Below are 72,089 nucleotides of genomic sequence, written 5' to 3'. Positions count from 1 at the left end.
AAGATCATCATCCCCAAAATTAAGATTTAGATTATCATTTTTTTAATAATATTCTTGTATTATAAATATCTACTTAACAGTTTACTATTGTTTATTATTGATAAAAATGTACAGGATGTATTTATGACATATAAAAAAGTTTAGATGTGAAATTGGCAAGAAATAGATGTATAATTGACAATTTTGGATGTTTAAATGCCTGTGTTAGATGTATATTTGTCAGCATACCTTCGATATATAGTAAATTACTGTCGAATTTACATCCAGACAAACAATTTTGACAAAAATACATCCAATGTATTTCTGCCAGTTGCAGGAACGGCAACGTCCCTACTACACATTTCACATTTGAATGGTTTTCCATTTTTCTGATGAGTATTTATGGTCAAGACAGGTGATTAACCCTTAAACTATTATAAAATTGAATACAATCATTAAATACAATGAATACAAGACTAAAATGTCTATATTAGTTTGATAATAGATGTGTTTTCTCTAGCGTCGCGTTTCCTGTGCATTACAGAAATTGTTTCATATTGTTTGTAGGTCATATTGTATACATTTTCCTTTACATATCCCACAAGATTTTTTCTCAACGTATAATTTAATGAGAGTGGAATCCCTCAATCAAACATAGTATAAGTTTTTATCAAAATAGCCTCAAACCATCGCAGAACCTATTGGAAGCTTCCTTAAAATGAAGAACTTTGTTTTGTGCTTAGTAAAATCTTACTGTATATCCTTATAATAAAGTAACAAGATGTCTGTCTGTTTGTCTGTACAAAGGAAATCGCTAACTGATCAGGTTCTCCTTAACAGGGTATCTTCGCATAGGTCCTGAGTAGGTTTGTAACTATTTTGGGGGAGGGCATCACCATCCTCCCGAGAGAAATCACCCCAAGAATAAAATTTCCCCCCTTAAAAAAAATTTAAAGCTAAAATAAAAATGCGATAAAATTTTTTTAAAAACCTTTTCTAATCTAACTTAATTGGGACTCAACTCCCCTTTCCTCAAGTGCTCCAAGAGGCGTCTAGAAATGGGATAAAATAGTAAAAATTATCTATAAAATATAGTAAAATTTTAAATTTTCAATACCTGATTTTGGATGACATAAAGAAGATGTCAATCAAATCATTTAATTGTTTAGCTATGTCTGAAAAAAAAGAGACAATATAAGATAAATATTATGTTCCCCTTTCTATAGGAGAAGAATAAAAATAGTAAAATAAATACTTAATTATTGACACAAAGTTTGATTTTAGAGAAATTGTACCAAAGCAAAAATTAAAACAATACAAAAATTATTTATGAAATAATTTACATTGATTAATAAAAAGTAAAAAAAAAACAGTAAATACACGATATCATTAGTTAAAAATATTTGTGATTAACATTAAAATTACAAAAATAGAAAGTATTTTGTTTATGATAATTCAATCTTGTGGTCAACAATGTCAATTGTGTTTATGTAATCTTCATCAGAAATATTAGAAAGAGAATCTTTATCCTGAATTCCATCTTCTTCTATTTCCTGTTTTATAGTTTCCTCAACATTCTCAGCCTCCATGTTGATAAAGAGAGGATCCTCATCAAGAGTTTCTTCTTCTTTTGCCTCTAATTTTACTTCAGCTTCGCCAAAATCAACAAAACTGGTAGAAACAGAAGATTCTGTATTCTTCGTAGTTTCCATTTGTTGAGATGTCCAGCTGATTTTTTATGCCTTGACAATTCTGTACTAGTTTTATAAGATTTCTGACATAATTCACAAGAGTATGGCTTCTCTCCTGTATGGATCCTCTTATGTTCAGTTAATAAACTTTGTCGTAGGAATGTCTTGTTACATGTATCACAAGGGTATGGCTTCTCTCCTGTATGAATTCTCTTATGGTCAGTTAAATTACTTTGTCTTGAGAAAGTCTTTTTACATGTATCACATTTGAATAGTTTCTCTCCTGTGTGGATCCTCTTATGGCGAGTTAGGTCACCATGTTGTGTGAAAGCCTTATTACATATATCACAAGAGTATGGCCTTTCTCCTGTATGTATTCTCTGATGGACAGTTAAATCACTACTTGTATAGAAAGCTTTTTCACATACATCACAATGGTATGGCTTCTCCCCTGTATGAAACCTTTTATGTACAGTTAAGTTATCATTTGTAAGAAAAGCCTTTCCACATGCATCACAAGAGTATGGTTTCTCTCCTGTATGGATACTCTTATGGTCCTTTAATTTACTTTGTTGCGAGAAAGTCTTTTCACAAGTATCACAAGAGTATGGCTTCTGTCCTGTATGAATCCTCTTATGAACAGTTAACTGACCATTTGTTGTGAAAGCTTTTTCACATGTATCACAAGAGTATGGTTTCTCTTCTGTATGAATCCTTTTGTGGGTTATTAAATAACTGCTAGAAGTAAATGCCTTTTTACATGTATCACAAGAGTAGGGTTTCTCTCCTGTATGAATCCTTTTGTGGGAAGTTAAAGTACTTAGTTCAGAGAAAGCTTTTTCACATGTTTCACAAGAGTATGGTTTCTCTCCAGTGTGGATCCTCTTATGGACAGTTAACTGACCATTTGTGCGAAAAACTTTTTTACAGATTTCACAAGAGTAAGGCCTCTCACCAGTGTGGATTCTCATGTGATCGTTAAGCTTAACTTGATAACAAAACGACTTTTCACAAAAATCACATTTTAATGTTTTTGAATGAACTCCTAAATGGTTTAGAAAATACTCCTCGGGAGAGAAATACTTGAGACAGATATGACACTTCTTCATTATGGATTGTTCTTGCATCTGAAAATAAAATACATATTTAGTTTATTATATCCGATTCTTTCTCTCTGTCTCTCCTATCTACTCTCCTAAGTCATATGGACGCAGACATCTATGTATATGTCACACATATAGCAAGTATCATTATTCACTTTGCTGTTTGATATAATGTCCAAAAGGACAGTTGCACGAAGTGTATTTAATGAGTTTGGGTAATGAGGTTTGGTTAATTAACCTTTATTGTTTAATTTAATGTCCTTTAACATTTAATTCAAAAAGTATCTTAGCAATAATTCATGATAACAATATTTTTTTTAAATGTTTATAATGCAAGGGGCTAAGCCAAAAGAAAATATTTTTAGCTTATTGTGGTTTGTTATGGACCAAATTATTCTTGTACTTGATAAAAAATAACTTACTTTGTTTCTGGACTATCGGTGATTTGTTCCTCTTTTATGATCTTGAGTCTTATTTCATTTATATTTTATCTGAAAAAAAATATACATATTTTTTTACATGCAACACATGTTGGATAATAATGAAATAATGATATATAGATAAAAAAGGAATATATATGTGATAATGCTTTTTAAACATTGGAAAAGTTGCACCAAGACAACTCACATTGGATAAATGACAGGTTTATAACATGAACATCACTGACACTCTTTTAGAATAACAAAATAATACATATATGAAGGCAAAATTGTTTAAAAACAAATCAAATGCTAAATTAATCTGATAAAGGGAGATTAAATGAAACAAAAGTTAAAATGGCAAAACAAAGAAATTAAATGAACAGTAATAGTTTAGTCAAATTAACAACTAAACTGTAAACATATAAAAAATGGATTCATTAAATAATCTACAATCTAAAAAGGAAACATTTGATACTCATTCCAATCCATCAAACAACTCGCGTATGTACATTAGTACTTAATGCCGCTTTTTTTTGAAAAATGCCTCAGTTATAATGTCGTCTTCAAAAATAATTACTTGAGCTATAAGGATTATCATATTAAATTACAAGAGGAGATATTTTTGCTACAATATCTTTGCAGAGAGAGGAAACAAAATTAAACCTTATGAGAATAAACAAAATTTGATTTTATGGAAGTTGAAATTTCTTTTAAAAAAAATTCTTATCAGTAAAATTTTGTGTTACATAGTACTTATCTAAAACTTAATCAATCAACAAAGAAAAAAAATAACTTTGTAGGTAAGTAATATATTGTCTTTTTATATACAACACTTTAATTTACTGAAAATTAATCTTTCTTTTCAAATGACATTCTATTTTTTGATAAAATGAATACTATCATATGGTTAATAATATTCAATTTCATGTTCCACAATGTCAATACTATTTATATAATCCCCATCAGGATTCTGTTCACAAGAAAGAGAATCTTTATCCAGAATTTCTTCTTCTATTTCATGTTTCATAGTTTCTGTAATATTCTCAACCTCCATGTTGATAGAGAGAGGATCATCATCAAGAGTTTCTTCTTCCTTTATCTCTAATTTTACATCAGCTTCACCACAATCAACAAAACTGGCAGAGGCAGAAGATGGAACTGTATTCTTAGTTGATTCTAATTTCTTGAGATGACCAACTGATTTATTATGCATTGAAAATTCGGAATTTGATTTATAATATTTCTTGCACATTTCACAAGAGTATGGTTTCTCTCCTGTATGAATCCTCTTGTGTACAATTAATGCACTTTGATGCGAGAAAGCCTTATGACATGTATGACAAGAGTATGGCTTCTCTCCTGTATGGATTCTCTTATGATCAACCAAAGAACTTTTTTGTGAGAAAGACTTTTTACATGTATCACAAGAGTATGGCTTCTCTCCTGTATGGATCCTCTTATGGTCAGTTAAATAATCTTGTTTTGAGAAAGTCTTTTCACATGTATCACAAGAGTATGGCTTCTCTCCTGTATGGATCCTCTTATGTTCAGTTAAACTACCTCGTTGTGTAAAGGTCTTTCCACATGTATCACAAGTGTATGGCTTCTCTCCTGTATGGATTCTACTATGGAGACTTAACTCACCATATGTACGGAAATCTTTTTTGCATGTATCACAAGAGTAGGGCTTCTCACCTGTATGAATCCTCTTATGGGCAGTTAATGTACCTTGTCGTGAAAAAGCTTTTTTACAAAAATCACATTTGAATGGCTTCTCTCCTGTATGTATTCTCACATGTCTTGTCAATTCACTCTTTTTAGAGAATTTCTTGCAGCAGATATGACAATTGTTCATGATGGTTTCTTAATTGTTCTTGCACCTGAAATAAATTATATTTAATGTTATAATTGTGTAGAATTGGAAAAAAAATTTTAAAGCATTTTTAATTTTCAATAATCATTTCAAATACTAGAATTCTAGAATCTGATATACCTTCTGTATGAAAACTCCCCTCTCACACTTATTCTTATCCCACTTTCTCTTCTATCTACTCACATGTACATGACTATAACATTATTAATTGATCTACTTTTGATGTTTTATTCAATGTCCATCTTTAGATTTTATTTAAAACACATAGGTACTATAAAAAAAAACATCCCAAACCCCAACTGTTTGAATATTTTGATTACAGAAAACTAAATCAATTCTATCGCAGACAGACAGACATCCTACATCATTAATACTAATATTCCAAAGGTTCTGCTACATATAATATTCGTTTTATGGAAAACTAACTTACTTTACTTTATAAACTCAAATCACCCGCGTTTTCTTTCTTTGCATAATCTCAGAGTCTCAATTCATTTTAAATTTAGTCTAAAAATAAATATAATTATAATTTTACATGTAACATAATTCTAATAATGAGATCCGACTAATTGAATATAAGAAAATTTAAAAATTAAAGTAGGTAGACAAACTTTTGCACTAAAGAACAGAAAAATGTATAAACTGAAACAGTATCTAAATGATTTTGTTGAAATAAAATTAATTTTTACAATTTTTTATCAATCAATATTCCTTAAACTTAGGTTAGGGTAAATTGGTTTTGTACAGGGGCGCAGGGTTATGGCAACGCAGATTTATGTTTAAACAATTAAGGAAACAAAGTATATATGATACTAGTCTTCTTATTTAAACATTTTAAAATTTTTAGGGGTTATCTAGGTGCCAATAACATTTTTTTTCAGTATCAGGATTTTTTGTTAAAAATCATTTTTAGAAAAGTAATATAAGGGACAGTTGCACGAAGTGCATTAAACGAGTTCCCCCTTAAAGTAGTGAACCTCTAAATGTTTTTGTAAAATAGGAGATATATACTGGTTAACTATGAAGATATTTGAAATAAAATAAATTACCAGGCAGAATTGAGATACTTTCCTAAATCTCTAATTTGTGTAAGTAAAAATCACTTTTTCAGTCTTGATTTTTTAAAAACTAGTGGTTGGTAATTGAAATTTTTTAAATACATGCCCTATAAGGAAAGTTTAAACAATTAAACAGGAAAAAATATGTGGTTTAATAAATTCAAGTTAAATGCATTTCGTGCATCTACTCCTTTACACATTTATCAAATCCTAAAAAAATAAATTTCTAACAAAGCACTTGCTAAAAGACATTTATAACAAATGTTTATCCAAATATTTCCTCTTCTATAATTACTTCCACACTTTCAGCCTCTATCTTTATAAAGATAAGATCTTCATCAAGAATTTCTTCTACTTCCTTCTCTAGTTTGATGTTAGCTTCACCACAATCAACAAAACTGTTAGATGAAGAAGGTGGAACTAAATTCATAGTAGATTTTAACTTATTGAGATGTCCAGCAGATTTAAGGTGTCTTGTCAAGTTCGATCTATCATTAAAAGATTTCTTGCATAATTCACAGGAGTATGGTTTCTCTCCTGTATGAATCCTCTTATGTTCAGCTAATACACTTTGTTTTGAGAAAGCCTTATTACAAGTATCACAAGAGTATGGCTTTTCTCCTGTATGGATCATCTTATGACCAGTTAAATGTCCATTCGTACGGAAAGCTTTTTCGCATATATCACAAGAATATGGTTTTTCTCCTGTATGGATCCTCATGTGCAATGTTAAATTACCCTTTGTAGAGAATTCCTTGTAGCAGATATGACACTTGTTCATGATGGATTTTTATTTGTTCTTGCACCTGAAATAAGCATTTATTTTAGTCAATTCTTGAGTTGAAGGAATATAATAAATCTTTATTATTGTATCTTTGAATGATCAATCAAATTAATTCTTACTTTGCACTCTGAAACTCCCATCTACTTTTTAAAAAAATTACGAGATATTGAGTTTTTTTCTTAAATCATGCTACCCTGTACCCAATATAACCTAGCCTAACCCAAAGTAAAACACAAACACATAAAAACATCCACACAATAAAGAAGAAGGGGGGGGGTCTGATATCAATTTGACACTTCATGGAAACCTTTATTTTCTTAAATAAAAAGAATAAGAATTGTATATTTTCTTGTGGCCTTTTACCATTAAAGATCCATACTACACTCCAATTAAAAGTAAAAAATATATACCTAGACTTATATTGAGATTCATTAAAAGATAACTGAATTATTCTCAGTGGTTAGCAAAGGCTTTTATATGGACAGACAGACATTTACTTACTTCAATTTGCTAAGATAAAACTTACTTCAGTTTTCTTTTTCCTTTTATGTTTCTATTAAATTCAGTTTTATGGTCTTAAGCCTCAATACATTTTATATTCAGTCTGAAAATAAATATAAAAATTACTTTATAAGTAACAGAATTCTAAAAAGAAGATCTAAAATAAGAAAATGAGAAATAATTAAAAATTTAAAGAAGATAAATATACATTTGCAGAGAGGACAGAAAAAATTTTTAAACAGTATCTACAGGATTTAGTTGAAATATAATTAATTTTTACAATTTTAAATCAAAGTCAAACTTAGGTAAGGGTATATTGGATATGTACAGGGTAGCCCCACAATAAATAATAAAGCAAACAAAGTAATATATAAAATTTACAAAGTTTTTTTTTCGATGAATTATGATTTTAATTATCTTTAAATTTGTTTTTGGAGAAGTAATATTATATACACATTTTTCAAATCTTAAATACAAACATAATTAAGCACTTGTTAAAAGACATTTACAACAAATTCGCAAACTAGGATCATTAATTTATCAAACAATTTTATTTTTATCTAATTAAACAAATTCTTTACTCTCAATTCTTTCTTCCTCCCTTATTTCCTCTTTTATAATTACTTCAACACTCTCAGCCTCAATCTTGATAGAAAGAGAATCCTCATCAAGAGCTTCTTCTTCTTTTACAGACATATGTCTACTAGAAATCTATTCAATAGATCTTAGACGATGGAAATTTGAAACTGTCGGGTCAATATTTCTTTAATATTCCCCCTATTTTCTAACTGTCCAAAGACGTTTATAATAATTAGGGAAAGGGTTGAATTTGGACAGGAAACCTAAATATTAAAATCTTTTCTAAATTTATACGATCCTGAAAGTTAATATTTACTGATATTTTCCAATAAATTTTTTCGTTTCGTCAAAATTTGGAAAAATAGCCAATATGGCTGTCTAGAAAAAACACGAAACCTCTACACCTAATATTTTCTCAGTGTTTTTTTTTACTTTTTATTTTATACAATTTTTTTTTAAAATTAAATATTGATGAGTTTTTTATTTTTATAGAATGAATTATAAAAAAAATAATATTGGTTGATTGGTTTTTGCGATATCAGAACTCAGAACCATATCAGTTTTACTTTTAAACAATTCAATAAATATGAAAACTTAGATATAAAATTTGTATAATAGATAAGACTTTTAAATAATTTATTCTCCCCTTTCTTTATTCCAAAAATCTCGATTTTTCTTTCATTGTCATATCCTAGTATTTATTATGTGTATTTGTATTGTGTGAGTATGTGTGGGGGAGGGGGTTGTAAACAACTTAGGAGATAAGACAATGGATGATAATCTTGTTATCCTTGTTTTATTTAGATTACATTTAATAGATGCCTATTGAGTATAGGACATGTCAAAACATAAATACAAGGATATTTTAATTGGTTGGTTAAAACTACCAGTGTCTTCACTTTTTAACCAAGTGAAAATTTTAAATATTACCATTGGGTATATCTAACATTGGCTCAAATAAAAGTAAAATTTAATTTTTGTTTCTATAAATGCTCATATTTAAACTTCCTATTGCAAAGGATTATGGGGGTGGGGTGTTCACAGAGATTTTACCCCCCCCCCCCCATATTCAATTGAATATGATTTACTTTACTACCATTCTCCGACAAAATAAAAATAGAAGGTGAAACAAGGACTATAAAATCTAAAATAATACATTTAGATAGTTCTTAGAAGCGAAGCTCCTCTATATAAGACAATGAGCAAAAAATTTATTTACATCCCCAAAGATAATAAACTAAATCACCCCTTCTGCAGATTAAATTTTGAAGTCAAGTCAAGATTTAATAAAAGTCCCCAAAGTTTTTGAACCCCCCACCCCCCCTACGGGGAAATGCTAATAATTAGGACAATTCTAACATGCCTAAATTAATGAAAAAAGCTATCCATCTCATTCGTACGGAAAAACCTAGCTTTTAAAAAGGGAAAATGAAGGAAACCTCCAAATAACACCTTTATACAATTACTATATTATTACGGGATAAGACAATGGACGATAAATTGATTTAATATTTTATTTTTAATTGTAGAATTTCTTTGCTGTTTACAATGAGCAAAAATTTAAATTAGATAAAAGAATAGTTATTTCTCGCATCGTATTATAAACGCCTTGCCGCGGATATCTTATGATTGTATATTTTTATATTCGTAGAAAGCTGGATATAATACGATGATAGACATAGTTTTTTCGTATTGATGAGAACCGGTGCCTAACCACTGCACCGGATTTAAATGAATACGAGAAATAATTTTAAAATACTTAAATAAATTATTAAATAGAAGTATATATATTGGCGTTTTCACTCGAAGTACCCAATTGTGCAGATAAACTCCCCTTCTCCAATAAAATTGAAAACAAGGGGTAGCGAAGCTTTTCTGTAATTAGGGTCGGTCCGTCCATACGTCTGTCCGTCCGTAACGGATAGCTTTTTTCGTTAATTTATGCATGTTAGAATTGATTTTTGGTTTTCTGATTCATGGGACAACAAAGTACAATATTATAAGCGAAGCAACTCTATAATCAAGTCCTAAAAATATAAGTATGTACATAAATATTATCCTGTATCAAGCAGTTTTTCAACAAATTTACTTACAATTTTGCTTTGACTCTTATACATTTACACTCTGATTATTCAGTTCTGACATTATACAAGTGTTAATGTCCGTTTGTTCTACCGTTTCAGAGCTTCGCTTTTATGGATGTTGTCATCCTTGTTTTACTATAAATATATTTTTTATGGAATAGGAATCAGTATTTTAAGAATAAGATAAAGAGGATTATTATATCTATTAAAAAATTTATGTTATAAAAGGTAAAAGGCAAAGCTTTGATACTAATATTATGCATGGTTAAAAAGTTAGATATTTTAATAGCTTTATTCAGTGGTCTGTTTATTTATATGTCCATGAAATTTTGTCTTGTAAAAAATCTGGATCAGTTTAAAATCCAATGGCCGGCTCTTATGGTTTAAAATAAAAATACTCTAATTTTGATTTAGCAACAAAGCTTCGTTAGTACTTGACGTCATCGTTCTTGTCTATATAACAAGAATGGTTATATTTTGACTAGCAGCTAAATTTGTTTAATAAAATTTAAAGCTGTAATTAACGCTGTTTGATACTACCATTTAAGCTATAAAACAGGGATGACATAAACTCCCTAAACTCGAAGGTCTGGGACGGTAGGATAAACGAATATTAACACTTGTAGAGTGTCAGAACTGAATAATCAGAATTTAAATGTATAAAAGTAGAGACAAAATTGTTAGTAAATTTGTTGAAATACAGGATAATGTTGAAGTACATACTTACATTTTTAGGAATCAATTTTAGAGATGCTTTGCTTATGACATTGTACTTTGTTGATATGATAATAATTAGGGGAGGGGGAAGAGTTGTGAAATATTAACTTTATGAAAACAGAAATATATTTTAAATTAAAATTTTCCATGACTCTATGAGTCTATACATGTTTGGCGTGGGGGGGGGGGGGGGTAATATTATAAGAGATTAAGGAAAAGCTTTTAGTTATCTATCCAATAGGGGTAGGTAGAGGGGGGAAGGGTCATATCATACATGTAAGATGATATGGGAAGGGGTGTTAATTATATCTACTGCTGTTAAAAACAAAGCTTTTCTATAATTGGGGTTGGTTTCACGTCCGTCCGTCTGTACATCTAGAACAGATAGATTAAGAAAGTGGAACAACTTTATAATATTAACTTATAATTCTGTTTATACTTATACATTTATATTCTGATTATTCAGTTCTGACAATCTACAAGTGTTACTGTTTGTTTGTACTACTGATTCACTTTTATGGATGTTGTCATCCTTGTTGATAAACCCTCCGATTTCCTTTATTTGGCTAAAGTTAAACAGAGTTGCCCCCCCCCCCATATTCAATTGAATATGATTTACTACTATTTTCTGCCAAAATAAAGGTAAAAGGTAAAACATGGACAATAATAGTTATTTCTTTCATTGTGTTATAAACGGCTTTCCGCGGATATAGAATGTACAATTATAAGATTAAAACCAGTTTTTTTAGCCCCGAGGTGCCGAAGAAAAAAACTAATTCTATATTCTAATCTCCCTCCCCCCCCCCCCCAAAAAAAAAAGTTGCTCTTAAGAATTCATTTGTAGTTCAGGAAGGGAGCAGAGAAAATAAGAACGGCTTGCTTTTTTCCTATGCCTTGTAAAGTAAATCATATTCAATTGAATATGGGGGGGGGGGGGTTAAAAAACCCTGTGATCACACCCCACCCCCCATAATCCTATACAATAGGAAGTTTAAATATGAGCATTTATAGAAACAACAAGGATGACAACATCCATAAAAGCGAAGCGCTGAACTGGTAGGACAAACGGACATTAACACTTGTATAGTGTCAAAATTGAATAATCAGATTATAAATGTATAAGAGTTGATGCAAAATTGATTATAGAGTTGCTACGCTTTCTAAATCTTACCTAAGTAATTCGCTTTTAGACAAATCACTCAAATTAAGCAAAGAAGACTGTATTTCAAATTGGAATAAAAACAACCTGCATGCCCATACAATTCTCCTAACCCAATTTTCCTTCAAACTGTTACAAAATGCAGGGCAAGAAACTAATTTTATCTCTGATTTTCTTGAGTTTTTAATAACACAGTGATTCCTGTTTTTCTGATTAATTTCTAGCTACTAAGCTATGTTGATGTAAATAAAAGTCTCGTACTATAATATGTAATTCTGTATGTATATGTCTTTTCTTTATGAAATACATATCTTTAAAACAAAACAAACTTTCATGTGAGACAATGTTAGATATACCTTTGTAAGAATGTGTTTCTAAGGACCAATTTTTAAAAGCGAAGCTTTTCTATAATCAAGGCCGCTCCGTCCTTTACTGATATCTCTTATCATAATTTTCTTTTCTATAATTGGGGTTGGTTGCACGTCCGTCCGTCTGTACATCTGGAACAGATAGATTTTTTAGAATTTTTAGAATTTAGGCTTGTTAGTATTGTTCTATTGTACAATTTAGAAAACATAGCAACTCTATAATATTCACTTATAATTTTGTTTTTACTTAAACATTTATATTCTGATTATTCAGTTATAACAACAGACAAAATACAAGTGTTAATGTTTGTTTGTACTACCATTTTGCTTTTAAGGAAGTTGTCATCCTTGTTTTTTTATCTCTCATTTTATTCTTAATCCTCTCCCTCCCCCAAAGAAAATATATGTTGTTGACCCGTTTAAGATGACCCCTTCTTAAGTTACAAATACAAACCCCTTCCCCCCTATAATCCTATAGTCAATTTCATCATCGATTCGTGGGATAACTGTTAAAGAGGGGGGGGGGGTGAAGTATTATCATGAGAACTTCATAAAAAGGAGGGAAATTTAAACAGTATAATGTAATAATGGAGCATGTATGAGATCTAAAGGGATATGACAATGGCAGATATATTGATGTACAACCCCAAAGATGATACACAAAATTACCCCTTCTGTAGATTACAATTGGTGGTTGAAACGTTAAGACACTTATTGAACTAACCAACCATTATTCTTCAAAAGTCCCCAAAGTTGTTCGACAAAAAAACTTTGTGGACAAGTGTAATAAACAGCCCAATGTCGTCTCCCTCCCTGGTATAATATAATAAGGGAAGATGTATGTAGCCTTGATGTGCATAGGTCTTACAAGTTTTCACCAAAAATTTTAGCTTTCCATTTTAATTAGCTATTCGCCTGTCTTTAACTTAAGAAAGATATTTGGTATAGCTTCAAATTTCCCTTGTTTGTGAGCCTTGCATAAAAAAATCAAAAAGGAGAAAATCGTTGAAAGTAAATTTATGTTGCTATGGAAAAATTAAAACAATGTGGGGGAGTTTTGGGGGGTTTGGTGGAGGAAGGGGAAACATTCTCTCATTAGGAAACAAGTAGACGGGGGGAGGGGGGGGGGGTGAAAACTTCATAGACACAAAGTTTACTATTTAGCATTATAAAACACAAACATATATTCAGCACTAATTATAATAATTATACCCATCCTCTTAAAAAAATTTTTATCCCCCCCATTTTTCAAATTAACCCTATAAGATTTGGAGGGCAGAATGAGGGGAGGGGACATTTTTTTGATCCTTTTCAGTTTTGATATCCTGGTGCACATTTATAATTCAAACAATTAATTTTCTCTTGGGAGGATGGTAGTACCCTCCCCCCAAAATAGTTATAAACTTCCTAGGACCTATGAGAAGCTACCCTGTAAAGGAAAACCCGATCTGTTCAGCAGTTAGTGAGATCCTTTGGTACCCACAAACAGACAGAAAAACTAATACAGACATACAAGGACGTACTTGCTTTTTTATTTGGAGGGGGTAAAATTATAAATGAAAATAATTGAAATATATTTTTAAAATGTGAATTTAAAACTTTAAATCATGAGCCAACAAGTTTTAAATGAAGCCATGTATGTATCTCCCCTGTGAAAATCATACACATTATTTATCATTCCTTTTATCATTTTAACAAAAGTAATTTTGTAAAGTTGTATAAATAATAAATATACTATTGAAATGTTTAGACAAAATTGTATTACACAACTCATAAAACAGACTTTGTAAAAAGTGATAAATATAGAGAATATAATAATGTATGATTTCAAGAAAGGAGATAAGACAAAAAAAGAAGAATGTGTGGGTAGGCATATCAGAGTATATGTGAACGTGTTTGTGTGTGTGTGTGGGGGGAGGGGGTGCAAGGTCACTCAGAGTAAAGATACAAAAATCACCCTTCTTCTATCCCACCCCCATCTATCTATCTATTCATTCTCTCTTACTCATATGGGTGTGTCTATAATTCCACTTATTTTTTCTAAAAAATAATAATTAATTGCATTGAGTGCTTTCCTATGAGAGGCGCCATTTAATTTTATGATAAATTGAAAATAAGGTAGGGGTAGGTTTTTCTTCAATACCTAACCCCTGCAGGGCATAATTCTAATCCAGCGGGGCTACAAATATAACTGATATAACCTAACCTAACCAGACTTAAAGTAATGATAATAAACAAAATACAAAAAAGTAGGAGTGTACAATGATGAAAGAGAGGCAAAGTATAAGGTATAGTTAAGACTGTTTTAACAACTAGCAAAAATGAAACTATTGGGGGAATATAGACACACCACACATGAAAAGTGTTTTGGAGAAAATGTCAACTTTAATTATCCCCATAAATATGTTAAAAAAGGGAAAGTTATAAAAATTACACTTGACAACACAAAAATCAATTTTGTGTATCATGATTGGGGATGTATATCAATTTATCAGCCATTGTCTTATCTCTTTAGATCCCTAAAAAGACAAAGAATATAATCAGTTTAATTTTCTTTCTTTATTTCATTCTTTCTCTCTCTCTCTCTCTCTCTGTTTTTAAAATGCTTTCTTTTGTATGTTAAATATTTTATGTTATTTCTATTGGATATATTAATAAGTGGATGTGATAGCACACCGTTTCGGAATACGTTTGTATTCTTTCTCTCCCCCCCCCCCTCTCTCTCTTTCTCTCAATCCCTTTTGGAAATACCACAAAAATTGACTTGAAAATCCTTTTCTACATCAAGGGCGTGTCCTTCTATCCGTTAAAATTGATTAATATCTGCTGGATTAGAACCAGTTCTCAGTCAAAATATCCGCGGAAAGCGAAGCGTTAAATAACTATAAAACTCAGGGATCTAAAGGGATAAGACAATTGCCTAAAAAATTGTGTAAATCCCAATGATGCTACACATAATTACGCCTTATCTAGATTACAATTTGTGGTTTAAGCATCTAAAAATTTGTAATTTTTTAATGCTGCACTGCTCATCAAAAATAATTGTCCTTGTTGTGTTAAATCTTCCCTTTAACACTTTAACATATACTAAATATTATTATGTCTTTGTATGGACAACACATTAAGTCAACGCATTAAAAATTCATTTGACCTAAAAAATAAAAATTACACACAGATAAATAGACATATATATAGATAATAGATAGATCATAAATGCAAGGATCTAAAGGGGTAAGATAATGGCCAACAAATTGATGTCCATCCCCGATCATGATACACAACATTAACCCTTCTGTAGCTTAAAATTAGTGGTTAAAACATTAAACACCCCATTTAATTAACCAACCAATCAAAAAGTCCCCAAAGTTGTTATGCAAGCAAACAAATTTTTATAAAACTTTGGGAACTAGTGCAATAAACAGTCCATTGTCCCCTCTCTCTGTATTAAAAATATGTGTATTATTATTTCTTACATATTTAAAAAAGGGAAGGGGGTAAGTAATGTAGAATTACAAGAAAAGGAAAGAGTTTTCTAGTTCACGGATAGTTTGCAAATTTTGAACGGAAAATTGAAGAGGGGACAGCCGATCAGATTATATTACTCTTCTCAGAGAGAGAGAAACAGAGAAAGAGAGAGAGAGAGAGATGGAGTACTTATCAACATTATTTATGTTTTTTAAATGTTATTTTCACATATGGTAAAAGTAATGGAAGATGTCTAAAGTTCAAAATGTCTTTCTTTGATTAATCTAGACTTACAAATACAATTACAAACTATTATAAGTTAACTTTAATATATTTCATTATCGTTATATACTTTTTTTACGTAATGCAAAATTATCCTTTTTTAATATTAGGAAGAATTTTTATTTTACCCTGTAAAAAAAGCAATGAAAAAAGTAAGACGTCTAAAATGTCGTATTCTTAACAGGTAGACTTTTTGGAGTAAGGAAATTATGTCATCACATTAATTTCATAGAAAGAACCTAAAAGTCTAATATATCTAGTAAATTTTATTTCGGAATTGTTTAACAAACATACTTAATTTAAGATTGCGTGATTTATTTCGAAATAGAAATATAAAACGTAAAAATTTATTATTTTTCAAAATCTTCTATTTATTTACCAAGTACTTCGTATATAAATATTAAGAAATTTGAATATTTAGAAAAATAGAAATAGGGATGTATTTTTGAACGAAGTGAGAGGGGAATTAATATCCTATTTTTGAAATAGAATTCTTGCACACGTATATAAATATTCCCCAATTTCAATATTTTCATATCTCTGAATTCCCTTCCAAATTTACTCGAAATACGATACGTTTAGGGTTTAGAATAGTTAATATTTAAAATATCTAGTAGACACATCATTGTTCTTTTATTTCTATCTTTATATTAGCTTCACCACAATCAACAAAACTGGTAGCAGCAGTAGGTGAAACTGTATTTTTAGTAGATTCTAACTTCTTGAGGTGACCAACTGATTTATTATGTATTGTCAATTGTGTTCTAGTTTTATAACATTTCTGGCAGAATTCACAAGAGTATGGCTTCTTTCCTGTATGAATCCTCTTGTGGACTTTTAACTCACTACTAGAACGGAAAGCTTTGTCACATGATCATAAGAGTAAGGCCTTTCTCCTGTATGGATCCTTTTATGTTCTTTTAATGCACTTTGATGTGAGAAAGCCTTTTCACATGTATCACAAGAGGATGGTTTCTCACCTGTATGAATTCTCATATATCTTGTTAAACTACTCTTCATCGAGAATTGCTTGCTGCAGATATGACACTTGTTCATGATGGATTCTTTATTGTTCTTGCACCTGAAATAAATTATGTTTAATGTAATGATTTTTGACCTTATTACTTCATGTACTAAGCTGTCCGTACATCAGTCACTACGTAGGTATAAGTATTAGATGTACTCTATGATCATCAAATTTTGTCACACTATCCTTCTTTATCCTCTCTCTAGTCACATGAGAGTGCTCATGTATATTGTATATAGATAAAGATAGACATCCTACATATTTAATTTTAACATTCTAAAGATTCTGCTACATAATATTTGTAATATAGAAAACTAACTTACTTTACTTTGCTAAACACAAATTACTCGTGTTTTCTTTCTTTTTATAATCTGAGGGTCTCAATTCATTTTCTATTCAGTCTGAAAATAAATATAAATATAATTTTACTAGAAACACAATAATAATAATTAAATCTGATTAATTGAATATAAGAAAATGAGAAATAGTAAAAATTAGAGAAGGTAGACATACCTTGCTCAATAGGATAGAAAAAAATGTATAAATAGAAACAATTTTTATACAATTTAGTTGTAATATACTCAATTTTTAAAGGGGAGGGGGGGCCTAATGACATCTATTCCTAAATCGTGAGCAAATGGTTTAAATATTTAGCTAGACCCTTCAAACTTGGTATATAAGCCTAGTCCTATAGGTATTAAATCTAAATGGCAAAAAAATCCAAAATTTTTTATTTTAAGGTTATGTTAGGTAAGAAAAACCCTGCGGAAATGGGGTTTTTAGGCTATTTTTGGTCTATTTTGATGAGGAAACTTACTTTAAATTGTTTTTTCTTTGGGCTTTACTTAAATACACTGTATCTATTCATATGGACATTATTTAAGATGAAAAAGCAAGTCTTTCTCTTAACTCATTAAATGCACTCTGTGAAGAAAAGAACTTGTGAAATTTAAAAAAAAAAATTAAAGATGGTCTGTAAGAATTGTTTGTTATCAAACTTAGAAATGAAAAGTTTGTCTCAAAAAGTAGTCTTAGTATCAACAAAAATTTGCCTAAGATAATTTGACAAGAAAGAGCATTAACGAAAATAGAATTTGAGAAGAAAGTTATCTCATACCATTTTTAAACAGTTCTATTGATTTGTTTTCTCATCAAAATAATACATACCTGTTGGTACAATAAAGAGTTCAATTCAAATAAATCTTTTTTCAAATCATTTCATTTCATTCTTTTATCTAAAAAATAATAAGTATGTTGCAAGAAACTTTATTTATTTACTCATTTACAAATTATATCAAATCTTAGATACAAACATAATACAGATCTTGCTAAAAGACGTTGACAACAAATTCGCAATTAAGGTTCATGCATTTATCAAACATTTTTATTTTTATCTGCTAAGACAAATTCTTCACTCTAAATTCCTTCTTACTCCTTTATTTCCTTTACACTTATGTTGATCACACCCCACCCGAAGGTGTGTTAGGTTAGAAAAAACCCCCCGCAGAAACGGTTTACATAGGATGTACTGGGACCTCATGGTGGTTTCAGAACATGCTTTCCCTAAATTGAGTTAGTAGCTTCCTATAGTAGAAAATTTTAAAATTACTTTTGGTGATCAAATTTTACTTTTAGTTTTAGACTAACTTCACCTAACCTGCTTTATTGTCTTATTTTGTCTTTCATGTTTATCATGCAAATTCGCTCACATTACAGTTGAAATGACAGATATTGGAGTTTTATTAAAAGGTCTCTAAAATTTTTCTAGCTCTAATACTTTTTGATATATCTTATTTCAAAGTTTTGCTGTAAAATCATCTTTTCCAAAGCAAAAAGTTGAAAAATAATATTAGTTATATTAGAGAAAATTACAGGTATCTTCATCTAAATCTCTCTAATATTGCTCCAAATTGACCAAATTGGACAGTTAAGGTGCCTAAAACTATCTACATTCAATGGAAAATCCAAATACATATTTTTAAAGACTATATAAGCCAATAGGAGCATACTGAAGTGATTTTTATTAATGCTAAATGAAAAAATATTTCCTGTTTTTTTTAAATAAATTGAAATATATTCGACTTTAGCAAGGATTTTAAGGTAAGTTATGGTGTATAAAGTTGTCACTTTGTAATTAGAAAGCCAATAAAACACAATCATCTGATATTTTGAACAAATAGAAACATATCTTAAGAAAAATAGACATAATCATAGGAAATAAACTAAAAATTGGTTAGAATTTTAAGCATTTCCAAGCAGTTTACAAATGTAATCTTCTAATTCTAGTAATGTTTTCTAAGAATAGTTTATTGGCCTTTTAAATTTCTTATAACATTATGAAAAAAAATTAGTTTTTGCCACCTTAACTAAGAAAACATAGTAATTAAAAGACTTTCATAAATGATCTCACATATAATAAAAGAAACAATTTATTCTTAGGCCACACTTTTTTGTTAATATACACTATTAGGTACTTTAAACTAGTACTGTGATTTTTAAAATCATAAATCATAATTAATTAGGATTTTCTATTAACTTAAAACACCTTTTACATTATTAAAAATGACTTAAAAGTGATTTTTAATTAATTAAATTACATTTGTTTTTTTTGATATTACATTTTAGCGTTCTCCTGTTGACTTATAAAGTCTCAAAAAGTGTGGATTTGGATTGTCCATTGAATGTAGATAGTTTTAGGCACCTTAACTGTCCAATTTGGTCAATTTGGAGCAATATTAGAGAGATTTAAATGAAGATACTTGTAATTTACTCTAAAATAACTAATTTTATATTTCAACTTTTTGCTGTGTAAAAGATGATTTTTAGCAATACTTTGAAATAAGATATCTCAAAAAGTATTAGAGCTAGAAAAATGTTAGAGACCTTTTTATAAAGCTCCAATATCTATCATTTCAACTGTAATTTGAGCGAATTTGCATGATAAAAATGAAAGGCAAAATAAGACAATAAAGCAGGTTAGGTGAAGGTAGTCTAAAAATAAAAGTAAAATTTGATCACCAAAAGTAATTTTAAAATTTTCTACTATGGGAAGCTACTAACTAAATTTAGGGAAAGCATGTTCTGAAACCACCATGAGGTCCCAGTACATCCTGTGTAAACCATTTCTACGGGGGGTTTTTTCTAACCTAACACGCCTTCGGGTGGGGTGTGTGATGGATAGAGGATCCTCATCAAGAGTTTCTTCTTCTTTTATTTCTTGCTTAATATCAGCTTCTCCACAATCAACAAAACTGGTTAAAGCAATAGGTGGATCTGCATTCTTAATAGATTCTAACTTCTTGAGATGTTTAGCTGTTTTAATATGTCTTGACAAGTCTGAACTGGAGTAGTAAGATTTCTGGCATAATTCACAAGAGTATGGCTTTTCTCCTGTATGGATCCTTTTATGAATTGTTAGCTGAGGATTTGTACAGAAAGTCTTTTCACATGTATCACAAGAGTATGGCTTCTCACCTGTATGGATCCTCTTGTGCTTTGTTAAGTCACTATTGTCCGAAAATGCACTTCACAAAAATCGCATTTGAATGGTTTCTCTCCTATATGTATTCTCACATGTCTTGTCAAATCGCTCTTTTTAGAGAATTTCTTGCAGCAGATATGACACTTATTCATGGTGGATTCTTAATTGTTCTTGCACCTGGAATAGATAATATATGATGTAATAATTGTGTAGAGTTGAAAATAATAATTTCAATCCTTTTTATTTTTTAGGAATCATTTCAAATACTGATTATATTGGACTCTATAATTAAGGTGTGTCCATATGTCTGTCAATGAGTAGGTAAAAGTACTCTACGAGAACTATCTCCTTACATCCATATTTTATTTAGTATGTCTACTCTATATGCAGGGTGTGCCAATCACTATGTAGGTAAAAGTATTCCAAATATGCTGTGTGTTTTATATAATGTTTATCTTTTGCTTTTTAAAATACAAAATAAATATGAAGCAGTGATGGCAAAATCCATTAGTAGCGTAGCACAAAAAATTATTGGAGGACAAATGGACAATGTGAATTATCAAGCAAATATTCAGCGATCAAAGAATAGGAGAGGAAGAAAACTAATGACTTATGACATTCATGAAACTTTCATAAAATACACTTTTGAGTTTTTGTTGCATGACTGACAGACTAACAGACAAAGTAAGTTGTATATTGAATGAAAGAGTATCTTCACAAAAAAATGGTGAACAATGGGATAAATTTTTTTCTGCTTATTTTCAGTCTAAATTCCATCCATATTTTATTTAGCATAACTACTCTACATGTTGGGTGTGTCCATCACTATGAAGGAAAAGTAATACGGATGTACTTTATGAAAACTATCTGCTTACATCCATATCTTTTTTAGTATATCTACTCTAAATGTAGTCAGTGTCCGTCACTATGCAGGAAAAGTGTTCCGGATGTACTATTAATATGAAAACTCTCTCCTTACATCCATATCTTATTTAGTATAGCTACTCTATATGTAGGGTGTGTCCATCAATATGTAAGTAAAAGTATTTAAAAAATTCAGTGCTGTTTTATTTAATGTTATGGACAAAATTATCTTTGTACTTGTTAAAACTAACTTACTTTAATTTTCTGAACTGAGACTATGTGTGGTTTGTTTCTCTTTATGTTGACTTCTGTTTCAAAAATTTCATTTTACTTTTTGTCTGAAAAAAGAAAAAATTATTAGTTCATAAGTAGATCTAATTTAATTAAAAGAAGGTATATAGGTATATTTTTTTCATTTAAGAGAAGGACAGAAAAAATGTATATACAGAAACAGTAATTACATGATTTAGTTAAAATTAAATTAATTTTTAATATTTTTTTATCAATTAGTATTCATGAAACTTAGGTTAGAGTAAATTCGGTATGTACAAGGTAGCCCTGTAAGGTTAGGACGACACAGGTTTATGTTTACATCAAATCTTAAATATATTACAGCACTTGCTAAAAGATGTTTGGAACAAATTCACAATCTAGTTTCATTCATTTATCATTTTTATCTACCTAAAAGAATTCTTCACTCTCACTTCCTTCTTCCTCCTTTATTTCCTCTTTTATAATTACTTCCACACTCTCAGCCTCCATCTTTATAGAGAGAGGATCCTCATCAAGAATTTCTTCTTCTTTTATTTCTAGTTTTGTATTAGCTTCACAACAATCAACAAAACTGGTAGAAGTAGAAGGTGGAACTGAGTTTTTAACAGATTCTAACTGTTTGAAATGTCTAGCTGATTTTTCATGTCTTGATAGGTCTGAACTTTTGTTAAAAGATTTCTTGCATATTTCACAAGAATATGGTTTCTCTCCTGTATGGATTCTCTTATGATGAATTAAGTGACTTTGTTGTGAGAAGGTCTTTTCACATAAATCACATTTAAATTGCCTTTCCCCTGTATGAATCCTCTTATGAAGAGTTAAACTACTTTGATGTGAGAAAGTCTTTTCACATTTATCACAAGAGTATGGCTTCTCTCCTGTATGGATCCTTTTATGGAGAACTAAATTACTCTGTTGTGAGAAAGTCTTTTCACATGTATGACAAGAGTATGGCTTCTCTCCTGAGTGGTTTCTCTTATGGACAGTTAACTCATAACTTGTCCGGACAGCCTTATCACATGTATCACATTTGAATGGTTTTTCACCTGTATGAATTTTCACATGTACTGTTAAATTGCTCTTTTTAGAGAATTCCTTGCTACAGATATGACACTTGTTCATGATGGTTTTTTATTGTTCTTACACCTAAAATAAACAATATTTAATTTGAAAGTTAAATAGAAATTATTCTGCACATCAGTCACTATGTAGGAATAATTATTAGATGTACTCTATATCCTTCTTTATCTATACACACCCCACCCGAAGGCGTGTTAGGTTAGAAAAAACCCCCCGTAGAAATGGTTTACACAGGATGTACTGGGACCTCATGGTGGTTTCAGAACATGCTTTCCCTAAATTTAGTTAGTAGCTTCCCATAGTAGAAAATTTTAAAATTACTTTTGGTGATCAAATTTTACTTTTATTTTTAGACTACCTTCACCTAACCTGCTTTATTGTCTTATTTTGCCTTTCATTTTTATCATGCAAATTCGCTCAAATTACAGTTGAAATGATAGATATTGGAGCTTTATAAAAAGGTCTCTAACATTTTTCTAGCTCTAATACTTTTTGAGATATCTTATTTCAAAGTATTGCTAAAAATCATCTTTTACACAGCAAAAAGTTGAAATATAAAATTAGTTATTTTAGAGTAAATTACAAGTATCTTCATTTAAATCTCTCTAATATTGCTCCAAATTGACCAAATTGGACAGTTAAGGTGCCTAAAACTATCTACATTCAATGGACAATCCAAATCCACACTTTTTGAGACTTTATAAGTCAACAGGAGAACGCTAAAATGTAATATCAAAAAAAACAAATGTAATTTAATTAATTAAAAATCACTTTTAAGTCATTTTTAATAATGTAAAAGGTGTTTTAAGTTAATAGAAAATCCTAATTAATTATGATTTATGATTTTAAAAATCACAGTACTAGTTTAAAGTACCTAATAGTGTATATTAACAAAAAAGTGTGGCCTAAGAATAAATTGTTTCTTTTATTATATGTGAGATCATTTATGAAAGTCTTTTAATTACTATGTTTTCTTAGTTAAGGTGGCAAAAACTAATTTTTTTTCATAATGTTATAAGAAATTTAAAAGGCCATTAAACTATTCTTAGAAAACATTACTAGAATTAGAAGATTACATTTGTAAACTGCTTGGAAATGCTTAAAATTCTAACCAATTTTTAGTTTATTTCCTATGATTATGTCTATTTTTCTTAAGATATGTTTCTATTTGTTCAAAATATCAGATGATTGTGTTTTATTGGCTTTCTAATTACAAAGTGACAACTTTATACACCATAACTTACCTTAAAATCCTTGCTAAAGTCGAATATATTTCAATTTATTTAAAAAAAACAGGAAATATTTTTTCATTTAGCATTAATAAAAATCACTTCAGTATGCTCCTATTGGCTTATATAGTCTTTAAAAATATGTATTTGGATTTTCCATTGAATGTAGATAGTTTTAGGCACCTTAACTGTCCAATTTGGTCAATTTGGAGCAATATTAGAGAGATTTAGATGAAGATACCTGTAATTTTCTCTAATATAACTAATATTATTTTTCAACTTTTTGCTTTGGAAAAGATGATTTTACAGCAAAACTTTGAAATAAGATATATCAAAAAGTATTAGAGCTAGAAAAATTTTAGAGACCTTTTAATAAAACTCCAATATCTGTCATTTCAACTGTAATGTGAGCGAATTTGCATGATAAACATGAAAGACAAAATAAGACAATAAAGCAGGTTAGGTGAAGTTAGTCTAAAACTAAAAGTAAAATTTGATCACCAAAAGTAATTTTAAAATTTTCTACTATAGGAAGCTACTAACTCAATTTAGGGAAAGCATGTTCTGAAACCACCATGAGGTCCCAGTACATCCTATGTAAACCGTTTCTGCGGGGGGTTTTTTCTAACCTAACACACCTTCGGGTGGGGTGTGTATAGTCACGTGGAAGCTCCCAGCTATATACATGCCACACACAAATACCTTATATATAAAATAGTATCTTAGGAATACATATAAACTTTTGATGGTTTGTTATGGACAAAATTTATTCTTGTACATGTTAAAAACTAACTTACTATGTTTGTTAACTCTTTATTAGAGTTTTGTTTCTCTATATGTTGTTAATCACTACAGTTTAAAGTTTTGAGTCTTATTTCATTTTATATTTTATCTGAAAATAGATATAATTATTATTTTACAAGCAACATAAGTTTGATAATGACCAAATAATGAAATTATAAATTGATAAAACAAGATATATTTATCTGTTATAATACTTTTACAAATTATTGAAAATGTTTTTGTGAAACAACTCAGATTAGACAAATGACAGGTTTATAACATGAACATTACTGGCATTTTTATAATAATAACAAAAGAATACATAAAATACGTAAAATTGTTATAAAATTAAATGATATTATAATAATCTGATAATAATAAGAGATTAAATGAAATAAAAGTTAAAAAGAGCAAAACAAATAAGTTAAATGAACAGTAACAGTTTTGGTTTATCTCAAAAACAATATGATAATAAACAAACCTTTGTACAGCAAACAACCATGATAAAGAAGGTTGACAAGGATTAGATGTGATTTAATCGAAATATATTCCTAAAAATTGAGCTGTGTGTTTTTCATTGGATAGTCTCTTTTCAACAACATCGCTGTGTATTATTCCATGATAATAAATTGATCTTTCTATTAAATATAATCATTGCTAATCTATACTTATCATACTCTAGAAAATATTGGATGGGCCACTAAACTAATAACATTATCTCGTTAAGGGAACTTTGTGGAACTATCAGTTAAGCTAAAAAGATATTTTTGAAAATCGGGAAAAATACTAAAAATTGAGATTAACATCATTTAAATAAGGTCCGAGGGTGCAAGCTTTTCCGCAGTGGACCTATCCGGGGAGGAGGAGAAGAAGATGTACACCCCCGGGCAAACCTGCACCAAACCACCTGTTCTGACAGCCATGTCTCCCGTCCGGGTTTCCCCCACGGGGCTGGCCTAAAGGGCTTTTAAGTCAGCCCCTGTCAGCTCTGGAGGCCTTGGAGGCCTTTCAACTCCAACCCTCCATAACCACATCCAACATCACCCCCCCTCCTCCCCTCATCCTCTCTGGCGACATCCATCCAAATCCTGGTCCCAAATACCCTTGCTCTACCTGCTCCCGCAACATAACCCGCTCCTCTGGTGCCTTCCTCTGTAACTCCTGCCAACTTTGGGTTCATCCCAAATGTTCCCTCCTCTCATCCAAATCCGAATACAATTCTAACTGGTCCTGTCCACCCTGCATCTCTGCCTCCCCTACCCCCTTCTCACCCATCTCCCCCCAACAATCAACACCCCCACCTAAATCCCGTGGCCCCAAATTTCCATGCCCTATCTGTTCCTTAGGTGTTACTAAATCCACTGGCTCCTTCCAATGTAACTCCTGCCTCCAATGGGTCCACCCCAAATGTTCCCTCCTTCCATCCTCCACCCACTACTCCCCCTTCTGGATATGCCCCTCCTGTTCCCCCCAAAACTCCCTCCCTCCCTCACCCTCCACACCCAACTCCCCGTCTCCCCCACCTTCCCCAACAGCACCTCCATCACCACCACACCCTCAATCACCCCCGCCCCCTCCTCCCCCCACCCCTGCCCCCCGCAAACCTCCTGGTAAACCTTTCATCCTCCAATTAAACTGTAATGGTCTCCTTACCACCCAAGATGAACTCCACAACCTTATTTCAACCCTTAACATCCCAATTACCTGCCTCCAAGAAACTAAACTCTCCTGCAAATCCAATCCTAAACCCCTCCCTGGCTATAACTTCATCAGGAAGGATCGACAAGACCGACCTGGTGGAGGAATAGCCTTCCTCATTGCTGAAGACATCCCCTTCACACGCCTTAACCTCAACCACCTCTCCAATGGCCCCCTTGAGGTTGATGGCATCCAAATCTCCCGCAATGGCTCCCCTCTACAAATCATCAACCTTTACCTCCCCCCACACTCCTCCTGCCCCCCACAATACACCCCTGACTTTAACCTCCTTTTTGAAAATCCAAATGACCTTATCCTAGTCGGTGACTTCAATGCCCACAACCCTGCCTGGAACTCCATTACCCTTGACCAATCTGCCATGAATCGTGGGGAGGCTCTGCTGGAAGCTCTCAATGAGAGCAGCCTTTGCCTCCTCAACGAGGATTCCCCTACCCGCCTTCCCCCCAATGGCCAACCTACCTCCCCTGACCTTTCCTTATGCTCTGCCCACCTTGCCCTTGATTTCTCCTGGCACACCCTTACCACCCTCCGTTCTGATCACCTTCCCATTCTCCTCTCCATTCCCGAAATCACCAGAACCCCCCGCCCTGTCAAAACCTTCCACAACTTCCATAAAGCAGACTGGGACACCTTTACCCTAGAAACTGAAACCCTTTTTGAAGACCTTCCTGACCCTTACTCCTGCTCCCAAGGTGAAGCCACTTTCCGCCAAATCCTCCAAACTGCCTCCAAACACACTGTTCCTGCTGGCTTCATCAAAAATTCCAACCCTACCCTTCCTCAGTCTGCTAAACCCCTTATCCAGCAAAGAGACTCCTTAAGAGAAACCAACCCCCATGATCCTCAAATTCAAATCCTTAATGACCAAATCTCCTCAATAGTAAACCAACATTCCAACAAAAAATGGCAAGAAACCCTTTCCAAATCCGACCATAGAACAAATCCTTCCAAATTCTGGTCCCTCCTCAAGTCCCTTTCCGGCAAAAACAACTCCCCTCCCTCCAACCAACCCATTTCCTTCAACAACAACAAAGTCCACACCTCCCACCTCCACATTGCCGAATCCTTCACCAGTCAATTCACCTCTGTCTCCCGTCATACTTCCAACCCTTTTTCCAGAAAAATTATCCGTAAAATCCGCCGCCGCAACCACCTCAACAGAAACTTCCAACCTTTTACCCCTGCCCTTGTCCTTGAAGCAATTAAAAATTCCTCCAATTCCTCTGCACTTGGCCCCGACAACCTTAACATCCTTCACCTTAAACACCTTGGTCCAAATGGCATCTCCTACCTCACTAAACTTTTCAACCTCTCCATCTCCGCTGCCAACATCCCTGCCATTTGGAAACTATCCAAAATCATTGCCCTCCTCAAACCTGGTAAACCCCCTGACCTTTCCACCTCCTACCGCCCAATCTCCCTCCTCTGTCCTGCAGCAAAAGTCCTTGAACGCCTACTCCTCCCCTACCTTAAACAATCCCTCTCCACCCACCCCTCACAACACGGCTTTAAACCCCTCCACTCCACCACCTCCTCCCTCCTCAACCTTTCCACCACCATTGCCAATGGCTTCAATCAAAACCTCCCCCCCAGCCGCACAACTGTTGCCTCCATCGACCTTTCCAAAGCATTTGACTGCATTCCCATCCACCTCCTTCTCCAAAAAATCTCCTCCTCCAACCTTCATCCCAACATCATTAGATGGCTATCCTGCTACTTGCGTGGCAGGATGGCTTTCTGTTCCTATCAAAACACCAATGCCTCTCCTAAAATTGTCCACACTGGCGTCCCCCAAGGCTCTGTTATCTCCCCAGTCCTCTTCAACTTCTACATAGCAGATGCCCCCCACATTCCCCCTGCCCACACCTCCTCATATGCCGACGACCTTAACTCCTTCCACTCCTCCCCTAACATCCCCCAGTCAGTTGAATCCATCAACTCCCACCTCTCCTCAATCGCTGACTGGGCCTCCACCAACGGCCTCTCCATAGCTCCCAACAAATCCACTGTCACCCTCTTCACTTCTGACCGCAAGCACCAATCCAACCTCCATCCTCAAGTCCAAATCAACGGCTCCACCCTTCCCCTTGAGAAAACCCCTAAAATCCTTGGAGTTACCTTTGACACCTTTTTCAATTTCAGTTCCCATGTCTCCACCATTTCCTCAAAAATTTCCTCCCGCCTTAGAATCCTCAAATGTCTGGCTGGCACCAAATGGGGCCACCAGAAGGAGACTCTCCTCACCACCTACAACACCCTCCTCCGCCCCATCACCACCTATGCCTGTCCTGTTTGGTTCCCTAACACCTCCAAAAACAACATTGACAAACTCCAAGTCCTCCAAAACCAAGCCCTCCGCATCTGTACTGGTTCCACTAAAAAATCTCCCATCAGCCACCTCCACCAAGAAACCAAAATCCTACCAGTACGGAACCACCTTTCCCTTCTTTGTTCCCAATACCTGGCCTCCTCCCTCCGCCCCTTCCACACATCCTTCCACAACGTCACAACCCCCCCTGGCCCTAGATCCAAAAAATCCACCCTTCAATCCATGTTCCTTCCTACTCTCCAACCTTTTCTTTCCCCCGACAACACCCTCCTTCCCACAAACTACAAATCCACAATCTCCAGACTCCACACCTCAGCTGTCACCCAAGCCATAAATTCTTACCCCCCTAATCCTGTCCTTAATCAAGCTCCCCCTGACATCAACCCCTCCGAAATCCAACTCCCCAGGCACTACAGAACCATCCTCTCCCAATTAAGATCCAACTATTGTCCTAAACTCCAAAGCTACCTCCATTCCATCAACGCTTCTCTTACCCCCAACTGCCCATCCTGTCCTGTTAATCCTACCCCAGAAACAGTCCAGCACCTCTTTTCATGCCCAAATAATCCTACAAATCTTACTCCTATGGACCTCTGGCAAAATCCCACCCATGTAGCTGCCTTCCTCTCCTCCCATCCAAGTTTCACCAGCCTTCCTCCCCTCCAACGCCCCCCTCCAGAGCCCCCACCATAAGCCCACGCCCCCCCCCCCTCACCCCACTGATGACTACCCGGACCGGAAACTGACTATGAGCAGCCAAAACAACACAACAAATAATCTCTTTAAACACTAAAAGCTTTAAAAAGTTTTGTTATTTATAAAAGGAAAATACTAGAAACTGTACATAAATGATATTGAAGTACATAAATTTAACTATTCATTCTTAAATCTCCAATGAGAAAATCTATAATTCAATGAAAATAATGTTTTTTTTTCAATCTGTGTCATAGTTTTATTGATAAGAATGAAAATCTTTATCCTGAATTCCTTCTTTTATTTCTTGTTTAATAGTTTTTTTTAATATTTTCAGTCTCCATGTTGATAGAGAGAGGATCCTCATCAAGAGTTTCTTCTTCTTTTATTTCTAGTTTAATATCAGCTTCACCACAATCAACAAAACTGGTAGAAGCAGAAAGTGAAACTTTGTCCTTAATAGATTCCACCTTGTTCAGATGTTTAGCTGTTTTATTATGTTTTGAAAAGTTAGAACAATGATTAAAATATTTTTGGCATAATTCACAAGAGTATGGCTTCTCTCCTGCATGAATCCTTATGTGTAAAGTTAATTCTTTTTGGTGTTTAAAAGTCTTTCCGCATGTATCACAAGAGTATGGCCTCGCTCCTGTATGGATTCTCTTATGATCAGCTAATGAACTTTGTTGTGAGAAAGACTTTTTACATGTATCACAAAAGTATGGCTTCTCTCCTGTATGGATCCTCTTATGAACTGCTAACTGTTGATTTGTACGAAAACCTTTTTCACATGTATCACAAAGGTATGGTTTCTCACCTATGTGGATCCTCTTGTGCTTAGTCAAGTCACTCCTGTCTGAAAACACCTGTTTACAAAAAATACATTTAAACGGGTTCTCGCCTGTATGAATTCTCATGTGTGCTGTTAAAATACCATCCTCTGAAAATGGTTCTTCACATAATTCACATTTGAATGGCTTGTTTTCTTCATGAATTTCTAAATGCATTAGCAAATCACTCTTGAGTGAAAATTTCTTGCGGCAAATATAACATGACAACATGATGAACAGTTAACTATTATTGCACCTGAAATAAATAATATTTAAATCAATTTCTGAGTAGGAAAGAAAATTTTTCCAGTGGCCTTTTTCCCTTATAGGTTTGTAGGGGGAGGGGTATAAAGTTCAACCTATAATATTAAATCTTACATCGACTAGGGTGCATAGGAACCCCTTCCCCCTTCCTTTTTTTTAGAAAATACTAGGTGGTTAGTACACTCCAACAAAAAATATAAAAAAAACACATAGACTTATATAAATATTCCTTTAAAAGATTACTGAAACATTTCAATGGTAAGCAAAACCGTTTTATGTTGACAGACAGACATTTACTCACTTTCATTTGATCAAATAAAACATACCTATACTTTTTGTTTCTTTTTATGTTTCAATAAAATTCAGTTGTATAACATTTAGTCTTATTTCATTTTATATTCTGTCTGAAAATAAACATTTAATTATTATTTTACAAGTAGCACAATTTTAATTATGAAAACTAAGCAAATATGAGGAAATGAAAAGCATATATTGGTTTACAAAAATCAAAGTAGTTATTTTGGCATTCAAGAGAAGTACAGAAAAAATGTATAAAGAGAAACGGTATCTACATAAATTAGTTAAAATAAAAAAAAAATCTCAATTTTTTATCAATTATTTTTCCTCAAACTTAGGTTAGGGAATATTGGATATGTAAAAGGTAGTTCGTAAGGTTAGGACATCACAGATTTAAATCCTAAATGTAGTTTTTTAAGATATTATGATTCATATTTTTCTGTTATCTGCTTTATAGATGCTTGTATTTTTTTCTAAAAAAAATACCATTTTAGTGCTTAATTATAAATATCCACCAAGGAAACAAAATATATTCAAAACTACCTAAGTATTTAAAATGTATAAAATTATAAATAAAATTTTTTAAGAGTATCATGATTTTTTCTTTAGCCCATTAGTAACGAACTGGGTATTAAAACCCGGTTCCACCCGGTTCCAGAAAATGTTAAAAAAAAAACGGTTTCCAGTCTTCAAATTGCATCATTCTCAGTATGAATCCCCCCTCTACTACCCTGGTTTTCATTTCCCCCTGGAGCAGGCAGTTTTGCTTACTTCCGTTTGCCGGTATAGCTCAACAAATTTGAAAACCACGAAAATTTTGGTGAATTCAAAATACCCCTTCTAACTTTTTTGTTTTTATAGTAAAGTTGCTGATTTTTTGTGAATTCTGATGTTTATTGACAGGTACATCTATTTGTGAATTCGTTTTATTCAAATTATTATTTTTTATATGATTTTTTTATCGTTTTTTACGCCCTATTATGAACCGGTTCGGCATGGCCATAAATACCCGGCAGTTTTAAAACCCGACTCGGCTTTGGTTTTATTACCCGGTTTTAACTTTTCCACCATTAAATATTTTTTTATGATTTATTATTCTTGAGCCACCCTAATCAGTATACCCTAGTAATCTCTATATGTGTCCTCCAATATTTTTATGCTCGTTTTCTGATATGTATTAGCCAATTTTTATATGATCTTTTTTTGTAGTGTGTGTGTTTTAAAACTTCAAGAAACGGTTTTTTTTAACCGAAAACGGCGGCACCTATAGCCGAAACACTAATTGGATATATATTACTTGGTATATTACTTGTAGCTCTATAGATTACATGAGGTTGTGTAGTTTTCAATTACGGATGGTATCAAAGTTCTAAAAAGTGTTCATCTCACTTTGGACGTTCAAAAATTACATTTTTCATTTTTTTGTCGAAATAACCGGGTATTTAGAAAAAAACGGGTTTTAATGCCGGCAGAAACCGCCCAAAACGGGTCTCAATGCCCGTTGGGCATTTATGGCCATGCCAAACCGGGTTTTGCAACTTTCCTGTGCACGCCACTAGAGCAAAACAAAGAAATTGGAATTCCGTTTTGACCATTATAAAGCTTCCCTGAGATTTTCAGCTTGATCGGCCCATAAAAGTGGCGCTCGGCACTAATGGGTTAGTATTGATTTTGGAGAAGCAGTATGATTTACACATTTATCAAATATTAAATAGGAACATAAATATATAATAAAGCACTTACTAAAAGATGCTTACAACATATTCGCAATTAGGTTCATTCATATATCAAACATTATTGTTTATATCTACTTAAACAAATTCTTCACTCTCAATTCCTTCTTCCTCCTTTATTTCCTCTTTTATAATTACTTCCACACTCTCAGCCTCAATCTTTATAGATATAGGATCAAGAGTTTCTTCTTCTTTTATTTCCATCTTTATATTAGCTTCACCACAATCAACAAAACTGGTAGAAGCAGAAGGTGTGACAATATTCCAACTGGACTTATAGATCCTCTTATGCATAGTTAAATGACCTGGATGAGAGAAAGCCCTGTCACATATATCACAGGCATATGGCGTCTCTCCTGTATGGATCCTCTTGTGTATACTTAACTCACCTTGTTTATTGAAAGTCTTTTTAAATATATCACAAGGTTTCTCTCCTGTATGGCTCCTCTCATGCACAGTCAAATAACCTTGTTGTGAGAAAGCCTTATCACATGTATCACAAGAGTATGGCTTTTCTACTGTATGTATCCTCTTGTGGACAGTTAAACTACGACTTGTAAAAAAAGCTTTTTCACAACTATCACATTTGAACGGCTTCTCTCCTGTATGAATTCTCATATGTCTAGTTAAACTACTTTGTAGAGAATTCCTTGCAGCAGATATGGAACTTGTTCATGATGGATTCTTAATTGTTCTTGCACCTGGAATAAACAATCCTTATACTAAAGTAACAGGATGTTTGTCTGTTTGTTTGTCTGTGTCCGAAGGATCTCACTAACCGCTGAACTGATCGGGTTCTCCTTAACAGGGTAGATTCTCATCGGTCCCGAGAAGGTTTTTAACTATTCTGGGGGAGGGTACCACCACCCTACCAAGAGAAATCACAATAAAATCGAAAAAGATTTAAATATGTGAGAATATGTAATTTTATGTATATTCTAGATGTTACTGGATGTGTGTTTAAAAGACCAATGATAGCTACCTAAGGAAGAATCTCCAGTATGAAGAGGCCGACGTGATGTTGAAGGAGGACTCTTCATTGTATTTTGATTGGATATAAAAAGACCAAAAATAAATCATTACATTTTATGTTTTGTTTAATATGTTATTTTATCATTTGATTCTTTATATAATTTATAATCCTGCATTTACGCAATTCCAGAATAAGTAGATTTCTGGGGTTTGAGTTTTTATCAGTGTTATAAAAGATCTAAATTACCCGTGTGCTTTTAGAGTGGTAAAATGGCATTGATCCTGTCTATCTGATGATTGGTTACACTGTTGTTTAGGTGAGCTAAGCTACTTTTTCTGAACCCTTCAAAATATTCTCGCCGCATAGTGTCCCTAGCGTAGTGGCGCTACGTAGAGACATGAATTTAACAGCTGATTGACCATAGACAAATTATTTCTCAAATTAGATATTTAAAATAAAAAAATAACATTTAAATGCCACTAGAGGCCTCTAGGGGCGTAGCCGCTAGTATTAAATATAATAGTTAAATTGAAATTATTTATTTTTTGATCTTATTATTTCATTTTTAAAGCTACTTAAGAAAAATTAAGATGTTTGTACATCAGTCACTATGTAGGTATGTAGGCAGTCACGTGGAAGCGCCCATTTATGTACAGTTTACATGACAATACAGAATGCTTAATACATAAAATAGTATCTTAGCAATAAATATATATGATAACCATCATGTTTTTAAAAATGTTTTTGGTTTGTTTTGGATAAAATAATAATTATCCATGTACTAAATTAAAATCAAAATGCATTTCGTGATTCTACCTATTTACATCCTCAATAAATCTTATAAGAAATCTATAATATCTAATAACTTATGGCCTCACTAAAATGCCTAACTTAATAACTATGAAGTGTCTAAATACCTGTTTTTATTTGTGATATTTCTATAATTCCATGTAATTAAACTTCATATTCGTGTTCTGAAAAAAAAAAATCAAGCTATAAAAATGATATGTACAGAAAACAAACAAGAATTACAGATTTACAAAGAGAGATAACTTTAAAATCCTTACTTAATCAATAGAATTGAAACATTTGTAAGGAATAAATAAAATGAAAAAAGTTATTGTTTATATAAAAAAGAAAAGATATATCTTCTTTAGTAATACATTGTCTATATACAACATTCACATTACTGAAAATTGATCTTTCTTATCAACTGAAATTTTATCATTTAGTTAATCAAATTCAATTTTATGTTCGACTATGTCAATATTGTCTATCATTTTCTCATTAGAATTCTGTTTACAATAAAGAGAATCTTTATCCTGAATTTCTCCTACTTCAATTTCCTGTTTTATAGTTTCTTCAATATTCTCAGCCTCAATGTTGATAGAGAGAGGATCCTCATCAAGAGTTTCTTCTTCTTTTATTTCTAGTTTTACATCAGATTTACCACAATCAACAAAACTGGTAGAAGCAGAAGGTGGAACTGTGTTCTTAGTAGATTCTAACTTCTTAAGGTGTCCAACTGATTTATTATGTACGGAAAATTGTGATTTTGATTTATAAAATTTCTGGCACATGTCACAAGAGTATGGCCTCTCTCCTGTATGAATCCTCTTATGGATAGTTAACTCACTGTTTGTATTCAAAGCTTTTTCACACATGCCACAAGAGTATTGCTTCTCTCCTTTATGAATTCTCTTATGAACAGTTAATTCAGTTTTTGTATGGAAAGCTTTTTCACATGTATCACAAGAGTATGGTTTCTCTCCTGTATGAATCCTCTTATGAAGTATTAGCTGATAATTTGTACAGAAAGCCTTTTCACATGTATCACAAGAATATGGTTTCTCTCCTGTTGGATCCTCTTATGCACTGTTAATTCACCTTTTGTACGTAAAACTTTTTCACAAAAATCACATTTGAATTGTCTCACACCATGAATTGTTTTATGTCGGTTAAAGCTATCAATCTGTGAGAATTTCATGGGACATAATTCACATTTGATTTGTTTTTCTTTTGTTTGTTGAGTATCCATATTTATATATTTGTCAGTTTCACCTTAAACAATAAACAATTAGATAGAGAAAATAAAGAGTAAAAAATATCTATTTATTTAAGAAATAACACAAACCAATAAATGTAAGTAAAATTTTCTTAAAACAATATAATTCCCTCATAGATTTACATGAAATAAAATGCGAGGAGTATCCTTGAGTAATCATCAAACCAACTTCAAATAAAATACCCTAAACAATCTCAGTACCTTCAAAAGCATTCTTTAATTGGTGAACTCATTCGATTTTAAGCTTAGTGAGATCTTACAGAGCGGGGAATGTGCTCGAATGAGCGCAAGTTATAAATTAAAATTCATTTTTTTTTCTTTATCTGATGTAAAATTGTATAGAGAATAAGAACATATGCTACTTTTGATGATACATTAAGAAATAAAAGCTGTATACTTTCTGTAGGTTTTACTGTATAATTATTTTTACATTTTATATCATCTATACATCAAGTATTCCTCAAGCTTAGGTTAGGTTAAATTGGTTCAAGTTAGCCCCGCAGGGTTAGGGCAACGTAGATTTACATTCAAACAATAAACAAGAAAGGAAACAAAGTATAAGATACTACCTACATATTTAAACATTTCAAAAATTTATAGGTCGCAATAACATTTTTTTAATTATCATGATTTTGTCCTTAAAATTATTTTTCATTTTAGTTGTAAGGGAATCCTTTTTAAATGGACAGACAGACATTTACTTTCTATAAATTGTTCCATAAAAACTTACCTACGTCTTCTATTCTATTGACCTCAGCTTTATAATCATAAGTCTTATTTCATTTTATATTCTGTCTGAAAATAAACATAAATTATTATTTTACAAGTTAAACAATTTTAATTATGAGAACTAATTAAATATGAGAAAATGGTAAATATATATATTGGTTAACAAAAATTAGATAGGTAATTTGGCATTCAAGAGAAGGACAGAAAAAATATATAAACAGATCAGTATCTAATGAATTATTTGAAAAGCATTAATTTTTTTTATCAATTAGTTTTCTTCTTACATAGGTTAGGGTAAATTAGGAAACAAAATATATACAAAATTACCTATTTAAAATGGATATAATTATAAATAACATTTTTTTCTAAGTATTATGATTTTTTCTTTCAAATTGATTTTGGAGAAGCAATATTGTTTACGAAATACATCAAATCTGAAATATAATACAGCTCTTGTTAAAAGATGTTTACAACAAATTCGCAATCTAATTTTATTCATTTATTATTGTTATCTACTTAAACAAATTCTTCACTCTCAATTCCTTCTTCCTCCTTTATTTCCTCTTTTATAATTACTTCCACACTCTCAGCCTGTATGTTGATACACAGAGGATCCTCATCAAGAGTTTCTTCTTTTATCTCTAGTTTTATATCAGCTTCACCACAATCAACAAAACTGGTAGAAATAAAGGGTGTTACTGTATTCTTAGTAGATTCTAACTTCTTGAGGTGTCCAACTGATTTATCATGTAAATGAAAAATTGTGATTTTGATTTATAATATTTCTGGCACATGTCACAAGAGTATGGCTTCTCACCTGTATAAATCCTCTTATAAATAGTTAATCCACTTTGTTGTCTGAAAGCTTTTTCACTGAGATAAATATTTATATCTAAAGCAATTCCAGTATCCAATTTCTAATACCTGTACCCAATATAACCTAACCTAACCTGACCTAAAGTAAAACACAAATAAACAAAAGACTACCTCGAAATAGAGAGGGAAAACAAATCTTATTTAAAAAAAAAGAAAAAAAAGAATTGGAATTTTTCCAGTAGCCTTTTTCCCTTAGGTATAGGTTTGTACTATATTCCAACAAAAAACACATACTTATAAATATTCCTTTAAATCATTTCAATTGTAAGCAAAATCGTTTTATATGGACAGACAGACATTTTTTTACTTTCATTTTATAAAATAAAACATACCTAGGTATATCTTTTGTTTCTTTTTATGCTTCAATATTAAGATTTATAATATTTAGTCCTATTTCATTTTTTAATAATATTTAGTCTTCTTTCATTTTATATTCTGTCTGAAAATAAACATACAATTATAAATACTAAATAAATATTGGTTCACAAAAATTAAAGTAGGTGTATTTTAGCATTCAAGAGAAGGACAGAAAAAATATATAACAGAAACAGTATCTAAATGATTTTAAAAATTTTTTTACAATTTTTATCAATTAGTATTTTGTTTAAACAATAACCATAAAAAGCAAACACCTATTTTTAAGATTTGTAAAAATTTTATACCAATAACATTCTTTTAAAAGAATTATGATTTTTTCTTAAAAATTATTTTTGGAAAAGCAATATTATTTACACATATTATCAAATCTTAAATACAAACATAAATACACATAATTAATCCCTTTTTAAAAGACATTTACAACAAAATGGCAATTAAGGTCCAAGCATTTATAAAACATTTTTATTTTTATTTAGTTAAACAAATTCTTCACTCTCAATTCCTTCTTCCTCCTTTATTTCCTCTTTTATAATTACTTCCACACTCTCAGCCTCAATCTTTATAGATATAGGAGCCTTATCAAGAGTTTCTTCTTCTTTTATTTCCAACTTTATATTAGCTTCACCACAACCAACAAAACTGGTAGAAGCAGAAGGTGTAACAATATTCCAACTGGACTTATGGCTCCTCTTATGTATAGTTAAATGACCTGGATGAGAGAAAGCCCTGTCACAGGTATCACAGGCGTATGGCGTCTCTCCTGTGTGGATCTTATTGTGTATGTTTAATTCACATTGTCTCTTGAAAGTCTTTTTACATGTACCACAAGAGTATGGCTTCTCTCCTGGATGGGTCCTCTTATGGTTAGCTAAATTACTTGGTCGAGAGAAAGCCTTTTCACATGTATCACAAGAGTATGGCTTCTCTCCTGTATGGATCCTATTGTGGATAGTTAAACTACTATTTGTAAGGAAAACTTTATCACATGTGTCACATTTGAATGGCTTCATTCCTGTGTGAGTTATCATGTGTTTTGTTAAATTACCATTTGTAGAGAATTCCTTGGAGCAGATATGACACTTGTTCATCATGGATTATTAATTGTTCTTGCACCTAATATAAAACAAATTTAAATTGATAAATAAGTTAAAATCAAAATATTTATTTCAAGCCCTTATAATTTAACTATTATCATTTTAAATACTGATTTTATTGTGAGAGCTACTCTATATTTAAAATGTGTCTGTACGTTTGTTACTATGTGGGCAAAAGTATTCTAGATGTACTATATAAAAACGTTCCCCCTTTCATTCATATCTAATGTAGCAGGTTGTGTCTGTAGATATGCTGTGCTGTTTAATTTAATGTCATGTACTACTTGTTAAAAGCTAACTTACTTTCAACTCAAATTTGACGTGTTATTTCTCCTTTATCTTAAATCTTATTTTATTTTATTTTTTATTTTTACAAAAATAATCAAAATGAATATAAGATAATGAAATAATAATAAACAAGATTTTAAAAGTCTAAATTAATTTAGATAATGCTCATAAAAATTCTGCATTAAGAATATTAGGGATAAAAGTTTACATTAAAGCTTAAAAACAAAAAACACATTAAATACATTAATATATATTACCAACATTAAATCTACTGAATATTTTTGTAACAGCATTTAGTTTGTCATATTTGAATTGTATGTTTCACAACATCAATAGACCTATTCTGTCCTAATCAGAATAATGTCTGATGATAATTATGTTCAGTAATGACATTAATTTCACCAAAATTTCTTGACATGTCAAGCTGATTTATTATGTATTGAAAAATCTGAACGAGAGGAACAGGAATTCTTGTACAATTTACTTCATGCAACAGACAAACATACATCATATTATTTATAAGCAGTTAGACATCAAATAGCCTAAATTGATGACTGGAAATTATTTTCTAATGACTTTAGCAATAAAAATTAAAAATCCCATGAAAATAGGCCTAAATATCTAAAACTATAAAAAAGTTTTTCCCAAAATGAAGTTTTGGTATAAACAAATTTTCGCCTGAGATAATATATTACAAACACTGGAGACCACTGTTCTAGGGTAAATAAAAATAAGGGGGTAAATAAAGGACGAGAGAGCATTAACAGAAATTAGAATTGATAAAAAAAGTAACTGCTCAGCATTTTTAAATTTTATAACCTAATTTTTATCTCAACAGTTGGTTTCTAGGAAGGGTTAAAGAATTACTCTTTTTTCATATCATTTCATTTCATTTATTCATCTGAAAAATAATGAGTATATAAGAAACATTTTAAGTAAAATATAGTATAGAAAGGTTTCCACAAAATGCCTAGCGAGCATAAGCAACCGCCCTCCCCCCTTCTTATTAAGAAATAAATTAGGTGAGTTTTTTTCTTCTTAATGCCTATCCACTCCTGGAGCCCTACCTTGCAGGGCTTATTCAGCTATCCTGAACCGTATAACCTAAAACCTTTCGTGGAAACCTTTCTTATCTTAAATAAAAGAAAAAGAATTTAAATATTCCTTGTGGCCTTTTTCCACACTACACTCCAGCAAAGAAGGAAACAAACCAAACCTACACTTATATAAAGATTCCTTAAAAAGAGAACTGAATCATTTCAGTGGTAAGCCGAGAAGAAGCCTACACGCGGTGCATCTGTCAGTCCCACAAGATTGCAAAGTTCTTCGTCCACTCCACACTCTCTCAACATATCAGGAGACGTCACCAAGCCTTCATATCCACACCTTATGAAGTTTTTTCTCGCCTTACTCAACATTCTGTCCTGCTAGCCTAATAAAAATTCTGCTTCTAATGGCTGGTATAGAACCTAATCCTGGTCCAACAAATCCTAACTGTCCGGTCTGTAAGAAAATAGTCAATTGGAAAACCAAATCATTTTTTTGTACAAAATGCAAGGCTTGGTGTCATGTCAGGAAAAAGGATAACTGTAGTGGACTGAAGAACCACCGCGACTAAAACAACACCTCGAAATGCCCGCCATGTCTACAACAACAGAATATCAAACAGCCTGAACCGGAATTTATAGATTTCAAAATTCTTCAATTCAACTGCAATGGGTTAAGAAATAAAGTAATAGAAATTTTAAATTGGATGAAAAAGAAGGAAATAAAAATCGCTGCCTTTTAAGAAGCTAAATTAAGTGAAAAAGTTCAACTAAATGATCTTGGGGATTTTATTTTAATAAGAAAAGACAGGCTGAAAGATACTGGTGGAGGAGTAGCTTTCCTCATTCAAAAGAACATCAGTTTTCAAATCCTACCCAACATAAATGACGAACATACCGAGTATCAAGCAATCAAAATTAACAACATCCAGATTATCAACCTATATATACCACCCACCGGAAGTTGTTCAGCTGGTTACACACCATCTCTCTCCAAATTTCTACCTACATCTGATGTAATAGTTGTTGGAGATCTTAATGCACACGACACCCTTTGGAACTCCTCTATTCAAGATCCCAGAGGCGCCGTTTTTGCTGAAGAAATTGGCAACTCTGATTTTGGAGTTCTAAACACAGAAAAAGCAACCAGAGTTCCCACAAATGGCCAACCTACATCACCAGATGTTAGCCTGGCCAGCTTCTCCTTACTACCTGTATGTGACTGGGACACTGAGACAACTTTCGGATCTGACCATTTACCTGTAATCATATCTGTTTCAGCTAGAATAGAAAAATCATTAAGTGAAAAGAAAACCTTCACAAATTTCAACAAAGCTAAATAGAATGATTACACCAAATTAACTGAAGAGGAATTTTCCAAATGTCCTGAACCAATAGATGTTTATGCTGCAGAAATTAAATTCAGAAAAATTATCAACAAAGTTTCAAAAATCTGCATCCCCTCAGGAAGAATAAAGGAGGTTTACCCTGGAATTCCAACTGAGGCTGCCAGAAAAATGGAACTTAGAGATACACTCAGAACATCAGATCCTACCTCTGAAGAAATTCCAAGGTTAAATATCGAAATTAGCTCCCTTATTTTTGAACATAAAAAAGAAAAATGGAAAAAAACCGTAGAAGAAATATCCCCAAATTCATCAAAACTTTTCAAACTTATCAAACGGTTAAATGGTAAAAATAGCATTTCTGGTAATCAACCCATCAAATTCAAAGGTAAATACATATCCTGCCCAGCTAAAATCGCTAACAACTTTAACAAACAATACTCTGCAGTCGTACATCACAAAAGCTCCAGATTTAGCAGAATTGTAAAAGATAACATCATGAAAAATAACCTGGAGACTCCAGAACTTCACACAGACGAAGCTACTAAAGAGGCCATCAAGAATAGTAAGGCCTCCAAAGCACTAGGCCCAGATAAAATGTCAAATCTCCATCTTAAACATTTGGGACCTTTTGGTATTAACTACCTTACCAAAATTTTTAATTTGTCTGTGTCCTCCAGCCAGATCCCAGCAATCTGGAAAAAATCACTAATTGTTCCTCTGCCTTAACCTGGAAAAGACCACAGTGAAGCCACATCCTACCGTCCCGTTTCTCTACTATGCCCTGCTATTAAGATTTTAGAACGACTCATCCTCCCAACTCTTGATGAACACCTTGAAGTACCATCTTTTCAACATGGTTTCAGGAAAAACCATTCAACTGTCACTGCTCTTCACGATTTTAACAAAGCTGTCACCTAAATCCGCCGCCTGACAGAACTGCTTTGGTACAGCTTGACTTATCCAAAGCATTTGATATGGTCAACCATGATAAGCTCATCAATGGACTCAATGAAACATCACCACCGGGCCACATCAAGAGATTGCTAAACTGTTATCTCAGAGGAAGACAATCCTGTGTTCAATTTAGGAATAAGAAATCATCCTCCAGAAATGTCCGTACTGGAGTCCCTCAAGGAGCTGTCTTATCTCCACTTCTTTTCAGTTTTTACCTGGCCAAAATTCCTCTCCCTCCAAAAGGAATTGAAATTGTGCAATATGCAGACGACATTTCTATATATGCGTCTGGAACTAATATAGATGCTTTAACTAGTCAAATTAATGTTTACTTGGAAACCCTACTTAATTTTCTGGAAGAAAGGGAACTGCTAGTATCACCAGAAAAATCTACAGTAACACTATTTTCGCCGGATACCAAAGATTATAAAATTCACCCTCAAGTCTTTCTCAGAAATCAACTTGTCAGATTAGAAAACAAACCAAAGCTATTAGGAGTTACTTTTGATACATTACATAAATTTTGCCATCATATCCAAAATGCAATTGATAATGCTAAGAAAAAAATCAATATTCTTAAATGCTTAGCTGGCACCAACTGGGGCTGCGATAAAAAAAACAATTATTAACACCTATAAATCAATCTGCAGAAGTGTATTGGAATATGGCTGCCAGATTTGGGCTCCTATTATTTCTCCCCATCTCTGGAATAAACTACAGATAATTCAAAATCAAGCACTGAAAATTGCCACTGGATGCCTAAAAATTGCGAGTTTGGACCACATCCACCATTAGACTAAGGTTCTACCTATTCAACCCCACGCCATGCTACTGACCAAACAGTTCTTGCTTACCAACCACCTACCTGGACACCCTGGACAAGAACATCTTGACAGACCACCACCACCGAGAAATATGAAGAAAACCATCCTTCACTATAAAGACGACATTCAACAATGCCTACCAGTAGTTGATAAACCCAGCCACAAAGCTGGATTAAAACATCTACACACAACAGCAGTAAACAGAACTATCGCCAATTATGCTGATAATAGAGTTCTGAAACGGAAAGCACCGCCTCTAAATACAGAGGAAGAAAGTCTGCCCAGGAAAGTCCGTACAGAATTATCAAGACTTCGGTCTGGATTTGGCAGAAATCTGAATGACTACAGAAACAGACTTGATCCAACCATACCTAATACCTGTCCCCTCTGCAATAACTCTCCACATGACGTAACTCACCTCTTCAACTGCCCCAAAAATCCAACAACATTTACCCCCACAGATCTGTGGAATAAGCCTAAAGAAGTGGCTTCATTCCTGCAACTTAATAACGAGACTTGATGACAATCCTGATACAAGAGAGAACGTGGCTACAATCATCATCATCAGTGGTAAGCAAAGTCTCTTTATATGGATAGATAAACATTTACTTACTTCAATTTGTTAAGATAAAACTTACACTAGTTTTTCTTTCTTTTTTCTTTCAATTCTATCAACTTCAGCTTTATAATCTTGGGACTTATTTCATTCTATATTCTGTCCGAAAATAAACATATAATTATTATTTTACAAGTAACACAAGTCTAATAAATAAGAAGATCAAAATGAAAGAGTAAGAAAAATAATATTTATAGATAAGAGTATAGATTAAAATTTTTATCTTGAGTAAAATTCTGTCTTTAGTTGTTAGTTAGTATTAGGAATAGTAATTGTTGTAAGAGTTTTATCCAGGGGGAAAACAATATCTATATTAATCAAATACTCAGACAGAGAACTACAAATACAGATATTCAAAAATCTCACATTTCATTTTGTAAAACAATACCTAGTGATCTAAAGTTTAACAGCTTTTATTTTAAATTGGAAGAAACAAAGAAACTTCCAGCTTTCTGATCATTATTTGCTTTCATCATGAAAAGTACTAGCGGCTTCGCCCCTAGCCTCTAGGGGCTTCGCCCTATATAGTTTTGGGAAGTCAACCCTCCTTAATAGAAATATTCAAAAAATTATTCTTTGTTTAATTACTCTGTGGTAAAATTAAACCCAGGTTGTGCGCTTTATGCACAAAAATTTTTATTTGTACAAATTAAACCCAGGTTGTTTGCCGTATACACAAAAATTTCACTTTGTAAAAATTAGACCTAGGTTGTTCGCATACACAAAAATTAAAATATTTTTTTTTATTTTTTTGGGGGGGGGTATTCACGGGGGCTTCGCCCCATGTTGCAGTGGGGTTCCCCCACCCCAATTACTGGTTTTTGTTTTAAAAAAATTGAAAAAAAAAATTTGGGAAGTGGGGATTTTTTTATTTTTGGGGGGGTTGGGGTGTCCCACCCCCAAAGAAAATAGCTTAAAACCACCAGAGGACCAGTAGGTATATTCCTAGAAGGGTAGAGCCCAATTTGATCAGCAGTTACTGAGATTTTACAAAAAATTTAAAAAAAAAATTTGGGGGTTGGATTTTTTTTATTTTTGGGGGGGTTGGGGGTGTCCCACCCCCCAAGAAAATAGCTTAAAACCACCACAGGACCAGTAGGTATATTCCCTGAAGAGTAGAATCCGATTGGTTCAGTGGTTACCGAGATCTTTAGGGACAGACAGACAGACGGACAGACGGTCAGACGGACAGACATCAAGCTACTTTGTATTATAGACTAGCGGCTTCGCCCCTAGCCTCTAGGGGCTTTGCCCCAAGAGGTGATAAAAAAAATTAAGGCGAAATTCGTAAAAAATTAATATTTATTGTTTTTAGTGAGAGAATGTTGCTATTCTTTCATTCAAAATAAATGCTGGAATAAAAAATATTATTGAACAAAGGACCAAGGAAATCTTCTGCAAAAAAAAAAAAAAAAAAAAAAAAAAAAAAATGGGGGGGGGGATTTTTTTGTTTTTGGGGGGGTTGGGGGTGTCCCACCCCCCTAGAAAATAGCTTAAAACCACCACAGGACCAATAGGTATATACCCTGAAGAGTAGAATCCGATCGGTTCAGTGGTTACCGAGATCTTAAGGGACGGACGGACAGACAGACGGACAGACGGTCAGACGGACAGACGGACAGACGGACAGACATCGTTCTACTTTGTATTATAGATAGAATAAGTAAGCAATAAGAAATCTTCAGAAATAAATAGAGTAAAAATAATTATATTATTGTTTTATACTTAGTTGAAATAGGTACATGACTACTTAGGTCCTGGCTCTAAAAAACAAGGGCTAAACACACACACACACAAAGAGGGTAGCCCGCATGGTTAGAGCATCATAATTACCATTTCTAGTAAAAAATATTTACAAATATTATTTGGAAAAATTAATTAAATACAACGTTGTAAAATTTACATTGAGGAGAATACACAAATTTAATCTTTTGTCAGTGTCACACAATATCATAGTTTCTATCCTAATCAGAATTATGTTTACAAGAAAAAGATTCTATATCCTTAATTCCTTATTATATTTTCTGTTTTTAGTTTCTTCAACATTCTCAGCCTCAATCTTATCCTACACAAAGAGAGGATCTACACCAATAGTTTCTTCTTCTTTAATTTCTAGTTTAATATTAGCTTCACCACAATCAACAAAACTAGTAGAAGTAGAAGGTGGAACTGTATTCTTAGTAGATTCTATCTTCTTAAGATGTCCAGCTGATTTATTATGTATTGTCAATTGTGTACTAGTTTTGTAAGATTACTGGCATAATTCACAAGAGTATGGCTTCTCTCCTGTATGGATCCTCGTATGACGAGTTAATGCACTTTGATGTGAGAAAGCCTTTTCACATGTATCACAAGAGTAAGGCTTCTCTCCTGTATGGATCCTATTATGAAGAAGTTAATGTACTTTGTTGTGAAAAAGCTTTTTCACACAAATCGCATTTGTATGGCTTATCTCCAGTATGAATCCTCTTATGCTAAGCTAATGCATCTTGTCGTGAGAATGCCTTTTCACATGCACTGCACTTATATGGTCTCTCTCCTGTATGAATTCTCATACGCACTGTTAAATTACTCTTTACAGAGAATTCTTTCTCACATATATCAAATGAATATGGTTTTTCTCCTGCTTTAATTCTTTTATGTTCAGCAAATGCATCTGGTCGTGAGAAAGTCTTTTCACATGTATTACAAGAGTATGGCCTCTCTCCTGTATGAATTCTCATATGTACTGTTAAATTGCTTTTTGTAGAGAATTCATTAGCACAGATATGACACTTGTTCATGATGGATTATTTATTGTTCTTGCACCCGGAATAAATAAAAAAAATGGAATACTTGTGTAGAGTTAAAAATAATAATAGTTACTTAGTTCAGTTATGTGAAGAAGAAAAAATTAGTAAAAAAATCAGCTTGATATCTTTAGAAATAAGCTCAGAATTCATAATTTTAGTGTTTTGGGGGGTCGTTTGCACCACTAGCCTCTATAGGGAAAGTGCCAAAATTCAATTTTCAATGTTTTATGTGTAGATCCAGTCATATAAGAGATTTTACAAAAGGAATTATATTGAAAACTATAAAAACATGCCCAAAAATGACTATTTTCTAGGATAGGGAGGATTGTCAATTTTATCATATTTTATCATTTTTACCTGATTTATCTTATATATTTGTTCCAATGATGTATCTAAGAATTTAACTTTTCATTTTTATTATCTGAAAAAAATTAGTATAATGCAACAAAAAAAATCTGTTTTGATTTGCAGAATAATAAAAGTACTTTTGAACAAAATATTGTTAAATTAAAAAGTAGAAAAATAGTAAATATACATTAGATATTATTTTACAAAATTTATAAATTCGGGTATTTCATATAAGAAAACTCAAGAAAGCTCAAGAAAACTCAAAGAAAACCAAAATTGTCAGGTGAAATAAAAGGAAATATTTTTTGGAAAAAAAAGTTTGTATCAAAGGATTCAAAATTGTCTATTTAAAGAGAAAATTTTTTTTTTGTTTTTGGTAGTTCGGCCACCGTTTTTTTTTTTTTCAAAGCTACTGCCATGCCATATTCTAGTGTTCTACTCCTGTTTTAAAGACTAAGAACACATACTATTATGGAAAATAAGCAGAAAAATACCACCTTTTTAACATTACTTGCTCTAGTTCCTGCATAGTCCCCTTTTACAAAGAAAAAATAAAATATAAGAACTGATATAATTGAATTAATTCTTTAATTGAGACATTAAATGAAAAAAAAAACGGTTTATACATGATATCATGATAAAAGTTCTTGTAATCAACATTAAATCATATACAGAGAGGATCCTCATCAAGAGTTTCTTCTTCTTTTATTTCTAGTTTAATATCAGCTTCACCACAATCAACAAAACTGGTAGAAGCAGAAGCTGGAACTGTATTCTTAGTAGATTCTAACTTCTTGAGATGTGCAGCTGTTTTCTTGTGCTGTGACAATTCTGAATTTGATTTAAAAGATTTATTGCATATTTCACAAGAGTATGGCTTCTCACCAGCATGAACTCTCTTATGAACAGTTAATTGACTTTTTCGTGCGAAAGTCTTTCCACATGTACCAGAAGAGTAGGGCTTCTCTCCTGTATGGCTCTTCTTATGAAGGGTTAAATGACTTTTTTGTGTGAAAGTCTTTTCACAAGAATCACAAGAGTATGGCTTCTCTCCTGTATGGATTCTTCTATGATTTGTTAATGCACTACTGTTTGAAAACGCCATTTCACAAGTGTCACATTTGTATGGCTTCTCTCCTGTATGAATTCTCTTATGTGTTGTTAAACTGCTCCTACTAGATAATCTCTTCCAGCAGATACGACACTTGTTAATGTTCATGACGAATTGTTAATTGTTCTTGCACCTGGGATAAACATTATTTAATGAATACCTGTTTCGAATTGAAAATAATGATTTCAAGCATTTTGTATTTCATTAATTATTTCATTGTAAGTCTTTATTGTAAGAGCTACTCTATATTTAAGGTTGTGTCCGAAGGCCTGTTAATAAATAATAAGTATTCTATGAAAACTCTCCATCTATATCTTATTTAGTATAGCTATTCTGTATGTTGGGTGTGTCCATCAATATGTAAGTAAAAGTATTCCAAATATGCTGTGTGTTGTAAAACTTAAAATTATTCGCTTCATACAATATTAAATTTATACGAGTCTTTTATATTATCAAGTATTTTTTTATTTTAAATGTTTAATGCATTTTTTCAGAGTTGCTATTACATATTTTTAAGAATTTGTGTTTTAGTTTATTATTTAGAACATTTTTTATTGTGTAAAGGTTGTTCTTTTGATATTATACTTTACTTTATTTTTTGATTATTTCAGAGGAAAATGATCAATTCTATTAGAACAACTTGAGTTTTATTAATGTACTGTAAACAGTAGTGATAAGTGCCAGAAGTTATTAAGTACCTTTGTGAAATAAATTATAAAACTAAGCTGGTGTTTATTTTATTCAACAGTGACTAAATCCTCAGACCGTATCAATAATTGAATCATTTAGAATGTGTTTAAACTTTCACTCTCAAGAAGAAATGGTTTTAGTGGAACCATTATTTTGCCGCTACAGTTCTAATAGAAATCTGTTTAGAGTTTACTATACCATTCTAGAAACCAGTGATATGAAATCCTAATAGTCATTCAAACCACAGTATTTTAATTTAGTGTAGGATGATTTTAATTCTTTCAAAACACTGCATCTAAATTTTGTACTAAAAAAAAAAATCATTTTATTTGCTTGTCAGAGTTCTCCTACAGAACTAGACACACCCCACCCGAAGGCGTGTTAGGTTAGAAAAAACCCCCCGTAGAAATGGTTTACACAGGATGTACTGGGACCTCATGGTGGTTTCAGAACATGCTTTCCCTAAATTTAGTTAGTAGCTTCCCATAGTAGAAAATTTTAAAATTACTTTTGGTGATCAAATTTTACTTTTATTTTTAGACTACCTTCACCTAACCTGCTTTATTGTCTTATTTTGCCTTTCATTTTTATCATGCAAATTCGCTCAAATTACAGTTGAAATGATAGATATTGGAGCTTTATAAAAAGGTCTCTAACATTTTTCTAGCTCTAATACTTTTTGAGATATCTTATTTCAAAGTATTGCTAAAAATCATCTTTTACACAGCAAAAAGTTGAAATATAAAATTAGTTATTTTAGAGTAAATTACAAGTATCTTCATTTAAATCTCTCTAATATTGCTCCAAATTGACCAAATTGGACAGTTAAGGTGCCTAAAACTATCTACATTCAATGGACAATCCAAATCCACACTTTTTGAGACTTTATAAGTCAACAGGAGAACGCTAAAATGTAATATAAAAAAAAACAAATGTAATTTAATTAATTAAAAATCACTTTTAAGTCATTTTTAATAATGTAAAAGGTGTTTTAAGTTAATAGAAAATCCTAATTAATTATGATTTATGATTTTAAAAATCACAGTACTAGTTTAAAGTACCTAATAGTGTATATTAACAAAAAAGTGTGGCCTAAGAATAAATTGTTTCTTTTATTATATGTGAGATCATTTATGAAAGTCTTTTAATTACTATGTTTTCTTAGTTAAGGTGGCAAAAACTAATTTTTTTTCATAATGTTATAAGAAATTTAAAAGGCCAATAAACTATTCTTAGAAAACATTACTAGAATTAGAAGATTACATTTGTAAACTGCTTGGAAATGCTTAAAATTCTAACCAATTTTTAGTTTATTTCCTATGATTATGTCTATTTTTCTTAAGATATGTTTCTATTTGTTCAAAATATCAGATGATTGTGTTTTATTGGCTTTCTAATTACAAAGTGACAACTTTATACACCATAACTTACCTTAAAATCCTTGCTAAAGTCGAATATATTTCAATTTATTTAAAAAAAACAGGAAATATTTTTTCATTTAGCATTAATAAAAATCACTTCAGTATGCTCCTATTGGCTTATATAGTCTTTAAAAATATGTATTTGGATTTTCCATTGAATGTAGATAGTTTTAGGCACCTTAACTGTCCAATTTGGTCAATTTGGAGCAATATTAGAGAGATTTAGATGAAGATACCTGTAATTTTCTCTAATATAACTAATATTATTTTTCAACTTTTTGCTTTGGAAAAGATGATTTTACAGCAAAACTTTGAAATAAGATATATCAAAAAGTATTAGAGCTAGAAAAATTTTAGAGACCTTTTAATAAAACTCCAATATCTGTCATTTCAACTGTAATGTGAGCGAATTTGCATGATAAACATGAAAGACAAAATAAGACAATAAAGCAGGTTAGGTGAAGTTAGTCTAAAACTAAAAGTAAAATTTGATCACCAAAAGTAATTTTAAAATTTTCTACTATAGGAAGCTACTAACTCAATTTAGGGAAAGCATGTTCTGAAACCACCATGAGGTCCCAGTACATCCTATGTAAACCGTTTCTGCGGGGGGTTTTTTCTAACCTAACACACCTTCGGGTGGGGTGTGTAGACTTTCTCATGAATGCAGTTACCTATAACACTTCATCAGAGATGAATACAACATATCAACACCTAGTTTCTGATGCTGAAAGCAACAAGTCATACAGTATTCATGAAAAACTTCTAATTACTAATATGAATTGCTTGGGGAGACTTATTTCTCCTAACTTGTCAACCATATCTGAGTGCACACTAGCTGATATCTACAAAAATCAGCTTTTGACTATTGACAGTCAACAAAAACTTCTTCAAACATATCTTCATTCCTACATGATTCTTCCTGATCATGATATCAGTCTATGTGAGGAAGTAGCTGACATGATAGAAAATGCCATCAATTGGTGTTCTGATGTTAGAGTGCTGTACCAGAAGCATGGCATGTATAAGAAGTCACAGGCAAAGATTATATTTGATAATCTACCCAAGTTTTCAAACAATTCTTTGATATCTGTTTATGAGTTCTTTAGAAGATTTTCAGCATACACTGAAGATTTTGATATACCTGAGCAGAGAGCTGAGTTACTTTACAATAAATTCTTAGAAGTAAACATCCAAGAAGAAGTGTCTGAATGTATGCATGATTATGAGGGCATGAAAAGATTGTTAATCCATAGATATGGAGATATTAAAACAATTACTTGTGATTTACTTAATCCTGTGAAGGAACTTTCTAAGCCTTCAAACAATGAAAATGTATTATCAAACTTGGCTTACTACAGAACTTTAAATTCTTCAATTCAAAAAATCAAAAAGTTACTTAATCATAAAGACATCCCACATGAAGAAGCTGAAAACTACATATACTCTCAAGATTTTCTATACCTATTGCTTACCCTTGTACCTCTACATGCTAAGCTAAAATTTACTGATAAGATGATAGCTATGGATCAAGACACTATTCGTATTCAAGGAAAGATCTCCTTTGATTTGTTAGTTGCAGCTGTTAATCAAAGTTATCAATCATTTGATGTTGTTGCACGAACTGAAGATATTCCTGTGCCTAATCAATTTGTATTGCTCAACTCTTCAAGCAACCAAGCTACCTCTTTGGATAGGGATTATCCCAGTTCTGAAGAGTCAAGTGATAATCCTAAAAGCAAACCAATATCTCAATTTGAATTTCCTTGTGTATTAGATGGCCATGATCATCAATTAAAGGACTGTTGTGATTTCTTTTATAAGAGTCCCAGGGAACGAGTTGAAGAAAGAAAAAGGTTCCCATGGAAGCATTGCCTTGTATGCCTGCAGTCATCTGAATTGTGTAACTCTAAGTCTTGTGGAAACCTTGAATATATTCCCAAAGAACTTATCTGCAAGGAGTGCCATTATTTATCTGTGTGGAGAAGTAAGAAATTCAGCTATTCGATTCTCTTCTGTTTTGATCCAGATCATACAAAACCTAATAATATAGACATTCTTAGAGCCTTAGGAAGGTATATTCCTGGATTTTCTCCTAAATTGCTAAAAGCACCTGTTAATCTTGCAAGTCAATTTCAAGTTGTAGTTGGTACAAGACACAAATCTACACAGAAGTCAATTGCAAAAGAACCTGATTACACTACTCCACCACCAGTATTTGATACCTCAAGTGGAACAGCAGCAAAGCTTTTTCCTTCAACTGTTAAAAGAGAAAGCAATAATGAATCCATGCATATCATGCAAATTTTAAACATTAACAATCAAAAGGTGTTATGTTTATTTGATCGAGGTGCCAATCAGCACCTGGTTGATGGACAACTTGCTCATGAAATTGGCATGAGAGTTGTTAATAAGGAAGTTAGTACCATTAGTGTTGTTTCTGGTGGTAAAGTTTGGTCTGACTATGGAACATATCAGATGATTCTTGGTCCAACACCTACTGGAGAATACTTTGAGATCCAAGCTCAAGGAATGAAAAGAATTTCCAACAAGTTTCCATTGTATGATCTTTCTGAAGTTAACAATGAGGCTGTGAATTTCCTTGGTTATTCAGATGAAGTTAATCTTCCTAAGTATATTGGTGGAGCCAAGGTTGGACTATTAATTGGCCTCAAATCTACAGAATTAGATCCAGTATTGATATTTACTCTTCCTTCTGGCATAGGTGTTTATAAGAGCCCATTTAAAGATATATTTGGCTCTTACTACTGCTATGGTGGCCCTCATGATACATTTAGTAAGGTAAACAAGATAGTAAATGGAAATGTAAATCATTTCAATATTTACCTAGCTGAATCTGTTAGTCAGTATAAAAATGCACCATATCAATTATTGAGAATTGATAGTAATACTTTTAATGAGTGCAGGAGTGAGGAAACCTTCTTTCCTACTTTACCAGAGAGATCTGAATGTGATGAAACTGAAAGTGTTCTTAATTATTGCAATAATAAAACGCAGGACATTCATGCTAGCAAATTGCCCTCTAACAATTGCATGAGTCATGTCCAATTTCAGTTCAGTTATTTGATTAATGAATTGACTTTGTCCTGGATAGTCATTATTGTGTTGGCTATATTACTGAATCTTTCAAGAATGCTACTCTCTGGCAAGAAATATCTCCAAATAAGTCTTGTGTTACTCCAGAATTCAGTGTCACAATCTAACAAGATCTTTATTCTAAGATATGTAAGATTTATGTTCTTAATGAAGAATCTTTGTGTTGTCTTCAAATTTCTTTTATTAAACTGGGGAGACCAAATCTCCTAGGAATCTGAGAATATTTAAACCAGTGTTTTATCTGGGATCATCCAGCCTTCTGATTTCTGAAACTCTTTAACATACATGTTTTGATTAAACCAATCATCTAATAACAAGTCTTTATATTTTCATTTTATCATGATTTTATTATGTGATTTTTTATTCTGTCTGGCACTTAATCAAATTTTTTATTGTAATTTTATGTTTAAACTCAGAACTGTGCATAAAGATGTTTTTTTTATCCTCTATTGCTAATAACTCTTTTGTTATGTTTAGTGTTCAAACCAGCCATAAATCGTTTGTACTGTCCACACTGTTTGAGGACTCCTTTAAGTCCTGTTCACAAAGTAATATGATCAACATCTGTATGAAGCTCTTCCGTTGCCGGGAATGTTGTAAAACTTAAAATTATTCGCTTCATACAATATTAAATTTATACGAGTCTTTTATATTATCAAGTATTTTTTTATTTTAAATGTTTAATGCATTTTTTCAGAGTTGCTATTACATATTTTTAAGAATTTGTGTTTTAGTTTATTATTTAGAACATTTTTTATTGTGTAAAGGTTGTTCTTTTGATATTATACTTTACTTTATTTTTTAATTATTTCAGAGGAAAATGATCAATTCTATTAGAACAACTTGAGTTTTATTAATGTACTGTAAACAGTAGTGATAAGTGCCAGAAGTTATTAAGTACCTTTGTGAAATAAATTATAAAACTAAGCTGGTGTTTATTTTATTCAACAGTGACTAAATCCTCAGACCGTATCAATAATTGAATCATTTAGAATGTGTTTAAACTTTCACTCTCAAGAAGAAATGGTTTTAGTGGAACCATTATTTTGCCGCTACACTGTGATGTTTTATTCAATATTATTAACAAATGTATTCTTGTACTTGTCCAATCTAATTAAATAAAATTTATACTTGGGTTTTCTTTCTCTTGATGTTTCTATTGTCTTCAACTTTATACTGTTAAGTCGAATTACATTTTATGTTCTGTCTAAAAAAATAGACTAGGGGGGGGGGGGGGGAAGTTCTGACACATTTGCGTAAACCTGGTGTATAGGCTTTATCTTTGGACTGAGAAGATAGGTTATTAGGGATAAAATCATTCTTATATGATGAATTTCCCCCAGATTTAAGATTTTTTGGATAGGCCTCCAGGTTCCGGAGCTCCAGGCCTCCAGGTGGTCTCTGTACAGGTAAAAATTAGAATTAAGATTTTTTTTTTGAAGAGTTAGAGGTTAACTTATAAAACAAAATATGCTTCTTTTTGATTGTTATTCACATATTTAAAGAAAAAACATACATATTTTGTCTCATAAGCTGACATCTAACTCTTTAAAAAAAAATTTTTTTTTTCATTTTTACCTGTACAGAGACCACCTGGAGGCCTGGAGCTCCGGAACCTGGAGGCCTATCCAAAAAATCTTAAATCTGGGGGAAATTCATCATATAAGAGTGATTTTATCCCTAATAACCTATCCTCTCAGTCCAAAGATAAAGCCTATACACCAGGTTTACGCAAATGTGTCAGAACTTCCCCCCCCCCCTTACCTATTATTTTTATTAATAAGATCTAAATTTATCAAACAAAACTAAGAGAAAAATAAACTATTTATATGTCAATTAATAACATTTGAATAGAAATATTTTAATAATTAAATCTGTCTCTAATAATTAAGTAAAATCAAAAATAGGATTTGTAGATTATTTTAACTGACATATCAAACCTAATTATAATCATTTTTAAATCAAATATTAAGAAAATAAATACAAATGGTATCATATATTAAGAAGAATTCAAATTTGATAAGCTCCCATAACAATCATTTAAACATTTGAATTGTTTAATACTAGGATAGGTTGGGTTAAAAAAAACTAAAAACAGGGTAGCCACACATACATATTAAAGGCACTATAGGTACTATTTCTGTTAATAAGAATATATAAATAAACATGTCACATAATTCACATTTCAATGGTTTCACACTTTGAACAGTCTTGTGTCTGTAAAAAAATATCTATCCGGAGAGTATTCATGGTCCTTGCAGTTGGTTTAATCACAAAATATTACAAAATTAAATACACCTATTAAGGAGGTAAAAATATTTATATTATTTAGATAAAGTTTAAGATATTTTCCTTATCATTATTTAAATGTGTTTTCTCTAGTGTCGCGTTTTCTGTGCATTACAGAAATTGTTTCAAATTGTTTGTAGGTCATATTGTAAATATATTCCTTTACATATCCCACTTGATCCAAATTTTCCTCAAAGTATAATTTGATGAGAGTGGTATCCCTCAAATCATTTAATTTGTTAGCTATGTCTGAAAAATCTTTATTTAATGTGAGAAATATTTTTACCATTATGCATCTATGTACATAGTTTATTAACTGGTTGATATGGTAAATGTTTATTTGTGTTTTAAATAAGAGAGTATTTTATTTTTCTATTGAATACTAGTTATAAATAAGGCTTTATTTTTAAAAATGTAGTAGGCATTTTATTAAAAAGTTTGATTATTCAGAAATTGTAACAGGGCAAAATTAAATACAAAAACTCATTTAATGAAAAGTAAATAAAATCAGTTTACACAATATCATTAGGTAGTTAAAAATATTTGTGATTTACATTAAATCTACTAAGGATAAAGATTTTCATATAGGCATTTAGTCTATCATATTTCAATAGTGTTGACTATATCCTCCTCATAACTCTTTTCACAAGAAAGAAAATCCTGAATTCCTACTTCTTCTATTTCCTGTTTTATAGTTTCTTCCACATTCTCAGCCTCCATGTTAATATACAGAGGATCCTCACCAACAGTTTCTTCTTCTTTTATCTCTACTTTAACATAAGCTTCACCACAATCAACAAAACTGGTAGAAGCAGATGGTGGAACTGTATTCTTAGTAGATTCTAATTTTTTGAGATGTTTAGCTGATTTATTTTGTTTTGAAAATTCTGAATTTGATTTATAATTTTTTTGGCACATATGACAAGAGTATGGCTTCTCTCCTGTATGGATCCTCTTATGTTCAGTTAATAAACTTTGTATTGAGAAGGTCTTTTCACAAGTATCACAGGAGTATGGCTTATCTCCTGTATGGATCCTCTTATGTTTAGTTAAATAACTTTTTCGTGAGAAAGCCTTTTCACATGTACCACAAGAGTATGGCCTCTCATTTTTATGGGTGCTCCTATGGACAACTAATTGAGTATTTGTACAGAAAGCCTTTTCACATGAATCACAAGAGTATGGCTTCTCCCCTGTATGGATTCTCTTATGATGAATTAAGTGACTTTGTTGTATGAAAGACTTCTCACAAGAATCACATTTAAATGGCCTCTCACCTGTATGGATTCTTTTGTGATTTTTTAATCCATTACTGTTTGGAAATGCCATTTCACATGTATCACATTTAAATGGCTTTTCACCTGTATGAATTCTCTTATGATAAACTAACGAATTTTTGTGTGAGAAAGCTTTATCACATGTATCACAAGAGTATGGTTTCTCTCCTGTATGACTCCTTTTATGCAGAATTAACTCTTTATTTGAACGGAAAGCTTTTTTACATGTATCACAAGAATATGGTTTCTCTCCTGTATGGATCCTCTTATGTGCAGTTAAAATACTTTGTTGTGAGAAAGCCTTTTTACATGTATCACAAGAGTATGGTTTCTCTCCAGTGTGGATCCTCTCATGGACAGTTAACTCACGATTTGTATAAAAAGACTTTTCACATGTATCACAAGAGTATGGCTTCTCACCTGTATGCATTCTCACATGTCTTGTCAAATGGCTTTTTACAGAGAATTCCTTGGAGCAGATATGACACTTGTTCATGATGGATTATTAATTGTTCTTTCACCTGCATATAATAAATAATATTTAATTAATACTTGTGTAGAGTAAAAGTCACCTTGTAGGTAAAAGTTTTCCATAATGACTCTGTGAAAACTCTCTCCTTACATCCATATTTTTTTTTTAATAATGCTATATCATATGTAGGGTGTGTCCGTCTTTATATAAGTAAAAGTTTTCCAGATGTACTCAATGAAAATTTTTTTCCTTATATCTTATTCTTAACCTACTATTTCCCTCTGAGCACACCTTATTAACATAGACCCGTCCATCTATGTACAATTTCATTAAGACAAACATATCTAATAAAATTTTCCTTTGCTTTTGTTTTAATGCATGATTATCAATTTCAAACATTTTCTTTAAAACATTGTTAGTTTATTTTTTGCTGAGCTACTTATAGATACAATCATCATTGTACTTGTTATACACTAACTTACTTTTTTTTCTATATTCAAAATTGAATTTTTATATCTTCTTATATCTTCAGCTTTGCATTCTTGAATTTTATTTCATTTTATATTCTGTCTGAAAAACAATATTATTATTAAAATGTGTATTATAGGCTTGTGACTTGAGAGACTGACTGGAAGATATGCTCCTTGCTTATTCACACCTCAGCTGCATCTACATACCCTTGGTTGGTAAATGAGCACCTAGTTTTGATACTCAATGTGCATGTAAAAATATTTTAGTATAACTCTTGGCCTAAGGTTCTCTCCATAGACCGTCATTTATTTGTGATTTTATTTGCGACACCTGATATACTCAGAAAAGTGAGGTAATAGTAAGGAGCTGTAGGAAAACATATCAAGAACTTATGTGCATAAACATGGAGATTGAGCTAGCCAAAAGGACCTAATGAAAAACTTTATGAAAACTATAGTCTATTTAAGTCTTAGGGTTACCTAGGTAGCTAATAATAATATTAAAATTGAGGTTTAAGAGGTGTCTATACAAATACAGGTACAAGCTAATTATACATTAAGAATAAAAAATAAGGGATTTTCCTCATCTCTGCTCTTTATTCCTAAAAAAACTTTATGAAAACTATAGTCTATTTAAGTCTTAGGGTTACCTAGGTAGCTAACAATAATATTAAAATTGAGGTTAAGAGGTGTCTATACAAATACAGGTACAAGCTAATAATACATTGAGAATAAAAAATAAGGGATTTTCCTCATCTCTGCTCTTTATTCCTAAAAGTGTTCTATTCAAAATGGAACACCTGGCATACTCAATAAGTAAAGGATGATGTAATAATTTAGTAGCTTCAACATGTAACATCTGTGCCAGAGGCTTGCCAATATTACTGTGAATCTTAATCATAACATATGAGAATATCCCATAAATCCTCACAATCATCTGTTTTACACCCCTCATGGCTAATGCCCCCAATCTAAATAGCCCATTTACCTGGTTCCTATAGGGATAGGTGCATTCGAATAATGTGTTCACTAATCTATATCCAAATGTTACTATTGCAACTGCCTTTGGAGAATAAGAAAATATTTATCTTATTTACTTACCTAGGTATTTATGTATTTGAGTATCCTAATGTATTAAAAAAAAATCATTTTTAATCATATAACATTATTGTAGGAAATATTTTAATAGTTTCTAATACTAGAGATACTGCATGGAAGGGCCATGATTAATTCCATATGAAAATGCTTAATATTTTTACATTTGTGTTGCCTAAAACTTGTTTTGTGCTGTAACTAAAGAGAATTGGGTATTAAGGTAATATGGAGGGAGGGGGGGGTGGGGGAGAAGCATTTGGGTTGTAAGAAAATTTTTACTTAGAATTGTTTGTCAAAATTATTGTCTCTTGTCCCAAATTGCATGTCAGTCTTATTACTATTTTTTACATTTTCAATGGTTTGATGCCATAAAAAAATACATATCTTTCTCTAATATTTGGTTACAATTATGCATACAATTTTCATCCTAATAATTATGTCTGTAAACATTGTGAATGTTTCTATCTATAGCGCCTAAAAGTTGTGTTTGATCTGTAAAATTATAATAAATATTTTCAAAAATGATAATATATTAATTAATAATGAAAAACAAACATTTTTGATCTTAAAAAATACTCTAAATTTAGATATTCCTTCCAGATAAATGTCTCTACCAATTAATTAGTAATGATAAGTTATAAAGTATAGATATATTCTACAATCAAATATTTGTTTTGTTATTGGAATTGTTTTGAAAAATGCAATGTTATTTACATTGTATGAATGCCGCACTCTTTATTAATTACTAAATGTCGTCTGTAACAAATCGTTTGGTCGAAATATTCTAGGACATGTTTTCCCCTGAAAAATAATTTCTTTTTTGATAAAAATTTTGTATATTTTATGCAGACAAATCAATTTCTTTAGCTGTATATACTTTAATTACAAATTTAAAATCAAACTATAAATGATATTTGGATTTGTTATTTTTTTTTTTAAAATGCAAAGGAAATTTTTAACAAAGTTTTATGTATAATCAAAGACGACATTTAAAAGTCTGCATAATGTGCGGCATTTGAGCATTGTTTATAAACAACTATTTTTGAATACAGAATTAAATGTTTGTTACTTACTGTTATTACTATTAACTGTTATTGTTCACAAAGTAAACATGATTGTAAATATGAACTAATAAATGTTAACAATAATAAATGATCACCAACAATAAAATAAAAATTGTTTTAGATGTAGTATTTCATAAAGTTCTTAATAAAGAAAAAATAGGAACTTTTCTTGTCAATGATTGCATTATATTTAGGACGGCTAAAGAATCATCAATCAACATATGTTTCTAATTTCATAAAATCATTGTTAAATTGGAAGCTTATGAGGACAGCATATTAAGTTAAGATAATACAGATGCTATTTTATGATGAAAGGTTAAAATTTAAAATTATATTATACATTTGATATTTTTTGCAATTGTTTTAAACATTCAGACATATCTATAATCAGCACTTATAAAAAGGATCTAGTCCTGAAACAAAGTATATAATTCAATCATAATTGGTATGGCAAAGCAAGTTTTTAAGTTGGGTTCACAGGGTTTTGCCAGTTTTATATCTTAGTCAAATATAATCCTTTTGAAAATGTAAGACAGACCTGCATTTAGAGGAGGGAGGGGGGGGGGGAGGTGGTGTAAAACAGGATACTTTGAAAGCTTATAAATGTTGTTTGAAAATTTTTTAACTAACTTCAATACATTCTCAATCATCTCAGAAGTTTAATTAGTAAGGTACCTACCTTCGTTTTGTAAATATATGCATACAGCAAATATTATATATTATCTGTAGCTGGGTAGTCTCAATTAGTACATTATATCTTTTCTTTCAGGGTATAATATTATTAGGGGAGTGTGCCTTCTTTTTAGTTTAGGAAAGTGTGGATGTAACTTTGTAAGATGACAACATTCTCTGGTTTCCTCCTCGAACAAATTAAAGTTATCTAGGTCATTTGGTCATAAAGCCTCAAATATTTTACTGAATAATGACTTTTTGAGAATAGGTACCTAGGTAATATTTTTTTTTGTTAAAATACATGGAGTACTTTGTAAGATGACAACATTCTCTGGTTTCCTCCTCGAACAAATTAAAGTTATCTAGGTCATTTGGTCATAAAGCCTCAAATATTTTACTGAATAATGACTTTTTGAGAATAGGTACCTAGGTAATATTTTTTTTTGTTAAAATACATGGAGTACAGCTAATCCAATTTTATGTCCTCTTAATCCTATAATATACAGTAGTAAGGCTTTTTTGTCTGAATCTAAATATCTTGAAAATTAATGTTCAAAATGATTGTACTTTTCAGTGAAACTGTATAATTCTCTTAGGGTGGTTTAAGGTTATTTTTCTAATGGTATAAAAAGTTGCAATTTACATTCACAACCACATTTTTATCTTTATCTTTCCCATCCAGCTTCTAAAAGAAGTTTCTATAGTTGCAAATATTTAAATATTGATATGTTTGAAACATAAGTGTTAAGTGAAATTATTATGAAAACAAAAGTTTTCCTCAGATGATTGAAATTGTCTAATTTGGCGAATAAAGGCAAAAAAATTCGTTTGAAAATGGCGGTTTTTGGCGGGAGTGGCTTTTGATGATTGTAGCCATTAAATTATTATAAAAAAGAAGATCCATACAGGTTTGTAGCTATTCAAATGTTATTTAGGTGTGATATCTCCTGAAAATAGGAAGCTAATCTTTAATCCAAAGTAGAACACTGTCGGTCCATCTGTCAGTCTAAAGCTTAAGATCATTCTAATCTATGCTGAAAAAATGTCCTCAGTATTTTTTATGATCCATCTCTTGTTCATGTAATATCTTGGGATGTAAATATTCATTTATGGTAAAGATTATGTTAGTAATTAACTCATTTAATTTATTTTCAGACTAAATATAAAATGAAATAAGACTCAAGATTATAAAACTAAAGTCAGTAGAAACATAAAGATAAAGAAAAGACAAGTAAATTGAGTTTAGCAAATCAAAGTAAGTTAGTTTTTTATATATAAAAACAAGTTTGAAAACATCAGTAAAAGCAATGCAATTTTATATCAGATTGTTGGACATACAAAAATATAGGCTATTTGGGGTAAAACTTAATCTTTAGGTTGCATTACTTTATTACCTAGCAATAATCATGGAGTTAGTGAAAGGGGCAAAACTCCCTCCCCCCTCCTCTCAACCCTTACTTTATTTTTTAAAAATCTGTATATATTATTTTTCTACTTTTGCTGGTTATTTCAGATTATTTGGTTAAAAATATGTTTTCTATTTTGCAAATTTTTGTTTTGTACCTTTTGATTTTTTTCTTCAGAAAACTGTTAACCATGAAATGAAAGTAGAATTCTTCCAGCCTTTATTTGAATAAACAGCTAAGATAGATCAGGTAAATGTGATTACTTTCATTATTGTGTCAGAATTTGTTTTCATAATTTCTTGCAGAATCAAACATTTTGGAATTATTTGAGATGTTGTTGTTGTGGTAGCCATTGTATCGCCCGTCTATCCATGATCATCGAAGGGTTGGCCTGTATCAAGGCCACGGAATGTCGCAGCAGCCAGAGGGTCGTTCCATAGTGATTCAGCAGTTAAGTTGGTTGGATCAGCAGGACAATTGAAGATATGGTTGGTTGTATGTGATGGTTGGTTACATTTGGGACATTTATCTTCTATCTGTATAGTATTCTCTGTAACAGGTGACAGGTACGAGTTGAGCATAGAAGAATATCCGGATCTTAGTTGACATAGCATACTTCTTGTTTGACTATAAAAAGTCTCTTTCAGCCTCATTAACAGGGGGGGGAGGGGCGTCTAGAACTTTATTGTCAGTAATGTTGTTGATGGATTTTCTTACACACTCAGTATGGATTTGTTTAAGTAGTGGCTTATAATTTTGACTGTTTACACCACTTTCTGGAATCATGTCTCTGATCTCATTTCCAAATCTAGTTTGGAGGGTTTGCTTGGTGATACGGCGAGGTGGAGGGCCGTGAAGGTCGACATGATTAGGGTGGTCATCTTTTTGAGTGGCAAGGAGGAATTGTCTAGACAGCATTTCAGAGTGGTCCTTGACTTTCATGATTTTGCATTCTGTGTTAAAGTGATCGATGGGCGTTTTATTAACACAGCCAAGTGTGACTCTTAATGCTTCACTCTGTGCTACTTGGAGATGTTTCCAGTTAACGTCTGCCAGGTTGGGGGTCCAGATAGGGCTACAATAATTAATTACTGATTGTCCTATTGCCTTGTATGTAGTAAGAATAGTTTCTTTTTTCCATACCCCAGATGGTGCCAGAAAGTGATTTTAAGATGTTATTGTGAGATTTAACTCTGGATTTATTATCGGTGTTTGAATGTCAACTAATTGTCGAAGGTTACACCTAGAAATTTTGGGTGTTTGACAGTGGGAACAGGGGTGCCGTTGATGGAAATGTTTAGCTGTTTACTGCATTCATTAGACCATGTGTTGAAGACTGTGGCTGTTGACTTAGCCGGGGAGATAAACAAATTCCTTTCTTTGAACCAATTATCTAAGGTGTTTAAATAAGCATTAATCTCTGAGCAGACAGGTTCCAGGTGTACGCCAGAATTGAGGACATTTGAATCATCTGCGTACGTGACTAATTTAATGTTACCTGATGGATTAGGCATCTTACTCATGTATAGGTTGAATAAAACAGGTGAAAGGACCCCTCCTTGTGGTATACCCTGTCTCATTTTCCTGTACCTGGATCTGCGGCCACGAAATTCAACAAAAGTCTGTCTGCCTCGGAGGTAGGCAGTCAAGAATCTTTTAAGGTGGTGGTTCAGATTAAGTTCATAGATGTTGTTCAGCAGAATCTCGTGGTTTACAGTATCAAATGCTTGGGTAAGGTCAATAGCAACAGAAATGGTTCTCTCAACTGGCCTTGGTTTATTGAGACCTTTTTCGATGTATGTTTTAATCTCTTGAAGTGCAGTTGTGGTAGAATGTCCTTTTCTGAATCCATGTTGATGGGGGGCAAAAGGTATGGATTCAGTAATCTGGGGGAGAAGAATACTTTCCAGAATTTTGGCGGCTGGGGACAGAAGAGATATTGGTCTGTAGCTCTTGCCTTGGTCTGATGGCTTGCCTGGCTTGAAAGTATAGTAGTTGTTCTACTTTGCTGGATAAACCATTGATGTTATGCTGTAGGATGTTTAGTTTGTTGTATGGAAGTTGAGGTGTTGGTATAGAGTGGAGGCTGGGGGGAGGAGGGGAAGGTGGAGGGTTTGATGAGGGGAGAGGGGGGGGAAGGAAGGGTAACAAGGGGTGGGGGGCAGCAGGGTCCAATCCAGTTAGGTAGCTTTTTTCGTGCCTTTGCGTTTTTAAGTTTGGAGTATTTCACATGGAGCCAGAGATTACATTTGGTGCATTCTATGGATGGTCTGTGTTCAGAAATTTGTTTGCTGCATACTGGACAGATCCAGGTAGGACCTGGATTTTGCTCAAAGCCAGCCTTGATAAGTAATAGCCGGATCAAACAGGCTGGAAGGGGTTGATCCTTTGTCAAACTAATTAAAAAGATGGAGCTGAGTGTAGAACTTCATTGTCGATTTTACTGAAAAACCTGGGCCTCTGGTGCTAGTAGTGGATGACGGTGATACTTTGGAAACAGGGCGTAGTTCCCTGTTGTAGGTGTTGGCTCTTGGCATAGATGTTGTTGGTGGTAGATTCGCAGCGTAGATGCAGCCAACGTAGAATCCTGAATTATTTGAGATGTTTTTTTCCTTAGATTTTCCCCTTACAACTAACACCTGCGAGACAAGCCAAATCTTAATTTTATTTGTGAGTTACTCACTTCATTTTAAGATATTTGAACACAATAACTTTTTCACTGACTTTTTTACAGTGCAGCTACCTTTATAAGCAACAGCACTACTCTCGCAGTAGCCAAAGAGTCCACACAGGGGTTAGTTAGAATAGATTAGATTCAGAATCAGAAATAAGTAAGTTTTTAACATGTGTACTAGGATAATTTTGTCCATAACATTAAATATAACACCACACCATATCTGTAATACTTTTACATATATATTGATGGACTCACCCAACATATAGAGAAGCTATACTAGTTTTCATAGTGACAAACGTACAAGAATATCATGATTATAAAGTAACTAAAATTATTATTTTTCATTCTATACAAGTATTACATTAAATATTATTTATTTCAGGTGCAAGAACAATTAAGAATCCATCATGAACAAGTGTCATATCTGCAGCAAGGAATTCTCTAGAAAGAGTGTTCTGATAAGACATATAAAAATTCATACAGGTGAAAAACCATTCAAATGTGATACATGTGATAAGGCTGTCTGAACAAGTAATGAGTTTACTGCCCATAATAGTTTGGTTTATTTATTTTGATATATGTAAATGGTAGTATTCTGATTTCATTATATTAAGGAGATTAATTTTACCTGTTCTAATCTGTACTTTACAAAAATGTTCAATTCTAAAAAAGTTATAATCCTAATCAATCAAATTTGATTTTAGTTCTTTGTAATATAGAAAATCAATTTTTTTGAATTTTTTTTTATTTCAGGTGCAAGAACAAAAAAATCCACAATGTGTGGTTTTTGCAAGAAGAAAATCTCTATCAAGGGTAACTCGACATTACATATGAGAACTTTTGAAGGAGAAAAACTGTTCATTTGTGATTTATGTGAAAAGACTTTCTCACAGATAGATCACTTGAAAATTCCAAACACAGAAGAGAAAATATTCAAATGTGGAATATGTAAAGAAACTTTCAATACAAATTGTGAGATGACTCTCCATAATTCGATCCATACAGGAGTAAAGCCATATTCTTGTGATACATGCGAAAAGTCTTTCAAATCTAAAAGTAATTTAAATAACCATAAGAGGATCCATACAGGAGATTACTCTTGTGATACATGTGAAAAAGTGTTCCGTACAACAAGAGAGTTAACTGTCCATGAGAGGTTCCATACAGGAGAGAAACTATACTCTTGTGAATTATGCAAAAAATCTTTTAACTCATGTTCAAACCTGACAACACATAATAAATCCGCTGGACATATCAAGAAGTTAGAATCTACTAAGAATATAGTTCCACCTTCTACTTCTACCAGTTTTATTGATTGTGGTGAAGCTGATGTAGAACTTGAGATAAAAGAAGAAATTCTTGATGAAGATCCTCTGTGTATCAACGTACAGGCTGAGAGTGTGGAAGTAATTATAAAAGAGGAAATAAAGGAGGAAGAAGGAATTGAGAGTGAAGAATTTGTTTAAGTAGATAACAATAATAAATGAATAAAATTAGATTGCGAATTTGTTGTAAACATCTTTTAACAAGAGCTGTATTATATTTAAGATTTGATGTATTTCGTAAACAATATTGCTTCTTCAAAATCAATTTGAAAGAAAAAATCATAATACTGAGAAAAAATGTTATTTATAATTACATCCATTTTAAATAGGTAAATTTGTATATATTTTGTTTCCCAATTTACCCTCACCTATGTAAGAAGAAAACTAATTAATAAATTTTTTTTTCTCAACTAATTCATTAGATACTGATCTGTTTATATATTTTTTCTGTCCTTCTCTTGAATGCCAAATTACCTATCTAATTTTTGTTAACCAATATATATATAATATATATCATTTTCTCATTTTCAATTGTTTAACTTGTAAGATAATAATTTATGTTTATTTTCAGACAGAATATAAAATGAAATAAGACTTATGATTATAAAGCTGAGGTCAATAGAAAAGAAGACGTAGGTAAGTTTTTGTGGAACAATTTATAGAAAGTAAATGTCTGTCTGTCCATATAAAAAGAATTCCCTTACAACTGAAATGATTCAGTTCTCTTTTGAAGGAATCTTTATAAAAGACTAAGTATGTTTTTTTTTGTTAGAGTACAGTACAAACCTATAATGGGAAAAGGCCACTGGAAATTTTTTTTCTTTCGTATGTTTTTTTTTTTAGTATAGATGAGGTTAGGTCATATAGGATAAGAGTAGCACCACACCACAGGGCTAGTACAACACAGGTATATAGTTCATATAAGGTTAGGCCATATAGGGTAAGAGTAACACCACACCACAGGGCTAGTACAATACAGGTATATAGTTCATATAAGGTTAGGTTATATAGGGTAAGAGTAGCACCACAACAGGGCTAGTACAACACAGGTATATAGTTCATATAAGGTTAGGTTATATAGGGTAAGAGTAGCACCACAACAGGGCCAGTACAACACAGGTATATAGTTCATATAAGGTTAGGTCATATAGGGTAAGAGTAGCACCACACCACAGGGCTAGTACAACACAGGTATATAGTTCAGTAGTTAGGTATAAAGATAAACAAATACAACCCACTGTTTTCAATTTATTTTCTTAAAATAGGAAAGGGGCGGGGGGTGCTTATGCTTTCTAGGCAAAGATTGAATAATATTTTTGGTTAAACATCCTCCCCCATTCCCCATAACACTCTTAATCTCAGTGAAGCAAAGATAAAATAATAAAGGCAATAAATTATTATTTTATTTTCTATTCAGGAATTATTTTTACAAGATTTGAGTATTAAAAGAGTAAAAAAAAATTTTGGGGGGGATGGAGTGAAGACACCCTCCCGAAAAATAGTTTAAAACCTTCCAAGTACCTATAAGAAGCTTCACTGTGAAAGAGAACAATATCGGTTCAGTGGTTAGCGAGATCCTTCGAGACAGACAAAAACGCTAACTACTTTATATAATAGGATAATAGGATACTGACAGACCCTACATATTGAGGAGATATACTAAATAAGATATATTTGTAAGGAGGTAGTTTTCATAGAGTACATCTGAAATACTTTTACATACATAGTGACGGATACACCCTACCTATTGATACTTTACCTTTATAGTGACAGACGTACGGATACATCTTAATTATAGAGAAATGAATATAATAAAATGAGGCTTTAAATTATTATAGTCAATTCTACACAAGTATTTCATAAAATATAAGTTATTCCAGGTGCAAGAACAATTCAATCATCATGAACAAGTGTCATATCTGCTCCAAGGAATTCTCTGTAAAGAGTAATTTAACAGTGCATATGAGAATTCATACAGGAGAGAGGCCATACTCTTGTGATACATGTGAAAAGACTTTCTCACGACCAGATACATTAGCTGAACATAAAAGAATTGAAACAGGAGAAAAACCATATTCATGTGATATATGTGAGAAAGAATTCTCTAAAAAGAGTACTTTAACAGTGCATATGAGAATTCATACAGGAGAGAGGCCATATAAGTGCAGTACATGTGAAAAGACATTCGCACAAATGGCTGCTTTCACAAAACACATGAGAATTCATACGGGAGAGAAGCCATACTCTTGTGATACATGTGGAAAAGCTTTCTCAACCCAAAGTTATTTAACTGTCCATAAGATGACGCATACGGGAGAGAAGCCATACTCTTGTGATACATGTGATAAGGCTTTCAAACATCAAAGCAACCTAAATCTACATAAGAGGTGCCACACAGGTGAGAAACCATACTCATGTTTATTATGCAAAAAATCTTACCACACAAATGGAGAGTTAATTGTCCATAAGAGGACTCATACAGGGGAGAAGCCATACTCATGTGATTTATGCAAGAAATCTTATTACGTAAACTCAGAGCTGACACAACATAAAAAATCAGCTGGACATCTTCTTAATTTAGAATTGAAAAATACAGTTCCACCTTCTACTTCTACCAGTTTTGTTGATTGTGTTGAAACTGATGTAAAACTCGAGATAAAAGAAGAAGAAACTCTTGATGAGGATCCTCTGTGTATCAACATAAAGGCTTAGAGTGTGGAAGTAATTATAAAAGAGGAAATAAAGGAGGAAAAAGGAATTGAGAGTGAAGAATTTGTTTAAGTAGATAGAAATAAAAATGTTTTATAAAAAATGAACCTAAATTACGAATTTGTTGTAAATATCTTTTAGCAAGAGCTTTATTATGTTTGTATTTAAGATTTGATGTATTGTGTAAATATTATTGCTTCTCCAAATCAATTTTAACCAATGCTTTGAAATGTTATTTATAATTATATACATTTTAAATACTTAGGTAGTTTTGTATATATTTTGTTTGCTTGATGAATATTTAAAATTGATCACTAAAATAGTTGTCATGTTGTTCTTGTGAAAATAATACAGGCATCTAAGTTGCAGATATCAGAAAAATATGAATATTAATATTTTAAAAACTCATAATATTTAAATTATTCAAAAACTGAAACCTGTGTAGTTCTAACCTTACAGGGCTCCCTTGTACATACACAATTTACCCTAACCTAACTTTGAGGAATACTAATTAATATAAAATTGAAAAAAATTATAATTATTTCATATAATTCATTTAGCTACTGTTCTTGTTTATATTTTTTTTTCTGTCCTTCTCTTGAATGCCAAAATACCTATCTAATTTTTGTAAACCATTATATATATTTATCAACTCCTCATGTTTAGTTCGTTCTCATAATCAAAATTGTGTTACTTGTAAAATAATGCTTGTATGTTTATTTTCAGACAGAGTATAAAATGAAAGAAGACTAAATATTATAAAACTGAATATTGAACCATAGAAAGAAACAAAAAATATAGGTAGGTATGATTCATTTTATTGTTCAGTTCTCATTTTAAGGAATCTTTATAAAACACACCCCACACAAAGGCTTGTTAAAACTGAATTCTATTGAAACATTAAAAGAAAAAAAAACATGGGTATGTTTTATTTTATCAAATTAAAGTAAGCAATTGTCTGTCTGTCTTTGACTTTGCTAACCACTGAGAATTGATTAGTTCTCTTTTGAAGGAATCTTGATATAATTCTAGGTATGTTATTTTGTTACAGTGTAGTACAAACCTATAATAGGAAAAAAAAATTTTCATGTAAAATAAGAATAGTTTGTCTCAAAGTTCTTAGTCAGAACCCCCCCTTTTATGAAGAGGTAATCTTTCATATGGTTGTGTTTTATTTAGTTCAGATTAGGTTAGGTAATGTATGTAATAGTAGCACCACAGGGCTAGTACAACACAGGTATATTATTCAGTAGTTATGTATAAAGAAAAACAAATACTCACAACCCACTGTTTTCAACTTATTTTCTAAAGATAGGAAGGAAGGGGGTTTGCTTATGCTTCTAAGGCAAAGTTAGAATAATATTATTGGTTGAACAAGCCCCTCCCCCATCTCACTTATAAGCAAAGTAAAGCAAAGATAAACTAATAAAGGCAAAGAATTATTATTGTCTTTTCTACTTAGAAATAATGTCAAATTTTATTAATTTCAGGTGTAAAAACAAGAATCCATTATGAACAAGTGTCATATCTGAGGGAAGGAATTCTCTACTAATAGTAATCTGACAAGACATATGGGAATGCATACAGGAGAGAGGCCATTCAAATGTGATTCTTGCGAAAAGACTTTCTCACAACAAAGTGTATTAGCTCGTCACAAGACGATCCATACAGGAGAGAAGCTATTCATATGTAATTTTTGTGAGAGGTCATTTTCGCACAATAGTGATTTAACAAAGCATAAGAGGATTCATACAGGTGAGAAGCCATACTCTTGTGATACATATGAAAAAGCTTTCCGTACAAGTAGTGAATTAACTGTCCACAAGAGGACCCTTACAGGAGAGAAGCCATACTCTTGTGAATTCTGCCAGAAATCTTATTCCTCTAGCTCAGAACTGTCAAACCATAATAAATCATCTAAACATCTGAAAAAATTTGAATCTACCAAGAATACAGTTTCACCTTCTGCTTCTACCAGTTTTGTTGATTGCGGTGAAGCTGATTCAAAAGGTGATTTAAGTAGTAATAAGCAGACCATAAAGGAAAGAAGCCATGCTCTTGCAATACATGTAGAAAAGCTTTTAGTAAGAATCATGATTTGACAAGACATAAGAGGATCCATACAGGAGAGAAGCCATACTCTTGTGAATTCTGCCAGAAATCTTATTCCTCTCGCTCAGAACTGTCAAAACATAATAAATCTGCTGGACATCTCAAGAAGATAGAATCTACCAAGTTCCACATTCTGCTTCTACCAGTTTTGTTGATTGCGGTGAAGCAAATGTTAAACTAGAAATAAAAGAAGAAGGAACTTTTGATGAGGATCCTATCTTTATGGAGGCTGAGAGTGTGGAAGTAATTAGGTATAAAAGAGGAAATAAAAGAGGATGAAGGAATTGAGAGTGAAGAATTTGTTTAAGTAGATATGAATGAAAATGTTTGATAAATGAATGAAACTCAATTGCGAATTTGTTGTAAATATCTTTTAAAAAGTGCTTAATTATGTTTAGATATGTTTGTATTTAAGATTTAATAATGTGTAAATAATATTGCTTTTTCAAAAATGATTTTAACCCCTTACAGTCGGGCCCTTTGCCAAACCTTAATCAGTCGGGGGGGGGGGGGGAAGGGGGCGTTCAACGCCCCCCCCTATTATCTCAGTTCCTATTAGAGCTAGAGGGTTAAATTTTTTTGTGTAAGTCCCCTGTGTTATGGTGAATTTCCGACCTTAAGTAAGTCAAGGTCAATTTTCGCTTCCTTCACCCTTTTAATTAACAACCTTTGTTTTCAGGTCCTTTTTACTTAAAAATTTCAAACGGCTGTAATTTTTTTATTTTTGAAGCTAGAATAAAATTTTTTTTTGCAGAAAATGTTTATCTTTATGTAAATTTTATATTTGAAATATCAAAAAATAATTTCAGCGGCCGCAGCTGTACTTGGCAGCTGCCAGCCGCCGTAGTCGGCGGTCGGCGAAAAAACGGCGGCGGATCTTTATGAAATTTTAATACGTTATGTAGACATGTAAGAAAAGCTTAAGTTTAAAATTTGAAGTCTCTAAGTCAAAAATTGCGGCCACAGGAGCCATTTAAAGATTTCTGGAGACCTGGAGGATCAGGACCTGCAGGATCATACCTGGAACCTGAAATTGACTTGAACACCTGTATTTAATATGAGGATGTACTACTAGAGGATATTTTAGTATTTTGGTAGGATAAAATGCTTTGTTTAAGTCAAAAAAAATATTTTTGCTCTTTACCTGGATGACCCTGCCAGGTTTGCTGGCATCCTGTGCCCG

At 32.1% G+C, this 72,089-nt stretch overlaps 6 protein-coding genes and 1 long non-coding RNA gene across 9 annotated transcripts; 2 read left to right on the top strand and 5 right to left on the bottom strand.

Annotated features, from left to right (window-relative positions):
- Positions 1 to 3,442: 3,442 nt before the first annotated feature.
- On the bottom strand, positions 3,443 to 6,374 carry LOC145310464 (uncharacterized). Its single transcript, XM_080150416.1, has 2 exons — positions 5,499 to 6,374; positions 3,443 to 5,075 (listed from the first exon to the last, which is right to left on the bottom strand). Exon 2 carries the CDS (start codon positions 5,048 to 5,050, stop codon positions 4,103 to 4,105), a length of 948 nt encoding a protein of 315 aa, XP_080006542.1. The 5' UTR covers positions 5,051 to 5,075; positions 5,499 to 6,374; the 3' UTR covers positions 3,443 to 4,102.
- Positions 6,375 to 16,696: 10,322 nt separating this feature from the next.
- Positions 16,697 to 18,538, bottom strand: LOC145310466 (uncharacterized). The gene is made up of 3 exons (XR_013876556.1): positions 18,260 to 18,538; positions 17,416 to 17,493; positions 16,697 to 17,146 (listed from the first exon to the last, which is right to left on the bottom strand). It is a non-coding gene; the product is annotated as an uncharacterized LOC145310466 (long non-coding RNA).
- A 19,210-nt stretch (positions 18,539 to 37,748) lies between these two features.
- On the bottom strand, positions 37,749 to 43,981 carry LOC145310457 (uncharacterized). Of its 2 annotated transcripts, none has more exons than XM_080150411.1 (2): positions 43,882 to 43,981; positions 37,749 to 38,801 (listed from the first exon to the last, which is right to left on the bottom strand). In XM_080150411.1, exon 2 carries the CDS (start codon positions 38,777 to 38,779, stop codon positions 38,165 to 38,167), a length of 615 nt encoding a protein of 204 aa, XP_080006537.1. In that variant the 5' UTR covers positions 38,780 to 38,801; positions 43,882 to 43,981; the 3' UTR covers positions 37,749 to 38,164. The 2 variants fall into 2 exon arrangements, with proteins under 2 accessions (XP_080006537.1, XP_080006536.1); XM_080150410.1 differs by lacking the exon at positions 43,882 to 43,981 and adding an exon at positions 39,890 to 39,973.
- Positions 43,982 to 47,225: 3,244 nt separating this feature from the next.
- On the bottom strand, positions 47,226 to 48,293 carry LOC145310479 (uncharacterized). The gene has a single exon (XM_080150430.1). It carries the CDS (start codon positions 48,216 to 48,218, stop codon positions 47,664 to 47,666), a length of 555 nt encoding a protein of 184 aa, XP_080006556.1. The 5' UTR covers positions 48,219 to 48,293; the 3' UTR covers positions 47,226 to 47,663.
- A 7,778-nt stretch (positions 48,294 to 56,071) lies between these two features.
- LOC145310478 (uncharacterized) lies at positions 56,072 to 57,948 on the bottom strand. The gene is made up of 2 exons (XM_080150429.1): positions 57,859 to 57,948; positions 56,072 to 57,425 (listed from the first exon to the last, which is right to left on the bottom strand). Exon 2 carries the CDS (start codon positions 57,398 to 57,400, stop codon positions 56,228 to 56,230), a length of 1,173 nt encoding a protein of 390 aa, XP_080006555.1. The 5' UTR covers positions 57,401 to 57,425; positions 57,859 to 57,948; the 3' UTR covers positions 56,072 to 56,227.
- Positions 57,949 to 61,815: 3,867 nt separating this feature from the next.
- Positions 61,816 to 66,657, top strand: LOC145310477 (uncharacterized). Of its 2 annotated transcripts, XM_080150427.1 has the most exons (4): positions 61,816 to 61,932; positions 62,261 to 62,332; positions 65,143 to 65,243; positions 65,514 to 66,657. In XM_080150427.1, the coding sequence occupies exons 3-4, from the start codon at positions 65,168 to 65,170 to the stop codon at positions 66,224 to 66,226; spliced, it is 789 nt and encodes a 262-aa protein (XP_080006553.1). In that variant the 5' UTR covers positions 61,816 to 61,932; positions 62,261 to 62,332; positions 65,143 to 65,167; the 3' UTR covers positions 66,227 to 66,657. The 2 variants fall into 2 exon arrangements, with proteins under 2 accessions (XP_080006553.1, XP_080006554.1); XM_080150428.1 differs by lacking the exon at positions 62,261 to 62,332 and having other exon boundaries at positions 61,831 to 61,932; positions 65,514 to 66,459.
- A 1,295-nt stretch (positions 66,658 to 67,952) lies between these two features.
- Positions 67,953 to 69,519, top strand: LOC145310476 (uncharacterized). Its single transcript, XM_080150426.1, has one exon. It carries the CDS (start codon positions 67,988 to 67,990, stop codon positions 68,795 to 68,797), a length of 810 nt encoding a protein of 269 aa, XP_080006552.1. The 5' UTR covers positions 67,953 to 67,987; the 3' UTR covers positions 68,798 to 69,519.
- Positions 69,520 to 72,089: the final 2,570 nt, after the last annotated feature.

This window comes from Acartia tonsa, unplaced genomic scaffold (genome assembly GCF_053477335.1).
Source record: "Acartia tonsa isolate MP-2025a unplaced genomic scaffold, ASM5347733v1 sca1, whole genome shotgun sequence".
In the NCBI taxonomy this organism is placed as follows: domain Eukaryota; kingdom Metazoa; phylum Arthropoda; class Copepoda; order Calanoida; family Acartiidae; genus Acartia; species Acartia tonsa.
Note: the sequence above shows the minus strand (reverse complement) of the source record. Positions and strands in the feature narration are given on the sequence as shown.

What these genes read in the sequence shown, in the direction of transcription:
- LOC145310464 (XM_080150416.1), bottom strand. Translation starts at nt 5,050, where the DNA reads ATGAACAATTGTCATATCTGCTGCAAGAAATTCTCTAAAAAGAGTGAA.
- LOC145310457 (XM_080150411.1), bottom strand. Translation starts at nt 38,779, where the DNA reads ATGATGAACAAGTGTCATATCTGCTCCAAGGAATTCTCTACAAATGGT.
- LOC145310479 (XM_080150430.1), bottom strand. Translation starts at nt 48,218, where the DNA reads ATGAACATTAACAAGTGTCGTATCTGCTGGAAGAGATTATCTAGTAGG.
- LOC145310478 (XM_080150429.1), bottom strand. Translation starts at nt 57,400, where the DNA reads ATGAACAAGTGTCATATCTGCTCCAAGGAATTCTCTGTAAAAAGCCAT.
- LOC145310477 (XM_080150427.1), top strand. Translation starts at nt 65,168, where the DNA reads ATGAACAAGTGTCATATCTGCAGCAAGGAATTCTCTAGAAAGAGTGTT. An exon ending in ACATATAAAAATTCATACAG is followed by an intron (nt 65,244 to 65,513) that starts GTGAAAAACCAT and finishes TTTTTATTTCAG; the next exon opens with GTGCAAGAACAAAAAAATCC.
- LOC145310476 (XM_080150426.1), top strand. Translation starts at nt 67,988, where the DNA reads ATGAACAAGTGTCATATCTGCTCCAAGGAATTCTCTGTAAAGAGTAAT.